We start from the raw sequence: 72089 nt of genomic DNA on the forward strand, positions 1-72089 counted from the left end.
TGGGCTATAGTGGCAACCGACTACCCAGAGAGGCACAGCAGAGGAGGTGGCTCGGTTCTTCATAGAGAACATTGTGCTGAGACACGGTGCGCTGTCGATCGTTATAACAGATCACGGAAACGCATTCACGGCCACACTTTTAGATCATGTGTTGGTGCTCAGCGGTACTATTCATCGCAAGTCGACAGCTTACCGTCCACAAACCAACGGGTTTACCGAGCGACTCAACAAAACCCTGGAAGACATGCTTTCAATGTATGAGGACATCGAACACAAAAACTGGGACGAGATTCTCTCTCACATAACGTTCGCATACAATACTGCGAAACAAGAAACCACACGGATTACCCCATTCAGCCTTGTTCGCGGACGAGAAGTAAGAACGATGTTGGACGCAATGCTGCCACACGAATGCGATGACAACGAAACGAGTGCTGAGGCGTTTACTCGAGGCGCAGAGGAAGCCAGGCAGCTCGCACGTCTGCGAATATACCAACAGCAAGAGTACGACGCAGGCCGCTATAACCTACGTCATACACCTTTAACGTACGAAGCCGGGGACAGCGTATGGGTGTGGACGCCTGTACGAAGACGGGGACTATCCGAAAAGTTGCTCAGAAGGTACTTCGGACCTTATCGAGTGCTGCGACGACTAAGTGACGTTACCTATGAAGTCGTCCCGGATAGCCCAAACTGTACAAGGCGTCGCCAGCACCGACCTGAACTTGTGCACGTAGTGCGCATTAAGCCATACGTCAGCGAGTGACTCTGCGAGGCACCGTCGCTTCTACAAAGTGACTTTATGCGCGAATCACTGGCTCAGCTACAGCATCGGGGCGATGCTGTTTTAAGGGGAGGCAAATGCCGCGCCCGAAACAAGCAACGAAGACGATGTGCGCGCCAACAGCCTCGTGAAAAGGGACACTGAAGAAGACGACGTGCTTTTGTTTAGCTCTCTTGCTCTTGGCTCCTGCATAAAAACACACGCCATCGGTTCTCGGACTCAACGTCTCGGTGATCTGTTTGCGTTGAACCGCGTCAATATACATATATTGGTACATATATTGGTACATAAATTAATATGGTATGCTAGAAAAATAACGTGAAGCCGATGCCTTTTCCATAACCACCACTGTATATAACACGGCTATGTATATATCGACGTGCAAACTTGAAAATTCTGAGGGGTTCGGAATTTACCCCCTCTGGTCTGCTTACCTTTGTCTGGGCTGCTGATACTCTGAGATGCACGGGTCGCGTCGAAACCTCGCAGAATAGGATTTACTTCTCACGCAAAAAAAAAAATACTTGGTAAACTGGTGAAACAATGCGGAACTATAAATGCTGGCTCATTTACCCATAGTAAGATTTAACCGTTGTGGTATAGCGCAAGTAGCTAACATATATCTGCGCGCAGCGTATTGCGAATCCTGTGCTAGAGAATGGCAACAACAAGCGCATAATAAATGCTGGCACTCGATATTATCTTCTTCAAAGCGTCGTCATTTACGGAGACCAACGACAGGATTCGCGTTTTCCGTAAAGGGGTAACCGGTGCCAATGCTCATGCATACACAACACTGCGCTTCAGTGACGCAGAAGGCCGACGCTCACAGCTTGAGCCGCGAACGGATACAGTATATTATTGCGTAGCGCTGGCCTATGCCTCGCTCTACCAAGGCTTGACATTGGCCCGTCGACATCATCACCTTTGCGCAGCGCTTGCATCAATTTGATGCATCGGTGCTATCCCCGTGAGAGAAGTCGGTGGCGGAGATGCGCCGTTCGCGCACGTTGAAACTGCAACACTAGGACAAACGGTCACACGCTAGCGTGAATCGAAATGCAAAGAACGTAACTGCGTTTCGCCTTTTCGGTCAGTTTCAACGTAGTAATAGCAGCAGCACGTAACTTACGTTCACCTAACTTATTACTCTCTAACGCCAAAGCATGAATATTGTGTTTTAATTTTTACTATATACAGTAAAAAAAAATCTCTTTCTCTGCTTTCAGGTAAAAGGATGGAGCTCATTGCGAAGAACTAGCTCTTATGATGTTATATCTAGCTTGATAGACAGAGTATTTGAAATATATGACCGGACACAGGGAGGAAAATTTTGAAAATGAACTGTCTCCTCGTTAGGGCTTCTGTTCCTCCCCAATACTGCGGGGACATATACGGCACACAGAACCGGAAGTCATCCAGCACCTGTAATTGTAAACAGAGATAGGAAACCCCCAGGCGGCGATGCCCCGGGTGCGCCTAGCTGTGATCGAGACGCTTTAACTATGACCGTAAACACCTTAGCCAGACCAAGCTTCAACTGCGTCGCCACCGAATCGTTCCCTATAGCCGCTAATAAATGTCAAGGCGCATCACTTCACTTTACCGCTCATTGACGGTGGCAGAAACCCATGCCGTCTTGCTGCAGCCAATACAGAGCCCCATTCGCTAAACAAATATGCAAGCTACAGAAGGCGTGTTTGTGGAGTGTTATGCATGCGCCTCGATAGCTTAGACAGTAACGAAAACAATAAAAAGAGCGTTTGGTAGCTTAGTTGGTAGAATGCCGAGCGCTTATCATGATGATCCGCGAGATCATATAGGTGCGGTTTCCGGCTGCGCAAATTTCTGTGATAGGTATTTTAGGGGCGAAGCTCCTTATAGCGGCACCCGTTCGTCCCCCATAGAATGTAACAAATATAACATTTTGACCTCCAAGGTGGTGCCGGTGAGAGACTTCTTTTGTGCGTTGTTGAACAATAAAAAATAGTGCTCAATGTACATGTCAATGGCTGCTAATGGGGAATGAGAGACAGGAGCATTCGGATTTTAGTTAACGCGCAGGTTGTTATCACCATTAACAGCCATTGGCATATACATTGAGCACATTCTGACAAGAAAGGGTTGCTACGTTATACTCGCTGGGTGTAACCTCGTTAGCTTTAGAAAGGTTTAGTGAGCGTTGAGCTGCAGTGCCATGAATACAATGAACTTGTATATACCATGAATGAACTCGAGGTGGTTAAAAATGGGAAGTAGATACGAAGCGCAAGCCGTAAGAAAGTAAAAGCCGAATTCTCCGCCTCTCATTTTCCATTAGCAGCCATTGGCATGTACATTGAGCACTATCTGACTGAAAAAGTTTGCTACGTCACACTCGCTGGGCGTAACCTCTTTGGTTTTTGAAAGGTTTAGCGAGCGTTCGGTCGCAGTGCCATGAATACAGTGAAGTAGTATATACCATGTACTCGAGGTGGTTAAAGGTGGGAAGTGGACCTGAAGCGCAAGCCGTAAGAAAGTGTGTGTGTGCCACCTCTCGTTTAGTCCTTGGAATGTCCGCTGGATGGCGGCGCTTCTATATGGGGAATATATGATGAAAAGATGCGAGATGGTGGTACTTGGAGTGTTGAATAGATGGACGAACGGACACATAGACAGATGCATGGACGAACACTGGGACGGACGCACGAACAGACGCACGCACGGACGGGCTGATGGACGCATGGACGGTCACACTGACGGACGCATGGACGGATGGAAGCAAGAACAAATGGATGGACGAATTCTTCGCCCCACTCTCCATCATTCACTCCGTGGATATGCTGCCAATTTTTTCACTTTTGCTGGCGTTCACTTTGTCAACGTCATATCTGTGACTCATATATACCACTGAAGTGTTCATGTACCGCGGCATCAAACATTTTTTTGTGTTTATATTTATACCATGGCTCAAACAACACTAAAAGCCCGATGAAATAACTACGACGACGCACACAACACACGCATTCGCTGAGAGGGTCTTATATGTAGCCGTAATAAGTGCATTCAGTAATGTTAGGAGTATTGATGTTGTCAGAAGTAGTTGATCAAATAATAATGAATGTATTCGCAAATCGGGTGTCGAAAGTTTCGTTTTTGGGCTGACCTAAAAAAACGGTAAATTGTAAAGAAAGACAACCAAGAGACAGCACCGTTGCTGCAAGACCACTGTTCTTGGTGATGATGATGATATTGGTGATGATGGTGATGATGACGATGATGATGATAATAATGACCTGGGTGGCGCTCACCTACAAAGCGGTATATTCGAAAAACCGGGTGGTAGGATAGTAAACTGAAACTAAAACTGATCAGAAAAGCTAGTTTAGAGATAAAAGTGTTGACATTTTTAGTTGTTCGTTCTCCGCTTGTTTCTACTAGCCGAGCTCGCGCGAGCAGCAGTGGTGATATTGCTTCCTTACAACATATACATATGGGCTATCTTCAAGCCAGGTCTTTGTTCGAGCTCTAAACGAGAGGGAAAAACAATGTGTACAGTCAGCTTTTCTCATACCTGACACGCAAGGGACCTTAAAATGTGCGTTGCTCAACCTTTTATTCAGTATTTTTAGTCTATTTGCGTATCCCTTTCCGACCACGAGTCCAGTAAACTGGACATACAAAAAAAGCGATTACTACAACGAAAAATCAGCCAAAGCGAAACCGAAACCAATTTTCAAGCTTTCCCCAGACCATGAGAAATATCTCAATTAAACTAGTTCCTGCCTTGGCCGCATAGGCTTGAGGGGGCAGCACAGAGTAATGGCGTCTTACAGCGGCAGGCCGCCACGTGCAACGCGCTCAAGTAAGTGGTTTTTTAGAAAGAGTCATGTTTGTTTAATTGATGTAGCAAAATTTTGTCTTGTTAAATAAACTCAACTCGAAATGATGTTATTTAAAGATCGCCTCAAATAAGGGTAGTTTGTGCACAACGCGACAATATTTTTATGTCCAGTGCACTGGACACTGGGATTCAATGCTTGCGTTTCGTGGAAATATATCCGTGAACGGAGTATTACGTTTGATTTTAAATACGTGACCCAGAAAATAATAGTTTCTAACTTAAAATCGAAACATTTCTAAAATTTATTGTTTTTTCTTGCAAACTAAGTTTGAACACACTTTGGTTGTTTTGTTTGCAGAAAAAGCGCTGACTGATGACGAAATCCAAGAACTATTGTTTGGAGACGAGTCAGATTTTGATGTGGATTCAGACTCGGGCGACGAAGCGGAAAAATTTCAACCGGAGTCCGCGCTTCATAGGGAAGAAAGCGACGAAAACGAAGATAAATCCAGTGAAGATGAAAATGTCAAAAACAAGAAGTTTGAGAAAACACTTTTAGAGGAACGTATACGCCAAAAAGCTGCACAGTCCTGGAAAGTGCAAGCATTTTGGGCTCCAACTGACATCGAAAAAGCTACAGCTTCACTAGCCTGTCAGGAGCCTCAGACGCCTTTGACATATTTTAAGGAGTACTTTGAGGACGACTTTTGGGAATTTGTAGCGACAATAACTAACTTGTACTGGGTCCAGACAAATGGAAATACGCTAGGTATGACAGCTAAGGAGGCCAAAGCTCTCTTCGGCATCCACATCGTAATGGGCAGCCTGAAATTTCCTCAAGCGCGTATGTATTGGGCAGCAGCGACCCGAGTATCATTGATTGCTGATGCCATGCCACGAGATCGATTCTTCCGACTCAGAAACGCCTTGCACGTCTGCAACAATGATAGCGACCAAGATGACAACAACCGATGCTGGAAGGTTCAGCCGCTTTTAGATCGTGTGAGGAAAGCCTGCCTGAAAATTTTGAGGTCGCATGCAGCCTGTGTGGATGAACAAATGGTTCCGTTTACAGGAAGAACACAACTGCGTCAGTACGTTAGGGGCAAGCCAAACCCGACTGGACTGAAGAACTTTGGGCTTGCCGACCGTCTAGGGAGGGTACTGGACTTTGAAATTTACCAGGGTGCCACGATACCAATTCCCTCAGAGCACAAGGACCTCGGAATCAGCGGAGGGATTTTCATGCGGCTTGCTGAAACGATGCCTCCTTGGGAGGACTGCGTGTTGTGTTTTGACAGGTTTTTCACGTCGGTGCCGCTAATTGAGCGTCTTCTGAAGCAAAGAATGTTCGGTCACGGTACTGTTATGACGAACCGAATAAGAACAACCTTGAAGTCTGATACAGAGCTGCTTGCTGATGGGCGCGGATCAAGCCACGAGAAGGTGAGCGCTGACGGCAAAATGGTTGTGGTTAAATGGATAATCACGAGGTCAGTTACGCTGCTGTCCTCGTGTTGTGGAACCGAACCAGTGGACACCACAAAGCGATACGACAAGAAGCAAAAAATATGTTAAAGTAGAAAGGCCCGCGTGCGTCCGTTTTCACAACAATCACAAGGGTGGAGTAGACCTGAACGACTTCCTGATCAGCCTCTACCGCATAAGAATGAAGACTAAAAAATGGTCTGTTAAGGTCATTGTTCACTTTACTGATCTCGCTTTGGTGAACAGTTGGCTCAATTACAAGGAAGACACCAAAGAGGCAGGCTACACAAAGAGCCAAGTGCTGCATCTGCTAGACTTCAGGATGCAGGTAGCAGAAGCTCTTACCAGAGGCTCCGAAGAAAGAAAACGCCGTGAACGGCCATCTGCGGATGCTAGTGGTCATTCTGAACACCACCACAGGGCTGCCGTCCAAATTCCCGGACCGGACGTTCGTTTTGAACAAGAAGGTCATTGGCCGGATCCGCAAGTAATGACCAACTCTTCTAGGTGCCGGCTTTCCGGTTGCAAGGCCAAGTCGCAAGTTCAATGCTCTAAGTGCAAGGTGTTTCTTTGTCTGAAAGCAGGCAAGAACTGTTTTCGTGATTTCCATCACAAGTGAACGCCAGAATTGACCAAAGTTTGCATGTTCTCACCAGCAGAAAGACAATGATGCAAGACCTTGCAGCAAATTGCGTGCTTCGAGTACAAATTTTTTATATGAAGCCGGGCGACAACTATTTTTGTGATTTTAAAGCGAACTGAGATCCCAAGATTCCCCAAAGCAATATTTTTCAATCAGCATTGTTCGTTACATTCAACTTCCTTTGTAATAAATAAGTCCCAGTGTCCAGTACACTGGACGTGGTTCTCATAAGTAATCTGTTGTACGTGGTGCCTTCATAATTTTTTTGCATGAATTCTGACAGCTTCTAAGCCAGAAAACATCCCCACCATTTTTTTTTGGTTGGCCATAAAAAATTCGGGATTGAAACGGATATACCCCAGATCTCGCAAGCTGATAAATATTATTCGCCGACATCGCTTCGTGACCAACTTGTACAAACTCGGTAGTTGTATACTTCTGACTCACCCGGCATTTTTGAGAATGGCAAGCTTCCACATTGCCTAGTTTTCTGCGAAGTTGGTGACAGAGAGGCATTATTAATGTGCGAGGCGGGGTTGCTTTCTTCGAAGTTTCGTGTTCGGACCGCTTTCGCTTTGGTAAGCCCTATGTAAGCTTCTGAAACAGGGGTGAAAACAGAGGGAACAAAACAACTGCACGCACTCGGAGATGCCACCCACGTGGAGCGTAACAAACAATTACAAGCTGCATGAAAAAGTGGCCGGCAGGGAGCCCTCGCCACGGCGGCTCGAGGAACATGTAGGGCGCAACATTAACGTGTATAGCTCGCTGCCGCAAGTGAGCTCATGGTGGGGCACCCTTCTCGCGCGGCAGCTCCCTTACTTTCCCAGAGTTCTTTTTGTTTTTTTTTGTTTTTTTTGTCTTATGTCTGCCCTTGGTTTCACGACAGGACGTTGCAATAGACCAGAAAGAAAAAAGGAAACGCACGTGTCGAGTCGAGGTGCGCGAAATATGTGCCCTCGTTTTAGCTGCTACCCTCGAAAGGAATGCCTTTTTCAGAACTATAACTTGGGCCGCGGTGCAGCCGCCACGATAGGAAGTTTTCGAAAGAAATAGCGTCAAGGCCACTGCACATGCGCAAAACCCAAGCCGAGTGTGGGTTTTCCACATTTGCAAAAAATAGCATCCCCAACCCAAAACCAAAACCGAGTTTGGGTTTTGGGTTGTCCAATGTGCCGGTGTCCAATGTGCCGCAGACCCCATTCGCTCCTGCTTGACCCAAAGCGTCTACACGCAAGGGGCTTTGGGGCCCCAAACTTTTCAGGCCCCTATATTCGAAGACTGCATTATGTTGCTTCCGTAAATAACGCGAAAATGAATGAATCAAGAAAGCACGCAGCGGGCAAATTGACTTTATTTTGTTGTCCTTGCAATATATGTGTATCCTATTCGTAACGAAGCAAATAAGGACCGAATTTTATCTTGTTATGTCTTCGTTACACCTGGTCCCATAAATGGTTGGAAGCGTGAGTAAGCTATTGACAAACAAGCTGTTAAAGGCATAAATAATTTCGTTGGTCTATCCTGTGTGGCCTGCCTTGAACCGCCTATCATTTATGTGCCAAATAAATTGGATAAACCTCAATGCAGAATTACCACTGGTCCACTAACGATGAATACGCCAACATTTAGCACAACAAACGGGTATTTGTCGCAGAAACAGTCGCCGTCTATCAGAAAGTTATCATCATGTATGTGGTATGTGCTGGTATGTGCCACATACGTGGGGGACGTCTTGTTGCTCACCACTGGTCAGTTAAAAAAAGAAGGCAATCCTTAGCCCTAAAATTGCAAACGGGAAAGGCAGCGAAAACTGTAGAAACACCCCAGAAGCGACAGAAGGCTTACGACAATGAAGGCGAAGCGAAAGCCGAATAAAGGCGCCATGACTTAATTTGTAACGCGCGATTCAGTGCCTACAGTGACCGGTTGTGGAGCGCGAGCCGTCGTTTTTTTTATTTGTTTTTACTATAACAGACTCTGCCAGTTTGTGCTTTGCGAGGCGAGAGAGGGAGAGGAAAGCGATAGTTTTGAGGGCGCCTTCCTGAGCCCGCACGAGATGCAAGCATGCGCAGTGCGAACGGCGCTGTCGCCGATGCCGAGCGCGACATCATGCGGCTAAGAAATGCTCTGCACTAAAGAAAAAAAGTTTTCAACTTATAGAGAGATGGAGAATTATTGATTATATTGAACATTGTACTTATTTAGTTATTTGTATTGAAATAGCTTTACAGAATGTGAGTCATTTTATATCATTGGGATGATTCATTTACAGAAAATCGGCCTTGTCAAACATAAGTCTGCATAGCTGTGGCAGGATCGTAAACTAGGAAGCAACAGTTCGGATTATTCTAGCAGCTGTTAATAGAAATAAAAAAAACAAAGCGTTGGATCTTGCCTCAGTGCTGCAGGTTTCATTCGAAGACGTGTTATGTGCGCGCAGCTAGTCGCGAGAACTCAGAAGTTATTCGCTTGAGTGTGTAGCCTGTTTATGCCCATTACGAGGGATTTTCCTTGCCATCTTTAGGCTTTACCTAATTTTACAGCGCAAGAAAGCTGTATAGAAGCCATTAGCCATACAGCGCCACGTTTTACGTATGCGTTCATACGTGAAACATCTCAAGTACTGAATTGCGCAACCAAACCAGTTCCTCACGTTAACGTTATATCGTCTACCGTATTCACAGATAAGACTTCGATCGTGATCTTCGAGTTTGCAAAGCGCACTGACCGAGTTCTTCAGATGGGCATCTGCTATCACCCCACTTGATGATTATTCTGTCTTTTCTGACCTCGTTTCACTTGTAGGGTAGCATACTGCTCATAGCCTGATTGGCTTCACCGTTTTTGGTGCGTTCCCTCTTTCTCTAGACAGCGGAGTCGAAAGATCTGAAGTTTTAATTTATACACGTTGTGGCCGTGGCGGCACCTAATTGATGCCCGATCATTTTGAAAAAAAAAACGTGATTTGCTATCTTCATATCAAACAAGTACCAGTACTGCACACTTCAAATGGCGTTGTACTCTATCATTGTCGTGTATCATCACTACACAACATATAAAATAATATTATTTCGGTTTTACTACTCAGAACTGCGATGTGATTACGAGGGACGTCGTAGTAAAGGGCTCACGAAATCTGGTCTCTGAGTAGACTGGTCATGACCGACCTACTCAGCACCGATCGGTCAGGACCGACCAGGTCCTCTTTAATACGCCCTAACATCGCAGAGTACACGAGCATCTACCTTTTCACCTTCACAGAAATGCAACCGTCGTGGCTGGAATCGAAACCGCTACCTTCAGGTGAGCAGCTGACCACCGTAACCACGGCACCACCGCTGCGACCTACCTGCTTGATAGAAATACGTACTACCACATTACTTTTACAGTAACCATAGCTCGTGAAATACAGTGAAATTCAAGTATATGATACGTTGGATTTCTTCACAACTGCTACATGAAACTAGAAGAAGCGAGAAGGTAGAGTTCTCGTTGGTGCTCGAGCTCTCCGCCTTCCACTCATTTACTTGCCGAGCAACCACAGTGCGCGAAAAGAACGGCGCCGTCTTTGGCTTCGTGACTTGGGTGCACGCGTATATAAAGCGGTCGACGCCACCGCACAATAGGCACATGTCTCACAGTGAGACGGGACGGGGGGTCCACCCAACTAGAGGACCACAGAACTTCCGTACCGCCACTCAGCTTAAAAAAAAAGGGCGGGGGCCAGGGGGATTCGTGCCGCTCGTCTACTCGCCCATCTATACACGGTGGGGCGAGGGGCACGTGGCGTATCCGTAGTAGAGGTGCTGCCCTTTGGGTTGTCCTGTTCTGGCAAACAACTAACTGTAAATTCTCACTACAACCCCCACCCTCGCCCCATTCTACATGCTTCGATGCGTATAGCGCCCAGAGGACCCCACACGAGCGTCCGGTAGGGTGCTCCTCGATCGTGCCAGCTTTCTCGCTTGCTCCTTGAGTTGCTTTCCTTTTTTTTGTATTTGTGTTAACTTGCCTGTGTGTCTGGCGGGTGGGGAAAGGGGGGTCATTTCTTGCCATTTCGCAGCGAACACGAAAAATGAGGGGCACGAGCTGGAGAAGAGCAGGAAAGGTGGTCCCCTCTCAGCAATGTTCTCGACGAACCGATGCGTACACTTTACTGCCTTTTCAGGCGTGATGCCATGTATCATCCTGACAGGCTCTTTTTTCAATCATCCTTGCAACCCTCAAGAAACCATATATACACTAGAGTTTGCTGTCGAACTAGCTGATGATATGCTATCTTCAAAAGCAGGTGCGACTTGGCATTCCCCCAGTCATACACGCATTCAGAGTTGCAGATCGCTAGACGATGTTCGAGGAGCGTGCTCGTCAATAGGAGTGTGTGTGTGTGTGTGTGTGTGTGTGTGTGTGTGTGTGTGTGTGTGTGTGTGTGTGTGTGTGTGTGTGTGTGTGTGTGTGTGTGTGTGTGTGTGTGTGTGTGTGTGTGTGCGTGTGCGTGTGCGTGTGCGTGTGCGTGTGTGTGTGTGTGTGTGTGTGTGTGTGTGTGTGTGTGTGTGTGTGTGTGTGTGTGTGTGTGTGTGTGTGTGTGTGTGTGTGTGTGTGTGTGTGTGTGTGTGTGTGTGAGGTAAGGAGTGCCAAGGAGTTGCGTCTAATATTCAAAATGTTTACCTACGCGAGCAAAAAGGCTCACCACTGAACAAGATGTTGCTTCCTTACGTCCGAGGTGTGTGTAATAAGACCTCAAGACAAGATCAACACCATTGTTCTATTCTGTTTTGTTATTCTTTTCTGTGAATACGTGGTTGACCCATCCAGCGGCGCTCTGCCCGAACTATCATTAGGTAGACCCTTCCGTGAACAATACATTTAAAAGCAAGTCAAGCTACTCGCGAAAGAAGAAACAGGTACCATGGCAACGCTTTTATTCTGCCAGCATATATTCATATTTTCTCGTTGATTATCTGAACGAAACAAAAGCGTATATTTGAGCTTCTTTTGATCAACTTTTACAAGTAATTTTCCGTTGGTGAATAGCAACGCAATTAATTAAAAACATGGCTACGCACTCTTGCCTTTACTACAAGATTAGCGGCTGTTACAGTACACAGAAAATAAAACATTGGATAAAAAAATGACATAAGCGCCCCTTCGGGGCACCACTCTTCTTGCTTTTGCTTCGACCTGCAACACAACGAGCGAAGCACAAAACAATTGAGCCTTGTCCTATCGGTGTCTTCACACCAGAGGGCGGGTTGGGCTTCTGTATACCGTTCACTTGTCTCGCTTGTCACGTACCTGCGATGGCTGACACATGCGCCGGCACGAACAGGCCAATTAGCGCTGTGAGCGCGAGGGCCAATCTCAAAACTCCGAAGTGGCGCGATGCACGTGATAATAACAAAGGCGCGTGCACCATGCTGCAGGCTTCGTGGTCAGAGCCTTGCGGTTGTCGTTAGCGCTCCTATTGCATTTTTGTTTCATATGCAGGTGCTACGTATGTAAAACAGAGCGCACAAGCTTTGGTCACACTGGGTAAATGTTTTTAGATAATGCACAGCAATACACTATTGCGGCAGATGGTGAGAAGTCATATTCTCATGTTCGCCTTATGGCCGGTTCGAACGAGTCCGTGCTGCTACCATCACTGCTCGTCAGTGGTGAAAGAGTCGGCATTCTTGGTACTGCGAAAGCACACACTTTCGAATATTTCTTCGGGTCGCGGACAAATAAATGCGTAAAGCACTGAAAAAGACCAACCCGCTGTAGAGAAACCACCGTGAATCGAGGTTACGCGGAACGTGCCAGGGCACGATCATGCGTGGTGGTGTTCCTCAGTTTATGGTCACAGATGACTTTACGTATTCGGTCAAGCTTGCGTCACTAGCGTGACTCAGCACGGTCAAGAAGCAAATGGTGTCGCTAAGGGTACCGTTCATGAACATTACTGTTTCCGAGCACATGCTTCGCCTTTCTTTTTATATCCATATATATGTTTGCTTACAAAGATGACCTAGCACTCCGCAGAAGTTTTTCCTTGCATAGTTTGGATTCAAGTGGCGTGTGTATTTTTATGTCTATTTGCAATACAGTATTGTTTCATGGGAGTATACTGAAACATGTCTTTTTATGCGAATCGGTTGAAATAGGCCCAGTGTCGGCTTTGCTTACTTAGTAAAGCGGGTGGAATAATAAATTTGTCGAAAACTTAAAAAAAACAGGAAAATGAGTTGTTCAACTCTGTCTTCTCACTTGATTTTTTATATAGCTAGGCAGCTTCAGATGGTTTAGCATGTTATTAAAAACACTATTCAGGAAAGTTAAATTTATTAAATATTTAAATACTGTAGTTAGGTGGTTATGTGAAATGGAGAGACTGAAGTTTTTCACGCGAAGAACAGATCGCTGCGTTGAGATATAGAAAAAGCGGCCTGTAATAGTTGTGGGGACAATGAAATTCAACAAAGTTAAGTGGTGAAACCTAAACCAAAGTGCCAATGAGCGCAAGATGCTCATCACCCCAATAACGTTATTGATCAAGCAAATGATTATAAATGCGTGTTTCTTCCGCGTGTTTGAAACCAATGTGTGCCATAAGGGCTGAAATTGCAAGCGTAGTCCGCACATCTACGCTCAAAAAATGTCGCTTCGTGATTGCTCTAAGAGGATCATTCTTTTTGGAAAACTACTCCACACTGGTCTAGTGGTTATGGCACACCCGAAGGTCATCGGATCGGGTCCTGGCCGTGGCGGCTAAATTGTCGATGGAGACGGAAATGTGTCAGGCCCGTATACATATATTTAGGTGAGCGTTACAGAATTGACCCCATATAGTCCAAATTTCCCGTACCCTGCCACTACGACGTTTACCATAATCATATGGTGGCTTTGTTTTAGGACGTTGGACCTCAGGTATTATTATCATTCTTTTTGGACGTCTTGGAATAATACAGAAGTTGCGTTTTGGCACGTTTCACTAGAGTCCGTTTTTTTTGAAATTTCAATAATATGACTGCCTAACTCCACTAAATATAAGCGTAAATTAGCTTAACCTCTTAATTACTGTTGGAAAAGATGTATTTAATAATTTTAGGATGCCTATGGCTAGATAAAAAATAGTTGTGCAGGTACACAACTTAAGTCGCATTTGCCTGATTTTTTATATTTCTGAAATTTTTTCAAGAACCTTGCACATATTTCATAATAGAGATTTGCAAGTTCTATTTCAGCCCGTATACAGTTTTTTTTTGCACCTGTAGTGCTTATTTTTTGCCCACCAGGCCATTCTTGACAATTATTAACGCAACACATGGTTCTTATTGGGGCACATGGCACACCATAACTATACGGTTCACTTCCACGAGAAATGAGAGTTTCGCTGTCCCGCAACAGTCGTTCTTTTTGTGGAATCGACAACGGAAAGTCTTAAGTGCAATTCCTATCGTCCACTCTCTATACCACATGGAGGCTTGCTTGGTGGGCGGCAGTGTGGTTGCTCCCTGTGTAAAAGACCCTCTTATTTCTTCATGCTCCTAAAATAGGATGTAATGAAGAAAATCCCAGCAAACGGATCCCTAGTGTCCCGTTATCAGCAAAGAATGAGAAAAATGTAATGAAAAGAAGCGACGAGGGAAATCTGATTTCCTCCGGCAGCTCCAAAGAGAAGTGTAGAGGATGAAAGGGGGGAAAGGACGCCCTCTGAAACGCTGGGAGGTTAAGGCCTTTGACACGAACCCCTATGCCGTTCATGACAAGTGCCCGCAGGGATTAAACTATGCCCTCGGTGCTCGTATTTACACCCTCCAGGGAGGTGCTCCAACTGTTTTCCCCTCAACCACCACTCGGTGGAGCGCAATATGGGCTTTAAAAGCACCAAGGGCACTGTTATCTCACTAAAGGTTCAAGTATGTGCACGACACGAGAAGACCGCTTCAGCTTCGACATTTGGAAGCAAAGATTATGTCAAAAAAGTAATAATGAAAAATCATTTAGAAGCTAGTAAAGAGCAAGGAAAAGAATCATAGAGGGTAATGACCTTGTAGTCATGTATTGAAGGAGCCCTCTTGAAATCATCAACTTTCGCAGATAGCTTTGAACCTGTCTGTTGTCTCTGTTTACCAAACGACACAAAATTTCATACAGCCCCACCGCGGTGGTCTAGTGACTAAGGTCTCGCTGTTGCACCGAAAGTCGCGGGATCTAATCCCGGCTGCGGCGGCTGCATTTTCGATGGAGGCGAAAAGGCTGTAGGCCCCTGTGTTCCAATTTGGGTGCACATTAAAGAACCCGAGGTGGTCAGAATTTCTGAAGCCCTTCACTACGGTGGGGATGTGGTCTCTGCCACGCGTTTCACTGTCCGCAAACCACTCCACCTTGGTACTTTGGCTACTTGACACAAAAGTTAGGTCGAGACAGCTACTATATGTCAGACCCCGTAAAAACGTGGGAGTGCCATCATTTAAACGATATAGTCGGTGGTCAGATGCAAAGGAGGACACATTTCTTCCCCGATGGTCCACCTTCTGGCTTCCCCACAAGGGGTGATGAGCGTTAAAATCACCGGTAATAATCCATGGCCCAGGTGTCGCTGATATAATGGCGCTTGATCTTGCTGGGTCGAAGCGGCCTGAAGGAGAAATATATACCGCCACTAGCGTGAAGTTCAGGTTCTTACGCTTGACTGTCAGGCACACGTATTGGTTGCTGTCGTCCGGTGTTACTGGATGCTCAATATATGTAAGTTCGCATATAACTTGCTAACGTATATATGTAAGTTCGCATATATGTAAACAATGACCTTACTGGTTTTGTTACGGGTTGCAGATCGGAAAGCCTCGTATTTAGAAAGTCGTATAGCATCGTGAAGACGCGGTTCACAAATTACGATAATTGGAAACTGATTCTTGAAAACATATCGTCGAAAATCCGAAATGCGGGGTTTAAGACCTCGGGCATTCCATTGGAAAATTGATGCCTCTTTCACTTGTTTACGGAAGGGCTTCAGAGTAATAGCCATGGTGTTTCTCTAGATTTGATAGCACCGGATTCAAAGCGTCCAATATTTGAAGAGCGCTGTGGGCAGCCGGAGTCTGGATATTGTTACACATGTGGTAACAATACTAATCAGGAGTACTCGAATTGTGTTCATGAGGGTCTTACTCACGTCTATTATTTCGTTATCTTGACTTTCATGACTTACACGCTCTGAAGTAGTTTTCAGCGGGCGATGCTGCGGCTCTACTGGCGGTGTCACTGACGGCAGCGCAGACCACGCGTCAGGGTCAATGTTTCTTGCGTCTTTCTGAGGATGCTTGTTGTTGGCACTTGTTGATGCTTGTGGTAATGAGTGCGTGATATGGGGTAGCGGTGTATCCCTGGCCTTGGCAGAGGATGTCCTAGCAGTTTTCCTATGGTGCGAACGCCGACGTCGCACTTTGGCAGCAGCTTCCCTGTGGGTGGAACCGTCTCTGGCCATCTGTCTCAGCACTTGCATCTCCTTCTTCACATTTGGGCACTGCTTTGATGACGCCTCGTGAGGACCTTGGCAATTGCTGCATTTGCGATGTTCTGCCTGGCAGGCTTCCGTGTTGTGCGACTCCGAGCATCGGGAGCACACAGCAGAACTTGTGCAAACAGCACTCACGTGTTCTATTTTACAGCATTTCCGACACTGAAGAGGTTTCGGCACGAACGGCCGTACTGTGTGTCGAAAATGACCAACTCTTACTTGAGTTGGGAGGCTGTCTCCCTTGAAAACTAGTTTCACGCATCCTGAGTTCCCGAGATGGCGGGCTTGCAAGAATATAGTAGCTTCCGTCACTGGTTTGATTAGAGTGGGAAAATCAATATCGCTGATAGAAGTGTCGACGTCGTAGATAACGCCTGCCCTAGAGTCCTTGCCATCTGTTATGAAAGAACGAACGTTGATGTTCCCGAGCACATTCACCTTGGTCAATACGTCGAGAGCAGTACGTTGCGTAACGTCTATCGCCAGAACGTTCTTGCGGCCATTGATTCTCACGTCTGTTATTTGTCCCGGAACGAGCACGACAAGTGACATAGACGTGACCTGGCGATTAAGTCAGTTCATGCTGTCAGCGGCATTCAGCGGGACAAACAAAATAGTGTGAACCGGCGGATCTTGAATATTCGTGGTGGCCTTACTTTAGAAAGGAGATGTCGTAAGCAGCCTCCTCTTCGCCTTGTGTCTTCCCACGGGCACAAAGTCACTTTCATCGGAGCTCTCATCACTGGCCTTAGAGTATATCAGCGTGTCCTCACTGTCGTCGTCACTCGGGTGGCCGGAGCGCTTTCTTAGAGTGGCCACAGACGACGCGGAACGTATGGGTGGAGGCCCTGGTGATTCTACGTCCATTTCCGCAGGCAGAAGAGCGGCGTCTTCCACAAGCACAAAAAAATGAGAAAAACTAACAGAGACTGAAACCAGCGTTCCACTCAGGAAAAACTTCGTCTTCTTCCTTCAATTCATAGTAATCCTCAAAGGGAGAAAGCGAGCTTAATCACTTGCGTTACGCGACGTGAAATGTTACAAAAAAAAAACAACTCGCATACGTATAAAAAATGAGCAACGGTGAACTGTAACGTAAAAGCGATGTGGTCTTTTTTTTTTGTAGCGGACACTTTTCATTACCTGCTCACTGACCATTCGTTTCAGTTTCCAGGAGGTTGTGCCTGTCCCTTAATAATAATAGCTGGGCTTATACCTACTGTCACAACGATTGCTGAAACCAGTTCTTTGCGCCATCTCGCGGGTGGTGTAAAACCACTAAAATCGAGCATCACCGAAACTGAAAGGTGTACATTCAGGGCCGTTAGCAAGTTGGTGTCCACGCTAAAGCGGCTGAACGCATGGAGCCATGGGGAAATGAATAGCGGGTTCGAAAGCCTGGTTGCACTTGAACAGACCTTTTTTTTACTTTTTTATATGGATCTACATGGAGGTTTTGGTCACGGACAATGCTGATTTTTCGCTCACAAAGAAGGGCGGCGACTCTAATGACTGACGTTGGTGTATCGTAATAGTCTTCGCACGCAGGCGATTACGCAACCTCGTGTATTCTTGAAAAAAATAAACGTCAGGGCCGCAGAAGGAATTGAACCCACGCATTTCGCTCTGCAATCCAGCATTTTACCACAGAGCCACGCGAGGTCTCGGAACAATTTTTCAAACAGAAGTTCGTGGGACGTGAACTGTTTGTTGCCGTGCTGGCTATTCAATTTTGGATGCATTACATAAGTGTGTTTAGAAAAAACGTTGAACGATTTTGAGTACTTGATACTCAAGTATTACATAAGTACACCTACGATAAAGCTGGGACGTTTAGTTAGCATCAATTGTAGTTGGGTACCGTGCTCTGAAGTTTATTTGTGTAGCAGCGTCCAGGTCTACCATCCTCGCGAGCACCAGCGCTTCACATTAGCTTACCACTTCCGGTGTTCCTGATAGTTATGTTTCTGCTGGCATCGTTGCGCAAGTGCAAATGACTCGTTATGTAAGCATCTGCAACTCTTCAGGAGATTTCTCAGCGTGTATTATTTGTACACTTAATGTCGTGTCGCTATATAAAATTTATAACACGGTCACCTTCTCTCCACATGCTTCGTATAACACCGATTCCCAAGGTATGGGGGATCTGTCGAATTTATTTTCAGAAATATCTATCCTCATCAATGCCGCAGACCCACCTCTTAACAACTTCTCAATAAAACAATCAAAAGCTTCATTGAAGAATCATCTGCAGAATCGCCCAATTGAATGTCTCGATTTATGCCGCACAGTTGGTAGAATATATCTCAGTTAAGCGTTACACCGGAAACAATAACATGTGAGGCAGCTTACGGCTGACTTCAACCCAGCGTGCGGCATCCCAAGCACTGCCAGAACACGCCCACGCGATAGCGTGTTCTGGCCTTTGTAAAGGGCTGGGTAAGACGCGGTATCCTCTCCCCCGCACACTCTCTCAGCAATCATGTGATGGCGTCAGAAAGCGAGATTCTGCAGACGTGCGTAGAACGCATGTTCTGCCGCATGACGCGGTGATGAACCCACCTAGTGAGCTCCAACAAGACTTCGGGACGAGTAACAGCCCCGCCGCGGTGGTTTAGTGGCGAAGGTACTCGGCTGGTGACCCGCAGGTCGCAGGATCGAATCCCGGCTGCAGCGGCTGCATTTGCGATGGAGGCGGAAATGTTGTAGGCCCGTGTGCTCAGATTTGGTGGCACGTTAAAAACCCCAGGTGGTCCAAATTTCCGGAGCCCTCTACTACGGCGTCTCTTATAATGATATGGTGGTTTTGGAACGTTAAGCCCCACATATCAATCATCAATCGGGACGAGTAATAGCAACAGAAACTAGAGCGAATTCATGGTGTGATCCACTTTGAAAGACGCGTTAACATCGTGCAAACAGCGCGTGATAAACGGTACTTTATGTCTACCTAGGCCTGTTTGCTCAGACTTCGTGCACGTTAAAGAACCTCAGGTGGTCGAAATTTGCGGAGCCCACCACTACGGCGTCTCTCATAATGATATGGTAGTTTTGGGACGTTAAACCCCATATATAAATCAATCAATTAAGTCTACCTATGCGTTGCTCCACATCCTACTCATGGTTACTTTTATTGGGAATGGTGTTTTTTTTCTCCTGATGTGCATATTCATGTCTTCTCTCGCAGGGCCAACTACTACGTCCATGGGCGACAAGTGCGTGGCTACCACGTGGTCAACGTTGCCCTGCACTGTGCATGCTCAGTTTTGGTGGCCGTCGTCGCACGCCGTGTGATGAGGATAACTGCGCTCTATGCGTGCCTGTCCTCGATGCTGTTCGCTGCACATCCAGTGCACACCGAGGCAGTGAGTGTTCGCTGTGGCGTTAAGACTCGGAAAGTTTGTGCACGCCCTGATTTGAGTTACGAATATCGCATGCATTCTAGGTAATTGCATCAAATCTTGCACCAGTAAAGTTGTGTCCGAGAACAGCCAACCAGTTTGTCATCTTACCTTCATATTTAAAGAAAATAAATATGAGATTTGTCGTATCGTAGATGACTGAGAAATGAATTATTGTAAATCACGAAATAATGAAGATAGTTAAAAGGGTCTGTTTTTTGTGGGACAAAACCTAGCAATACGAGCAGACGATGAAGCGAAAGAACGCATAAGGTACATTACTTGTACTCTTCATCTTCGGTGTGGCAATTATGGCAGAAACGATGTAAAGAAATAGGCGTGCATGAAGACTCAATTTACCGACGGTATACGAATCGAAGTTGAAACCTTTAGGTAACACGCCCTATATGCATTAACACTTCAGCCATGGCGGCAGTCATTCTGCCGTCGACTGGTATATATATATATATATATATATATATATATATATATATATATATATATATATATATATATATATATATATATATATATATATATATATATATATATATATATATATATATATATATTATATATAGGCTAATAAACCTCCTATATATATATATATATATATATATATATATATATATATATATATATATATATATATAATGTGAGGAGGTTTATTAGCCGTTAAAGACAGCGACGAGACAGCGTGAAGAAGCGTCCAGCGATCGGCACAGCAACGGACCGAAGCACAAGCCGAGAGAGCCGGGCGTTGGCGATGCTGCTCGCTGCAGGCACATCTTCTTCTTCACAATCGCCCCCGCTGAAAAAGGAGCCATCCTGGCGACTTAAGAAGTTTTAGGCAAAGGCTCATGGTACGGTTTCAGTCGGGAAACATGGACGACGTCACGTGCACGCCGGCGCATGTCGTCCGATCGCGAAACTGGTTCAATGAAGAAATTAACTGGAGAGGTTTTCTCCAAAACGGTGTAAGGCCCCTCATACCGAGGGACAAGTTTCGAGGAGAGTCCCGGTGTTTGGTATGGGATGGCAAGCCACACAAGAGACCCTGGAGCATAGCTGGGATCCGGAAGAGAGGTGCTACGGGTTTCTTTCTGGCGTTGTTGCTCTTCTGAGTTGAACGCGCGGGCGAGCTGGCGGCACTCTTCGGCTTGTCTAGCAGCATCGGAGATAGGTGGACACTCGGAAGCATCAGGACGGTAAGGAAGTAGGGTATCAATTGTGTGGGAAGGCTCACGTCCGTAAAGAAGGAAGAAATGTGAGAATCCCGTGGTGGTTTGTATTGCGGTGTTATATGCGAACGTGACATATGGGAGAACACGGTCCCAGTTGCTATGATCAGATGCCACGTACATTGAGAGCATATCACCTAGCGTGCGGTTTAACCGTTTCGTTAGTCCGTTAGTCTGCGGGTGGCATGCTGTCGTTTTTCGATGAATGACGTGGCATTCCGAAATCAGAGTTTCGACGACCTCTGAAAGGAAAGCGCGGCCTCTGTCCCTAAGGAGCTCTCGAGGTGCACCATGTCGAAGGATAAAGCGTTGCAAAATGAAAGAGGCGGCATCCTGAGCTGTAGCGCTCGGCACAGCGGCTGTTTCGGCGTAGCGTGTCAGGTGGTCAACCGCCACTATATTCCACGGATTACCATCTGGTGTCAATGGAAGGGGACCGCAGAGGTCAACGCCGACGCGATAAAATGGCTTGGCAGGGCATGGAAGTGGCTGCAATGTGCCAGTCGCACGTGGCAGTGTTGATTTACGTCGCTGGCAGTCAGGACAGCACTGCACGAATTTACGTACAAAATTGTACATGTCGCGCCAGTAATAGCGATGGCGAAGGCGTTCATATGTTTTGAACACTCCGGCGTGGCCACATGCGGATCGTCGGGAAGGGAGGCGCATACTTGCGATCGTAAAGTGCGTGGAATGACCAGCAACCACCGGCGGCCATCGGGAGCGTAGTTGCGTCGATAAAGAAGTTGATCGCGGATGGCGAAATGGAAAGCTTGACGTCGGAGGGATCGAGATACTGGAAAGCGGGGCGTGCCAGATAAATATTCGATAAGAGAGGCGATCCACGGGTCACGACGTTGTTCGGTGGCGATCGAGTCGAGATTTAGCGATGACAAGGTCTGGAGGCAAGTGTTTCCGCACGTCTGATCTGGTGGTAAAGGTGAGCGGGACAGGGCATCAGCGTCAGAGTGTTTGCGTCCACAGCGGTATACGACGCGAATGTCGTACTCCTTGATGCGAAGTACCCATCGCGCAAGGCGGCCAGAAGGGTCTTTCAACGTGGAGAGCCAGCAAAGCGCGTGGTGATCAGTTACTAGATCGAACGGGCGGCCGTATAAGTACGGCCGGAACTTTCCAAGCGGCCACACCCGAGCCAAACACTCTTTTTCTGTCACACTGTAATTAGTTTCGGCTTTCGTCAGAGTGCGGCTAGCGTAGGCTACAACGTATTCTGAATAGCCGGGCTTTCGTTGAGCGAGGACCGCGCCTAGCCCGACGCCGCTGGCGTCGGTGTGCACTTCGGTAGGAGCCGTCGGGTCGAAGTGGCGAAGAATAGGTGGGGAAGTGAGCAGACGGCGCAGAGTAGTGAAGGCAACGTCACACGCAGGGGACCAGGAGGTGAGGTTCACGTCACCGCGAAGAAGCTGGGTTAACGGTGACATGATAGATGCGAAATTGCGAACAAAGCGCCGGAAATAGGAGCATAGGCCTACAAAACTGCGAAATTCTTTCATGGTCGTCGGCTTGGGAAATTCTGCGACTGCTCGAAGTTTTGCTGGGTCTGGTAATACGCCGTGCTTGGACACGATGTGGCCTAAAATGACGAGCTCGCGTGCAGCGAAGCGGCATTTTTCAGGTTAAGCTGCAGACCAGCGTTGGTCAGACAACTCAAAACGTGCCTGAGGCGAAGGAGGTGCGTAGGAAAGTCATGGGAGAAAACCACGACATCGTCGAGGTAACAGAGGCACATATTCCATTTGAGGCCACGTAGCGTATTATCCATAAGACGTTCAAACGTGGCAGGCGCGTTACAAAGCCCAAAGGGCATGACGTTAAATTCATATAGTCCGTCTGGTGTAATAAATGCCGTTTTTTGGCAATCGGCTTCTGCCATTGGGACCTGCCAGTAGCCAGACCGCAAATCTAGCGACGAGAAAAATTCCGCTCCGTGAAGGGTGTCATTGGCGTCATCAATGCGCGGCAAAGGATAGACGTCCTTGCGGGTTATCTTATTCAAACGACGATAGTGCACGCAAAATCGGATAGATCCGTCTTTCTTACGCACCAGGACGACGGGAGACGCCCAGGGACTGTGAGATGGTCGAATGACGTCTCTACGAAGCATATTTTCAACTTGATCGTTGATGACGCGGCGCTCTTCAGCGGAGACACGGTATGGTCTTTGACGCAGTGGCTGGTGTAGTCCGGTGTCAACATGATGTTTGACTTGTGATGTGCGGCCCAGTTGAGGTTGCGACACATCGAACTCCTGAACCCATGCAGAAGATCCAGCAGGTCGGCATGTTCGGTGGGAGTGAGAGTGTCGGTGATGGCGCTGGAAAACGTATCATTGGACGACTCCCCGAGTGCCGACAGTGCTTTTGGGTGGTCGCAGTAGTCGTCCGGAACATCAAACAAAAACGAAGGGTCGAGATCCTGCACGCGGCCGAGACATTCCCCCGCAAGCAATGTGACAGGTGTGGAAAGCGGATTGCTTACGAACATGTTGCTCCTTCCGGCGGCAAGGTCAATTGTTGCGAAAGGCAGCGGCAAAGCTCGACGGCATTTGAAGATATCGGAAGGCATAAAAAGAACTGTAGCGTCAGTGTAGGCGTTGCATGAAACGGGAACAAGGGCGCAATTTCCAGGCGGAATATCGGTATCTTCATGAACGAGCAACTTCGGCAGCTGATGAGGAGCGTCCAGTAATGGGACATCACACAAGGGTGAAAACTCAACTTCGGCGCGTGCGCAGTCTATGACGGCATTATGGCGGGATAGGAAGTCCCACCCGAGGATGACGTCATGCGAACAGACAGGAAGAACAATAAACTCCACGATGTAAAGAATGCCTTCGATGGAGACTCTTGCAGTGCAGGCTGCGAGAGGCGTCACTTGCTGTGCGCTTGCGGTGTGAAGTGACAGTCCCGAAAGCGGCGTCGTTACTTTGCGTAATAAACGGCAGAGATTAGCGGCAATAACAGAAACAGCGGCGCCAGTGTCCACAAGGGCGAAAGTACAATAACCTTCAACAGTTACTGCGACCACGTTAGCAGGAGAGGAGCGAGAGCTTAGACAGTTCGAAAACGGCGCAGTTCTTGCCTCTTGAACTACGTTGCTTAGTTGTCCTGGTCGGAGGGTCCGGGCCGGCGACGCATGGGGGAGGGTGATCGCCGACGAGGAGAGGGTGCGCGTTGCGGCTGGAAGTCAAGGTGGTCAGTAGGCGCATAGCGAGGTGGCGAGACCGGCCCGTATTGGACGAAGGGTTGGCTGCCGGGATGCGACGACCGGGCATAGTTGCCGAACGTCTGAGGTCGACGGCGGCAGTAGCGAGCGACGTGTCCGGGAGTGAAGCAAGCGTAGCAAATCGGTCGGTTATCGGGCGTCTTCCAGGGATTAGCGACTGGTGCTGCCGCCCAAGGTGCAGTATAAGCAGCCGGGTGTGCGGGCTGTGAGCGCGTGGTGTAGGGTGCTTGCGGGAGTTTACGTACAGCGTCTGCATATGTGAGCGGCACGGCTACGGGCTGCATCTCTTGCGAAAAGGCGACAGGAGGAGCCACAGGCTGCGTTGCATAGGTTAGGGGCGCAGCCACAGGCTGAACGGCTGGCGGATAGGTGACAGGAGCGCCTACCGGCTGTGCGACACCCGGGCAGTGACCACGGCTAGATAGAGGTGGCTCGTAGTGCGCAAGAGGAACAGCTTGTGCAACCTCTTCCGATATAGCAGTGCGAAGCGGGGCAGGTAGACGGGTGGTGGTCTCGTGAGTAAAGGGCACTAGGGAAAGTTGGCGGGCGACTTCCTCACGGACGAAGGATCGGACTTGCTGAAGCAATGGTGAATTGTCGGGCATGGAGTCGAAACTGGACAGCGACTCAACACCAGGCTGAGGCTGCCTAGTCAGAGTGCGTTGCTTTTTCAACTCGTCGTAGCTCTGACACAAGCTGACGACTTCAGAAACTGTGCTTGGATTCCTTGCCAAGACCATTTGAAATGCGCCGTCGTCGATGCCCTTCAGGATGTTTTTGACCTTGTCAGACTCGGGCATGGTGTCATTCACACGTCGACAAAGGTCGACGACGTCCTCAATATAGCTGGTAAAGGTCTCGCCAGTCTGCTGAGAGCGGACGCGCAAGCGCTGTTCTGCCCTCTGCTTGCGGACAGCCGGCCGACCGAACACTTCAGCACACGACGTCTTGAAGACGCTCCATGTGGGGATGTTGTGTTTGTGGTTATTAAACCACAATTTGGCGACGCCAGTGCGATAAAATATCACGTGGCCCATCTTGTCGGCTTCATCCCACTTATTGTTGGCGCTCACCAGTTCGTAGTGCTCGAGCCAGTCTTCGACGTCGGTCCCATCCGCACCGCTGAAGACCTTCGGCTCCCGTAGCGTAGGATGGCCAGGGCAGTTGAACTGGAGCGAAGGCGTCGATGTAGTGGCGTTGGCAGTCATGACAGGTGGTAGCGTGCGGCTTCGAAGCTCCAGGGTGTAGCAACGGGGATTAACAGCACCTTTCACCAAATGTGAGGAGGTTTATTAGCCGTTAAAAACAGCGACGAGACAGCGTGAAGAAGCGTCCAGCAATCGGCACAGCAACGAACCGAAGCACGAGCCGAGAGAGCCGGGCGTTGGCGATGCTGCTCGCTGCAGGCACATCTTCTTCTTCACAATATATATATATATATATATATATATATATATATATATATATATATATATATATATATATATATATATATATATATATATATGTGTGTGTGTGTGTGTGTGTGTGTGTGTGTGTAAACATGGCAGAGTTAGCCAGCGCCACGCGTAAAGAGTGAGAGTGAGTAGTTTTAATATTTTTCTAAAAGCATTAATATTACTACTATACACCTAAACCGACATATCCAGTCCCTGGAAAATTACTTCAGTATGAACTCAATTACTTATGTGCTCTTCTCCGACATATATTGATATCGCATTTCCATTATCATATAAAAAATCGAAAATTGTAAGCCAGATCTGAAGAGTAATATCATGAATGCAGAGAGCAGTGATGTCTTGAGAGTAAGCAAAGCCTCGTGTGAATCTATGCAAAAACATTTACTTTTTAATACGATAACTGATAGTCAATCTCTGTGGCGTTCTAAAAGGTCAGTCAGAATCAATGAAATCTACGACCGCGTGTGTGCAGGTGGCAAAGCAACGTTAACCTATTATCCCGCCTCGCTCTTTCAGCCCTATTGAGTGTATTACGAAGCCATGCAGTTGAAACAATTCGTATTCCAGATACACAAAATATTTACATTTAACGCTGAGCCACACTTAAGGTTGAAACTTATTTTTAGGGCAATTGTCAAAATGACGATAATTTCCAACACAAACTAGTGGGGTTTGATGGTGACGATGAGATTCTTGGACAGTCAGATGGGCTATGTACAATCGGCTTATTCATATCTGTCACCCTGTCGCAGGTGTCCAGCATAGTTGGCCGAGCCGAAGTGCTCTGCTGCCTCTTCTTTCTGCTGTCGTTCCTCTGCTACGACCGGTAAGACGACGTACAAAGGCCGAGCGGTCGTGAGTTTGTATGAATGATAGTGATGCGCATGATTAGTCTGCTACTGTAACGTTAGGAAATGCCATGATATCATCTGTGCTACAATCAAAGACACATACATTTTAAAAGCATGTATGTTTTCCTCATATCGAAAAGTGTTGAAGATGAAAAAGGAGGAGCTCTATCTATATTGCAAAGGCTTTCCCCAACACACTTGCTTGTGCTCAGTTACACAGAATAATCTCTTTTTCTTTTTCGCAAGATAAGGATTCCCGGTGTTCGTAGGATTAAATTTCTCACGCGGGAAACATCAGTGAGGTCAGCTGATGATGCTGCACACACAAAAAAAGTTCCTTGCCCGGTATGTCGACGCATGACGTAAGCTGTACTCAAAACTTCCAGTGGTGAATCTGTTGATAAGAAACACTTTGAAAGTCTACAATGAACTGCAGCAAAATTTAAAAAAACAACAACACTGATGGTGAATTGTAGCCGATTAAGTAAGCACATGCAGTGAAGTGTCTTAGGAAACATCATGTTTCGGCCTTGTTACGCAGCATAAATACCAACGAAAATTTCTTGGAAGAAAATAATCTAATCAATCTGGCACTTTTGCCCCGCCGTGGTGGTCCAGTGGCTAATGTACTCGGCTGCAGACGCGCAGGTCGCGAGATCGAGTTCCGGCTGTGGCGGCTGCATTCCCGATGGAGGCGGAACTGTTGTAGGCCCGTGTGCTCAGATTTGGGTGCACGCTAAAGAACCCCAGGTGGTCGAAATTTCCGGAGCCCTCCACTACGACGTCTCTCATAATAATGTGGTGGTTTTGGTATGGTAAATGCCACATATCAATCAATCATCAATCTTCTACTTTTCGGAGCCTTTTACGGTATTCGTTATTCCTTATTTCTATTCTAATTTGCAGAGATCTGGTACATATTTTCTTGAGTCAGTCGTTACGCAGCCGACTTACCTTGTATTAGTGATTAAAAAAAGGCGTGCTTGAGACGTCTTTCTGTAGAAACGTTATGGTTGAGCTTTTATAAGTGAAGTTCTTAGCAAATCTTTTACTGCAACCTGAAACCTGAACGTTTCAGGTTGAAAATGGTTCAGAATAAAATCGCGAAACCACTTTTAAATTGCTCTTCCAATTACTTTTGGTCAAAATTGTGTTGCTCAATGGCTTTTCAGTGTATTACCGCAAAAAAAATGCCGTTTCTATAGATGTGCAGTTCAAGTGACAGATTTACTCACGGAAATAATAAAACTCAAATGAGACAAACTTAAGAAGAGACATGGACTTACTCTTGGCGAATTGTCCGAGTCTCTATTGCACAGTTATGGTAGAAAGAAAGAAAAGACGATCAGTCTTTGACGCGGGCACTGTTTATATACTACGCAACTGATAAAAGATAATGCCCATTTTTTTTCGCAATTCTTTGTAAGTCAAAATGCACAGGCGTAACCCATCTGGCCGTACATCACTATAATAGGCAGTGCTCACCGTTTTTGGTATTATTTTGGCAAAAAGAGAATTCTCTATAATCGATTTCCGATAGCCCATTGCGTGATAAAAATTTTCGGTGTAGGCCGTAGCCTTTTCTTATGTTAACATTCTAAAAACTGTTTTCTGAAGTAAGAGATAGATCAACGTAAAAAAAAAAGTGTAGTTGCTCATTTGTCTCACCAAAACTTTTTTTACTTCTAACGTTGGAACGTTTTGTGACTTGAAGTCTTCGTTTATGCGAAGAAATGAGCGAGTGAAAAATGGCTCCTTTAAGCCAACAGCAAAACTTGTAGGGAAAATAATGATTCTCACAACCTATTGCTCAATGGATAGTTGTAAGGCATAAATAATTTCCCGATTTGATTTGATTGTAGTGGGATAACCAGACAAAATGTTTCCATAATACATCATTACGAATGGTAATTTAAAAATGCATGAAATATGCCTACTTTATAAAAGAGGCGACTACATCAGCATGCGTATATTTCCAAGTATTTTTTGGTATCCCGCTAAATAAAACTTAGTTTATTGCTTTATACCCTTTTAATTGATAGTCACTCAACTTCACTAGTTTTAGTGATGTTGTTGAACCATTGCGCTGCAGCTTGGCAGGCTTACTACACAAAAAGAGGGCAATGAATGTTATCAAGTTGTGCGCCTAAGACGCCCAATTTTTTATAATAGTGCGACAGCCTAAGATGCCCGATGAGAAGGCCGAATTTTACTGCAACAAAATGTCGTCATTTCGCGCGTCGCTGGGAAGAATAAATGTGAGTTCACAAATTCAAATGAACTCAACCGAATTCAGTTGAATTCAATTCCCACACTGGGAATCAAATTCAAGTCCCAGAGCGGTTGAACTGAAGGAAAACTTGTATCACCGACAGCGTCACCGTCAACATCACTGCAGTGGTAGCTTGGCCTTTTTTGCGTGAGAGGCAACACGCTATCACTGAAACAATTGTGCACGCCACTACTAATTGTCATTTTAAAACTACGGTACGATTACGAGGGGTGCCCTAGAGGGCTTTGTATATTTCCACCACTCGGGGTTGTTTAACATCCAGCTGAATTCCAGCTCATGGGCATCAAGCATTTTCTGCCTCCTATTAAAATAACGCTGCCGCAACCTTCGCTTCAGCATTCGAGCATCATAGACAGACTTCCGAGGAGGGTTGAGATGCGTGTCTCAGAAGTCGCTACTAATGTCTTTGTGCAACTGACTGGGCATGCGCATGCGTGCAACGTCACCCTCATTCAGGTAGTTCCGTTGGTTTATCTTTTCTTCTTCTTTCTTCTTATATTTGCTTAATTTTTCATCAATATACTCACTCTACCGAACGGAAATTTAAATTCAAATTCCGCGCGAAATGTTGATAATAACGTCTGACTTAGCTTCTGTAACGGGATGTATAATGACCCTATCAGATAAGAATAGCGAGCGCAAACCTTGCACCAAAACGCATTCTGGTGATTTCACCTTAAGCCTTAAGTGTGAGTCAAGCCATTTCATTTGCGAATGAAATGAGAGTTGAGTGTACACACGTTTGATAGCATTTAACTTGGGAAGTACGAACTGCCATAATGTAATCGAGCGACTTACCGTTACTAACCTTATTAGTGTTTGCTTTGCAGCTGTCAGCCAACAAGAAACTACGAAAGAAAACGTTAAGTGATAGCGTTCGCATATATATGCCTCCGTAAAAATGCTTTCGAATATTTGCATCCCCTGCGGCTTCATTGACGCGCTTTTGATCGCAGCGTAGTCCTCACAAGGCGTGGTATTGAAAGCGTACTCAGCATTTGGAGGACGATTGCCCAGCTACAATGTTGCCGATGTGAGCATACTTTGTTTCGGAAAAAAGGTTACTGGCTTGCATGAGAGCTGCCTAGGCGCATGCTCTATCAGCAGTCTTGTTAGTTGGCTGTAGAGGCTGACGCACCATTTCACGCATGAGCGTTTACTTTTTGCGTTAAGTACAACTGATTTGTGGGAATACTTGGCGGGTAAAGTGCAGGGCTTGTTAGCAACTGTATATTGCGTGAGTATCGAACCCTAATCACCGCTTTTATTTAGAAAAGATACTTTCGGTTTCTAATAAAAAAAGGGCCATATCTTCAAAGTATTTTACGAAAAAATAATAGCCGTTTACTCATTTGTTTTTTTTTTGTCAAGACATAGTGATATAGAGACGGATATGTGTAGGATAAATATTAACCTGGTCTGCTGTGATGCTTGAAATATCTTCGTTTTATACTTCTGCACGAAAAATATCATAGCACTCGGAATAAGCTAACATCAAAATACTGGGAAGGGTCATGTGTTTTCATAAGTAGCCATTAGCATGATTAGCACAGTGGTACGGATGTTGGTGCTTCGTGGCAATAAGTGTTGCTGATGAAAATCAACATTGGCATTAGCTGTTTTCACCTTTTTAATGACAGTCTATCGTTACAGGACTCAATTCTCGACAAATACAACAAAACAGATTCTTCCCTGGCAGACTGCATGAACGCGCGAAAATTCTGAATTGCTGAAATTTGAATAGGCGACGTTAACCTGAGACTCTCAGAAATTCAATTTCAGATATAGTGTTTGCTTACGTTTTCCTTTCTAGTGTAAATAGGGTAGTTTCGGCGTTTTATCATCTTTCGGAACTTTGCTACGCGATTCTCAATTTCGCATTTCGCACTGCTAAAACACTCTCCGCGCGGCATGCTGCTCTTTTTATGCCATGTTGGTAGTGAAGCCAGTGAAGCTACATATATTGCATTTTTCATTCTGTCATCCTCCCCCCCCCCCCCCAATTAGTAAATTTTCGCTTTCCTACAAATGTACCTACGTGGGGAAAATAAACCAAATCTTAAATCTCATAGGTTACGTGGTTGAGTTGTCCCACAAACTTCTCCTCACAATTTGCATGTAGACAGCGTGCTGTTAACAAAATGTTTTGAAATACTCGTGTTGCTCTCGCAAACAGATATGATAGGGCAGAATATGAGGCAGTTTAGAGAAGTGCACTCTATTTTATTTTTTCACCGCAACAGCTGCCAACTTTCTCGTGATGTTCAAGGGAGTCATGGACAGTCAAAGTGGCTCGCAGCTAGTGGTCTACTATCCTTATGTGCGCTGCTTTCCAAAGAGCAAGGCATCACAGTTCTGCCGCTGTGCATGGCTCTCAGGATAAGCACATTAGTGCGTGAATCTATGCACCCAGGAAAAGAGATGCAACGCCGCAAAGCTGGATGCAGGACGTGGTAAGTTCTTTCACTATTTACAGTTTCTTGTACTGAAATACTTCATGATGCTTTCATTACCGCATATTGCGCACTGTGATTACTAGTTGGTCATTTCCTACGCTCCAGCATGAAACCTTAATTACGGTATTCATAGCTTTACGAAAGTCTGTACAAATCATTCGCTGCTCCTTAACTAACTCGTGCATTCAATCAAGTGTTAAGAGTTCACTTCGAATTGACTGAAAAAAAATATTTACGTATGAGAGATGACAGAAAAAACCTTCATAAGAATGCATTAGTGTTAGTGGAGTTCCAAACAGTGCATCAGAGAACGTTTGGAAAAGACAGCAAGGTGAGACTAATTGACGAGGTCATTGATTGATTGATTGCTTGATATGTGGGGTTTAACGTCCTAAAACCACCACATGATTATGAGAGACGCCGTAGTGGAGGGCTCCGGAAATTTCGACCACCTGGGGTTCTTTAACGTGTACCCAAATCTGAGCACACGGGCCTAGAACGTTTCCGCTTCCATCGGAAACGCAGCCGCCGGAGCCGGAATTTCATCCCGCGACCTGCGGGTCAGCAGCCGAGTACCTTAGCCACTAGACCACCCTGGCGGGGCGATTGACGAGGTCGTTCTCTCTTTTGTCCTATCTGATGCATTGCCTGATTAAGCTTTATCACAAAGCTTAGCATAATGTTTTTAGTGTCATTTTTGCACTGTGGTAGCTATATTCTTGGGCAACAGAAGACAACCATCGTGTTGTTGTAGCTGTGTTTCAGAGTTGTAAAAACAGATTAGTTGCCTTTGTTTCATACTGAACAGGCAGGCCTAAACTTCTGGTTGGCAGATTTTGCAGCCTCATGTTTTATGGAGATAAATCGCGTTTCCGTCAAACCCTCGACTTCAAGGCAAGCCATAGTACTTCCAATCAAAGTAGATATAATTGGTGATCTCAAACAGTGTTGTTGATTTGTATTACACCAGCGCCATCGAGCGTATCTTTGAGAAAGTGCAAGACATGTACATATAAAATTTAACGACCACACTTTCGAAACCTGAAAAAGTACGTGTGACTGACTTTCAGGCCAGTCTACAGGTACTGCATACGAGGTATTGCCTACCGATGCATCACCGATTCAGAGCTTGTGGCTCTCACGACACTGGTAAGTGATCCATTGCTTCACATTTACCTGCGTGGTATAAAAGTTCTCAAAGTAGATATCTGGACATCTGTAATTATGTGGTAACTCTCAAACTAGCTAAGAGACATTTTAAAGTGTTCGACAAAAGACCATTACGCTTTTCTTGCCTTACACTTGAAAAACGTGAAAAGTTTTTTCTATATTTACAACTGACATATCCAATGAAGTGCTGAAGGTTATAGGTCAAGTGAAGCATACCCATATTACTTGTGCCTATAACTAGTTCGTGCGTGGAGTGGTGTACTTGCAGCTATGGTGCAGAAAAATATGTAGTATAAACGTGTGCACGCGAGCACTGCTAGACAATACGAAGACGTTGAAACGATGAACGGCGTTTGGTCTGGTTTCTTTGCCGATCGATAGGTTTCTTTACTGTGTGGTGCCGAAACCGGGGACCACAGTGGGACGGCAAGAAAAAACGGATCGAGCAACACCAGCTATCAGCGTTTCGAAATCTACCTCACGTAAAGTATGAAAGTGGCGTACACGGCCTCCAGCCACTTTACGATACCACTCAGCTCAACGTATGCTATCTCATTGCGCTAAACGTACCAACGGTCACTTTTTCTTAATTGCTCATTGACATTCTACGAGCATCTTCGCCACATGATATCGTACTGGCGTGCACATGAGCAAAGCGCGGCCACGCTTTAAGACACGAGCCTTCTACGAATGCCTTAAACGCAGAACTAACAGCTGCAACCTCTAATTCGAAATTGAAAGAGCTGCTTACCCTCACACGCATTGAAACAGATAGAAAGGCGGATCAGTGCCAGCCATTTTCAGAATGACCTCTCATTGACTACACTCTTAGTCATCATAAAGGTCGAGGTGGCAGCACCGCTTCGGTACCGCACAGCACATCAAACAGCTAGAGCTAGTGTTTTTTCTGCAAATCAAAAAAAAAAAAAACACGGCACACGCACCTGTGATGCGAACTTCTCGCTCGACTCTAAGAAAGGAATACTGACGAAAGACAACCGCTGCTATCAATGCACGTCCCGAGGCCATCAGGCACGTTCTTTCCACGTCAAACTTACGTGCTCAGCTTGTCACGGAAGGCACACATCGAGTATGTGGGACCCTCACTGCGTAAGTAAATTGGCTACAGCGGAAACGTCGTTACAAGCAGAGGTTTCAGGATGCACGAGTGGGACGCCACACTCAGTGATAATATATGCGACAAGAATTCTTCAAGTGGTTGCGCGAAGACAGACACAGGAGTGCACCGGTAGATCTTTCACGCCTTCGTCGTCAACGGTAACACATGCCGCTACATCCGAGAGATTTGGAGGAAGCTAGATATCATACATCACCGAAGTTCTAGCTGAAAAAAATGCGACTCAATCTGCTGGGAAAAACTATATCTTTATTTAACACGTTCGACATCGTTTCTCCAACTTCTGCGGGGCAACGAAATATTTTTTAAGTTTCCTTGCGTAGCCTACACCATTCTAAAAGTCACACCATTCGGGTCATTGTTCTACCGTTTATCTGTGACGACATTATTTTGCTGACATGTGATGGCTACCTAACACAGTAGTCGCGTCACAAAGAAAAGGGTATTGCTGATAAAAATAACTCAACTGAGGCGGAGACTGTGACTGGCATCAGCTTGTTGATTGGAGCTGACCACATGTAGATAATTATTACAGAAGAAAAATGAGAAGCAAGGATATTCCAGGATTTTTGACAATAAACACGGCACTTGGCTGGAGAACTGATGCAAGGGCCCAGTCATCAAAGTACCTCTCTTAGTGATTTGATTTCATATGTGGGGCTCAACGTCCCAAAGCCACCAAATAATGATGAGAGACGCCGTAGTGGATGGCTCCGGAAATTTTGAAAATCAGGGTTTTTTAACGTGCACCCAAATCTGAGCACACGGGCCTATAGCCTTTTCGCCTCCACTAAAAATGCAGCTGCCGTAGCCAGGATTCAATCCCGTTACCTGCAGGTCAGCAGCTGAGTACCTTAGGCACTAGACCACCGAGGTGGGAAAACTACCAGTTTTGACGGTGACACTAAACCCGTAGTCTGTGTACTGAGAGTCGAAACGATCAGCGTCAATGAATCAATATCACTGATTTCTCGATAATTCTGGCAGCTTGTTGCCGTGGGCATCAGAGATCCTGGAGAACGACACTGATAATAGCTCACTGCCGGCATCCGAAAAATGACCTGCACAGAAAAAGTGTCACAGTTTAGCCAAAAGGGCAAAGCAATGGATGGAAGAGCAACGCATTGAAATGTTTTACGTAGCAAGGCTAGCATTTTCAGCAGCAATAATATTTGTAGTAAACATGCGCTTGCCTAGTAACCAAGTTTCTTGCGGCGTGATCACAGTAGATGATCACAACAAGGACCATGCGTAGTGACGGCGTTGGTGAGAAGTGCCTCCCGTGGGCAGCGCATGCTGGCCCTAAGGGCCATACGTGGCGTGTCACCGCTGGTGGCAATATGTTATGTGCCGAGCGCATATATGTGTGAACGGCCACTCCTGGTAAACTTTTGGCACCATTGTTTCGTGTTGATCAAGGTGGACGATTGAACCAGTTGGTGATACATAATCTAAGAGTACTACGCGGTAGAAAACACCAACGGTAAAAAGACGCTTGTCCTTGTATTTTTCCCGTCCGTGTTTTCTACCGCTCAGTACTCTTATTTCGTGTTGATAGCAGGAGCTCCAGCCTACTGTGGGAGAAAGAGCAGCGCACTGTTGACAGTTATTACTCAGGGGAACAGTGCGAAAAACGGAACGGAGAAAGATTAAACACACGACACCGCGCTTGTGTCGTGTGTTCACATTTTCTCCATCCCGTTTTTTTGCGCTGTTTTCCTCAGTATCATGTACCAACTCGCCCTTCAAGAAAAGCCCTTCTGCCAACAGTTGTTATGTGAAAGCACATCTACTTTCTGACTTATAATCTTGCGGCAACACCGAAGTTATTCCTCTGCATATAAGCCCCATATATATATATATATATATATATATATATATATATATATATATATATATATATATATATATATATATATATATATATATATATATATATATATATATATATATATTTCTTGAAAGTCTTCCTGGATTCCGGTCGAGTTATAAGTCACCAGAAGAAGTGAACGAGCAAATGAAAAACGATGCTTTATTGCCAACGTTACGGCCGGGGACCGGCCTTCGTCAGGGCATACGTGCATATTACACTAACACGCACTTCTTAAAGACATAGCATGGGGGCCCCCAATTGTGAATCATCACTCTTAGCAATATTGACATACATGTTAACAAAAAGATATTCAGACATGCGCAGCATTTTGTTGATAGCGGAGCAGCAGCGTGCTATACAGAATATGGTAGGGCAAGGTGACTTGAAGCATAGATACAAATAATATGATGGACACTTGTCTTTGCTTCTTTGCTTGTGTTTGCTTCTTCTGGTGACATATATATATATATATATATATATATATATATATATATATATATATATATATATATATATATATATATATATATATATATATATATATATAAATGTGTGTGTGTGGATGACGGTGGTGGCAGCAACGGAAAAATTAAGCCGAGACTGTCCATTTATTCGCTATCGCAATAAAATGGGTGTACTGTGGAACTACCTCGAATGGGCGGCTCGAAACAGCCACTTGAAACAAATTATGTTGGCATGCTCAGACGTCCCCAAAAAATGGCAGATGGAGTGGTTATTCATGGAAGGATTATTGGTGCAACACGACACAGCCCTTCGGCAATGTTTCAAGTTAAGACATGCTGAAGTGGTGCCTGAGAACGCTTTAATTGATCACGCTATATTTTATATGCTACATCGCAGAGCTAAAGGAGAACAATCTCTGACTATGAAGTTCAACGTTATGGTGGACACATCGTCGCAAATTCAAGGCATCCCATTCGTCAACGCCTACCTCGATAAAAGGCTGATTCTTAATCCAAAGTTGGACGTTTACGTCACTGTGAACCTGAAAGCTCACGGAACATTTGAACCTACCAAAGCAGTGTACTATGAATTGTCAAGTGGGATTTCTGCCAACGCCTTCTGGTTGCCACTGCACAGTAGAAATACGCCCGCTACGCTGTGCTTTAATAAAGAACTCCTACCTGAAGCAGGAACCATATATTTCCAAGACATTCTGAATTGCCAAAGACCTCTCAAATTGCATATTTTACTGCTCGTGACGCATCGTAAAGATTTGAAAACTACGTGATACACCTTGCTAAGATCGTTGGTGGAACATACTCTTCCAATCCAAGTCATTCTTAAGCAAGGGGCTGGGAAAATTAAAGTTCAATAGTAATACAACTAGGACTGTACAACTGGTGAACGACTTCAGAGCTCCAAGTGCGCAGACTGCTCGATGTGACAGGTGACAGGAAGAAGCTGAGTTACCGTCAAAAGTAGCTAGATCACCGATGTATGGTGGAAAAAAAACAATGCCCACTGGTATTGATCTTTGCTCAGCATATCCTAAAGCGGCCTTCAAGCGTATCGTGTTGTGATAATCGAGAAGTCTGGCAGCTGTGCAAGTTTATGGTCTCTAGTCTAGTCTCTCTGGACTTCGGTTGAGGTGGAATTATCCAAGCTTGACGAAGACAACTAGAGCACGCAAGTTTTTTTTTAGAAGACCCATACATTTTACAAGCTCTAGTGTGACTGGTAGGTGGGAGTATTTTTAAAAATATGTAGTAGTATAAACGCGTGCAGACGTGCACTAGCTGCTAGCGAAGAAATTGAAACCATGAACGGCGTTTGGTCTATTTTCGTCGCTGATTGATAGCTTTCGTTACATGTGGTATGGGGGACACGCAAATTACCATTGCTCTACCACTATACAGATTATATTTGAAGATGAAAAATATTTATATATATAGCATGAAGAGGCAATGTTCTTTTCTGAGTCAATAGTATGGGCCCCGAGACTGTAATTGATGGAATGGTGTTGCCGATTTCTCAAGCAGGAACGCAGTTATCTGCAGTTCACTTGCCAAATCGACAAGAAGGCAATTGAAAGGTGTGTCGATTTGTGGCAACTCAGTCCTTTAAGAGCTAGCCTTGTGTTACTCTCACATTGATTTGAAAGGAAAATTGCTCTAAAGTCTTGCTTCACAGGCTGTAAACCTATTTCATTACACGTCTTATTCCAATGATAACGATGACATTATGGGAGCAAAAAAGCTTTATATGAAGCCACCGTTGGCGCTATGTATGATCATTGCCAGGACGTATTTTTAGCGTGTTGAGAACTTGTAATCTCTTCCACATGCATATACAAAATGATGAAACCGACAATTTATCCTGGCACGTATGGATTTATCATTCTCACAACTCTCTGTTCAGTATGAATGTCATATGTTGAATTTTACGAGCGAGAGCTACGAAATGAATGAGTCACGTTGAGCTCTGAAAGTTTCGATCATCTGGTGTTCATTTACATGGAACTGACATCACACAGTTGCCTATACAGGTGCCAGACAATTCGCCTGCATTGAACTGTGACGTTTCAGCCAGAATTGATCTTTCGTGTCAGCAGCCAAGCTCTGTAATCCCTGTACAACCAAGAGAAATGTCTTTACTGGTCACCAATACTAGCTAACAAACGCTACTCTCTAGCGTAGTACAAAATGAATAGGTCCCATGGCAGTGCCTATGCCTATTACAACCACGCAAAATGTCTTTACTTGTCATTATTACTAGCTAACGAACGCTACTCAGTAGCGTAGTACAAAAGGAACAGGACCCCTGGCAGTGAGTATGACGATTTCTTATCACGTATGTGGCCTACACGCTTCTCTAAAGCAACGAATGGCGATCGATAAACGGCGCAGTTTGGAACCATCCGCGAATGGGTCTGCCTCGCATCAGAACAATAGCGTCGCCACGCTGTGCAGGAGTGATAGAACAAAGCGGAACAGCCGCTATTGTTTTAGTCAAGCTTCCCTCGATGAGTAAACGTCTACGCGTACTTATATGCTCTGGATCTTGCTTTCTTGTATGGCCAGCATGCGCTAGTGATGCGTAGTTACTTCCTGAAATTTGTAAGAATAGCATGGCGATATCACAATTCTCGATCCTGTCTAGCTCGCAATATTTTCCCGTGTTTGCTCGCTTTCCATTAACTCTACAGCGGGAACAAGATTGTTTCGCATTAAATCGCGTGTGTTGCCGGCGTCAATAGTTATAAAAAAACCCGTGTTTTCTGGTGATTAAAACTTCAGAAAGATGCAGGTGAACGAAACAATGAAAATAATGATAATCACAGTGATTCCTATACACGTGCTGCCTCATAAAGTGCAATGTTGTCACAACCAAAATGTGACTGAAGTATCGGCGAATAGACGTAGAAGGCTTACTGTTTTTTTTTGTTCTTTAAAAGAAATCATTAGGTTCTCTCAAAAAGAAATTAAGTATACCAGCAAGCAAACAATTTCTGCCGTATAACTCATGGCTTCCGGCCGAATAGCGTCCAATAAACCAAGGCTCTGTACCTTTATTTATTCCTTCACATGACATATATTTATCAACTGCCTACGTTTTCAATGTGAGAAATGTCTACTAGTTTAGTCCATAGACTGGCGCAACTCCCCGGTGGATGGCAATTGTTGTCTTGAATGAACCCAGAAAATTTATGACGTTTTCGGAGCAATCACTGGCAGAAACTAAAGCAAGGAAAGCACTAGGCAATAACATCTAATGCGCTAATAACTTGTTTTTTTTTATTTCTATGTGCAGACGATATTGCTCCTATGCTTCAGGATATGCATTCTGCAAGGAAGCTTTCCTGAATTTTCTGAGATGGACAACCCTGCAGCCTTCTCCTCGATGCGTACAACCAGGTGAACGTACCTTTCAAATATGGCTAGTGGTAGTAAGAAAGTGTCCTAAATCATTAGGTTTCATTACAAATGCAATACTGGCTTATAACTAATATTATACTCCTTTATTATCAGCAAGTGCACTTTTCTGCACTGTACATTCCCTCAACTAGTGCCGGCATCTTCCAGGTCGGGACTAACTCCCAATTGCACGCGCTGGAGCTTGTCGGTAACGCCTGTTTATGTCAAGAGAGGAAAGTAAATATTTTTGATGTCCTAGCGCAATTAAACTTTGCACAAAGAACATTTTAGCAGTAACGGCCTATCCACCATTAATTTTGATAGCTTGCTTTACAGTTATGAAAAGTGTCTATTGTATCACCGTATCGCAGACCCATCGCTTAGCAAAATATTTGAGATCGGCGGTCTTTATTTGGGGGCAAGCGGTTCCTTGTGTAGCAAAAAACAAGATTGCGTTAGTGTCAATAGTCGAAAACTGAATTCTTACAATGTTTTCTCTCTTAGTCATTATGAAGTCTCGTATCCTGTGTCTCTAACCTTCAGAACATATATAAAAACTCGCGAAACATCACAGAGATAAAGTTAACATTTTCAAACGCAAGTCTTGCGTTACTTGGTATAAGACGTCACTTTCAAATGATAGAGAGAAACAGCATTGTGAAAAGACAGACATTTTAAAATGCGCATCTTGTATAATTTTTTTATTCGTCCACTGTTGATTCAACGATGGCGAACATGATGTTTCAAAACAAAAGAATCAGTGAGAAAATGTCACGCAAAAAAAAAAAACAAACAAACGAAGTCGGGTATGGAGAAACGCGATAAAAATGTAGTGCAGAACATTTATGCACGCTTAAATATTAAATACACAGTGCCGTGTAAAATTTAATTCTTCGGTAAACAATTTTGTATATGCCGCAGCTTTTATTACTTCTATATTGTATATGTTTAGTGTATAGATAGAGTTTTGAGTAGTAAAAATACTATAGAGTATTTTCATCACTACCAACTCTAAAAAACAATACTCCAGGAAAACGGTATACTCAATACTGGCACCTACATAAAAGAACTGAGCACCTGCTAACATCCTACTTTCACTTCACAAAAAGTACACAGCGTGCTGGCAGCACTGCACAAACAATATTAGGTGACGATGCTCATTTTATGATAAGCCTGGCGAATGCACTTCACCCATCCTGATTCCTTCCTTTTCTTTGCGACAGGCTACTGACTTACAGCTACTTGTGTGCCTTCAATGCCTGGCTCTTGCTGTGTCCACGCACCCTGTCATACGATTGGCAGATGGGCAGTATACCTCTCGTGACATCACCGTGCGACTGCAGGAATCTGGCTACACTGGCGTTAATCACTTCGCTATTGGCTCTTGGTTGGCGGACTTTGACGAGATTGAGAAGAAAAAGCAGCGTGAGTTGCCAGGCCGTTTAATAATTCTTATTCTACGGGCCTTGCCTAAAAACGGAATAGCAATGAGTTAACTTCAATTTCATGTATGTTTTTTTTTTGGGAGAGGGGGGCACTGGAATGCCAATTTTTGTGTTGATCATGGTGTTACTAAGATCATACTTTCATCGAACAGTCATTCTATATTTCCTATTTGAATTTTTTTAATTATTATGTTTGCTTCGGTAGGTCGAACGCATCTGAATTTCGAATATGTAAAGCACTATGAATATGTAAAGCACCACGAGAAACCATCACGAGGTCAACCGCCATTACCATCACAAGGCTAGCGTGTATTAAGTTTTGTATAAAGCGTGTAGCCAAGATGTATTCAGTCCAGCTGGTCAGTATGTTTATTCTCCTCACAGCGGATATGGTAATGACGTTTAAGCCTATTTGCGCGAATTCCCTGTATGTCACGTTGCAGGAAAGCTCGACATTGCTATATTTATTCGCAGACGGTTCTTCGATACTTGTCCTTCTAGAGGGTCACGAGATAAATCGTCCATTAGCTGGGTTTTTTGTAAAACTGGCCAACAAGTCTCCCCATAACTGGACCAGTAGTCTCAAGAGTACATTTATGCACTGCTTCACTCTTCTGTCTTGTAGAAAATAAATGAATGGAGGTGGACGGCTATGAACATACATTTGTAATGGGGCGAACTTTTGTTTCCTTGTGTTCTTCACTATTTTATGTTCTCTACGATAAACAAATTGAAGACAAAGAATTTTCTCAAAAATAGTATATTGGCCGTTCTGGCAGTAAGACAGTCAGTGATTTCAATAAGACCGATTAAACATTCACACTCATAAACTTATAGTGAGCTTGCTCATCATAAAAGCAAGAACGACACCTTCACTACCTGAGATGAAAGCAACATTTAAAGGCAAAAGTATTTATGAAGGCAGAGTGTGCAAACAAAAACACAAATAAAGGAAACAAGACAACACAAACGCCGTCTGATCCCTTCTGATGCGTCCCAGTCTGCACGTGTTGCCTTCTTCTATGATAAGTCCTTACTGATTAGTTAGACTTTCTGCCACTTTAAGTATTACCTTTACCATATGTACACGTGTGCGTGAGTTTTTTGTGTTCTTGCATTTGTGTGTCTTCAGGCGAAACATTTAGGGGCGAAGCCCCTTAAGGCGTGTTTAGCTCGTCACCTGTATGTATGTATGCATGTAGTAACCACCTCAAAGCATATCCACGAAGGGAATGATGATGAGTGGGGTGAAGCTTCGGGGGGTTTCATCGGCACACAGTAAATCATCCGCCACCTGCGTCTGTCCGTCGTCTGTCTGTCTGACACACGGAGGAGCACACGCACGGATGAATGCACGGATGGAGGGATGGACGGACGCAAGGACGAACACACGGATGAACGCACGGCCACATGGACAGATGGATAAATGGACGTACGGATGGACGCGCGGACAGACAGATGCACGTATAGACGAATGAATGCACGGACAGACGCATTGACGGACGGAAGCAAGAACGAACGGATGGACGCGAGCGCTGACAAACTGACGGACGATTCGCCCCACTCATCATCATTCAATTCGTGGATATGGTGTGATTTTTTGTAACCATACACTGCGCGCAATTGTCATCGATATCAGCGTGATAGGATTGTTTGAGAACTTTAAGCGAATGGTATCATTTTATGTGACGCATGAAGCCTGCCAGTGGATCAAGACAACAACTATGTTACTACGACAACACTGAGCAACTGCGTGACCCTTCATTAAGACTACTGGTGCCCCTGCTCCTGACTGTGCTGCCATTCCTTCCGGCGTCCAACCTGTTCGTGACCGTCGGCTTCGTCGTAGCTGAGAGAGTCCTCTACATTCCCAGGTACGCAATACTTTTTAACAGCGCACGTCATAGTAATCGTATGTGTACCTATGATAGTGGATAACGAATGGTGTTCAAAAGGTGGAATGATACGATTGAATCTGATATGTAAAAAATAACTTTTATATATGAATTGAACCGTGCAAATACATCTTTCAAGAAGACGTTGCAGCCTTTACCTAGTGGCGAAAGGCTGCAACTATCAGTGAAACTACTTTTTTACCAAGCTTATGCTAGTAATGCCAAACATTTGCGAGATATCCTATGTTTTCGCTAGTAGTAATAAGTATGCCCAGACATGCCTAGACATGTCCCGTTCCTATCTGTTACCTGATGTGATTTTAGTCAGGTCACTCTACTGTTATGTGGTTTATGAAGGTAACATGCCACGTGAGTAGCGATTACGAGATTTATATATGACGGAAACATGTGACGTAACTGGCTGTGATGCGATGCAGCCTGATATCCGCCACCCGACTAATTGCTACGTCTTTTTAGTCATGCGACTAGGCGTAGCACGATTTTTGGTGACGCGAGTGTTTGTCAATAAATGTAGACAAAGAGAGGTAACGTGAGCATTATATGATGTTCAGTCAGGTGACTTTGTTACGTGGTTATAGTTAGGTGAGCGAGCTTTACGTGATGTTACGCAATTTTAGTCACGTGACAGATTATTTTGTGAAGGTATATAATATTCAATCACCTAATAGACTCGCCCGTCTTAGGTTTTGCATTCCACATCAGAAAAAAAAAACTCAGCGATCGTGCTATGGGAGCGAAGCGAAAGTTAAAAGATACTGAGCAAGCGTGTACCTGTTCAGAGTTATCATTCCTGTTTGCACTATCTGGACAAGGAAAAGCTTGAAGAGCTCCGCGCTGGAAAATAGAAAGTATGTTTGCGAACAGTCCACTTTCATTTTTGACGTAGTCACCTCACTCTGTGAACAATTTGACACCGCCTTCACTAAGAAGCGCACGGATAATAGCGAGCATAAAAACAATAATTAGAATAAATAGCGGAATGCAAAACTTTATAACTCTGGCAAGTGGGTTCATTTCATGCGGTGTGTGTACGCCATCGCCGGTGGGCACTTTATTTATTTTCTATATACCTTCAAAAGGGCTTTTCGGGCAGTGAGTACCTTTGCCACATTAACACTAAATATACAACGAAGCATCCTTTACAGGCAACTCCACAACGATCACAATTATAGAGAAAGCTTGTGAAGAAGTGGAAACACTGAACTGTTGTCATATTAGGCTCACGCGGAAAAGCCAAGTAACAGTTTAATATTGCTTCTTTATTCGTGAAAAAATTTAGGAATGCGACAACGTTTACTTCAACACAACAGACGAACAAAATAACCAACCTTAATCTTAATCGCCGCTTTGATGCATTGCTGGACTCAGCGTAATTCGCGTTTCGTATGAAACTGACATTTTAATTGAATATTTTTAATACCTATGCAAACATATCGTTGTGTATTTCGTTTTTCAATTTAAATTATTTTTTCGTCTGGGGGTGCAACTGTTTTTTACGGACAGCTGACTCAAGATTTTCCTGCTCTCTTCTCGCAATACGATGCTTCTCATGATCAAGCAAACAAAATGGGGAACGTAGCGTTTGTCTCCTGTGAACAAGCTTGTTGGCCTACCTGCGTTATATATGAGCTTCCATGTTTCTAAAACTTCACACCATAGTTCCCTACCTATGTGTCTGCGTTGATGCCTTGTACCCCGCGTTAATTTCAACAGTGCAAATTAAAAGCACACGTACATATGAGATGCAAGATGTCTAAACAGTAAGTATCGCTGCAGCGATACCTTCTGTTCAAGGACTCTTTCATCGCTTTAAGTTACCATGTTGCCCTGTACCTCTATATTTCAGAGCAACTTGGGAACTTTGCATGTTCACCGGAGGTGTGGGTTTCGGAGGCATCTGAATAGCGTCTGTTGGACGTACTCAAGAGGAAGCTTGATCTAACATGCAGACAAGCACTTGTAAATGTTTCTGCGTCTTCAGTCGAACTACTGTCACACGAAGAACTGCAACGCACCTTATTTTTTAACGACTGATTACCCGTCTTGGTTCCTACATCGATATCACGTAAACTTCACGAGCACGAACTCGCTAAATTTTATTCCGCGGTGTTCTGTGAACATATTAGAATTTTCGATACGTTCTTTGACGTGGTCGTGTTTCTCCATTCTGTACGACGTTCAACCAGCAATTTCACTGCCACAATTTGTTGTGTACACGCACGCACAAATCGCTTTGTAGCTTCTTCAAAGATAGTGGAAATGCAAACGGCTCTTCCGCGAACAAATATATCAAGCGGCTTGTATCATCATATCCAGAAAAAAAAAGAGGATAAGCCTTTTTTTCTACATGATGTCAATTCCTAGGTAAGTGCATTCTCAGCTGTTTTAGTAATTTCCCGGTATGGTCGTTCGGCGCTGTCACTGGCATTCTCTTTCCTCTTGCGAGTCCCTGCATACGTATTTTTGGGACAATATATTTTCTACTCTGCGCAGCAAGATATTCGCTTACTGCAGTTTCATTATTACTGAAACTCTTCAGCAGCGTTCCACGCAGATGGTATTTTGCTGTCTCGAACCAACTTGCGCTTGCATTGCCAACGAAAGCATACGATACAGTGCTCAGTACCTATTCTTGTGGGTTTGGAAAAAGGCGCTTAACAATTTAGAGTACTCGGTACTCTACTATGGGAGAGCTGAAAGCCGTTCCTTGGGCATCACCACCTAAATGAGGGTGCGGAGATATTTCGCCGCATATTCGATTGCAGTTAGTCTTGTGTGTGCATTCACACACTCTTTTCGCAGCTTTCTGTTACTTGGAGCACACAGCCTTGGAACTGATTATTACCCCTACTCCCTCTTGTTAGTCCTAACGACTCCATTCTCTCCTGCCTGCTAATTGCTATAAAAATCACTTATGACTTCGTTTCGTTGTTGGGCAATCTGAGAAAAACAGAAGAATATTCAGACTTTCTTTAGCTATTCAGTTCTTTTTTTTTACTTCAACAATTCTGTATTTTTTGCACTAATGCCTCTAATACTGAGATTAAGCTTTTTATTTCTATATACAGCGTGATTGTATAACAAACATAAGTGAAAGGCAGTAACATGAAAATAATGTCATGCATGTCATGCTTTGCATGGCTTACTCTCCCCACGCATGGTGTGCTCGTGGCCGGTTGCTTACACTGATCTACAAAAATTAGTATTCTGTGACGCGACTACAAGCCAAGTGTAATTGACTGGTGGTAACATGAAATTAGTCATATGCATGTCATGAACAACAACATTTAGATGCCACGCTATCGGTGTGCTCGTGACCGGTTCGCTAGCTTGATATGCTCTAAAATTGTTATTAACTGACGCGTTTGTATGACGAACATAGGTGATAAGTTCTAAAATAAAATTCATGCTACATTTAATATGTATTGCATAGCCTACGTCAAAATATATTGGTGCGTTTTCCGGAGTTTTGTTACCAGGATATGTACGAAAGTCGGTATGGCAGGACATCAGTGCATGACGAACGTAAGCGGCAGGTCATGCATGACCAGGTCATGTACGTACGGTCATATGGGTTTTTGTTCTGTTGTGTTGTGTTATAACTGTTTTGCTGTGGACAGTTTGACGTACATATTGCCTCAGCTCCTCCATATTGATAAGTTTTGCAGCGAAAGGAAATTAAAAAAATCAATACTGAATGATAATAAAAATGAACAATCAGAAAAAATTAAAAAAAAACGCATAATAGCACATTTAAGCTAGTTGAAATAACGTGTGAATGAACTGTTTTGTTTCAGCAGTTCACACTGTCATAAAAGGTTCTGACACAAATTTTTCTAATTCTACTCTCAGTTAATATACTAACACATCATTTCATAAATAATAACCCCTGGACCATCACAAGCGCTCATCCAGCCCGGTTCCCACTAAGAAGTCTGTCAGGACCTATAGGTTTCATTCGCGTGGTGTATATATCATATTGCTCATGCATTTGGGCATGACAAACACGTGATATGCCGAGTGTTCAAATTCAAGCTTAATGGTTTTTCTTTAAATTCAGCACTAGGAAGAACATGAAATCGATTTTCGCAGATACGTTATGCATCCAGGCGGACACAAATTGATAACATAATGGTGGGTGTCAGTGGCAAAATTATTTGGATTCAGTAATTAACTTTTCAGGGATTGCAGTGAGTGGACAAATTTGTATTTAGAAGTGGAAGACAGTTGCGTTTCTACAAAATTACACTTTGGAAAAATTCTTCTAGCATGCCTGTGCTCCGAGATATTGCGTGGAAACCTAGTTTTGCTTAGCATGACTACACGTGCAAGACAGTCAGCACTGGCGCGAACCTACTTTCCAAGGGGCCACGGTAGTTACGTGCATCGTTTAGTCTGACAATAAGTCGAGGGCATTGGTGAAGATGATAACGGTTGCTTTTCTACTACAGGTTGGCGACACCAACCTATGGCTATTTGTCACATCGGGAAAAAAACATTCCACTGATATACACCGCCCTGCATGCTAATGATGCAAAGTACAATTGAACCTTACCGCGGGATACCTCGGAGAACAGAAATGCTAGGGAAATTCTTCCACGTGTAAATGTTTGGAAACGCAACTACCTCAAATTTTTCAATACAAAACTCTCTGCCTACTGCAGTCATTGAAAAGCTAATTACTAATGACATCTTCGGGAAAGCACACCGGTGCGCACCAGTGCGTCTGTACGCATTCGATTAATTGCACCGGTGCGCACCAACCATCTTCGGTAACCAAAAGGCACCTTGTTGGGGCACTTTTTTTTGTTGCTCCGAGGTCTTCCAAAAAAATTTGTGGAGTGACGCTGTGTATTCCCAGCCTTCGTTGTGTGCCGCGCGCGTAGCAGACGATCAGCAGACGACGCGCAACGGCTGCTATGGCGACAGCAAGAAAGATAGCACGCCTCGAATTTTCGGAGGCTTGTTTGTTCAGTTCATTTGATGACTACAGTGAAGATGAAATTTTGCTAAGCTTGGTGACCAGGCACACCGATGAAGTACTGAAAGTTCTCAATTTCGTGGGGCAAACCGTCATGCTCTATTCCGACGTTGGCGTGAGTAATTTTATACATACATATACTTTAAAAGTGTGTAGACTGGAGCTTATTGGTTCTATTCATAGCGAAAAAAAAGCGCTCACAGTGTAGCAGACGATGCAAAAAGCCGGACGCAGCGCAGGGGGGCGCAAATTCAAAGCGCGCGCGTTACGCTAGGCGGCGCTAACAGTGCGCACCAAAGTGGTCCATTTTGTCTTCAATATTTCCATTTGCCCCTCCACAGAACCTGGGTGTTCTGCCTTTTTTGGTTTTGGGGAAATTCTAGACTGCTCCGGGGCACAATTCCGAAGATGCTATAAATCCTAGCTGATTGAAACATTGAGAGCTACCATTATGGTCTACAGGACCACCTGGATACAAAAGTGTTCTCCGAAGGTGGTTTTCATGTTTTTCGTTGTGCTCAAATTTAAGAAAACCATAAAGCAAAACATTGAACACCCGGAATAGGGAACTAGATCTCGAAACACGAATGACTTCATTTGCAACCAAATACGAAAAAGCAATGTATGGGACTCTTTACTGGCTGCTTCCCATCGCATTGATTCCAAGGCAGATTTTTTTTTCACAAAACGCTGCGTATGATTCAGCTTTTCGCGTTGCGCTTGGCTCGTCAAGCAATCAGTATCTTTTAGAGACATCAACGTGAGCTTCTCATATTACGAAGTTGGCATAGACATGACACAACTGTTGACTTTTATTCGTTTGCCATCGTGATGTGTGGTTTCTTGTTTGATGTTCCATTTAAATATTAGATACTGCAGAGTTTGCCGCACTGGAATTCTCCTTATTACAGCATCGGCATGTCCTTGTTGGTGGCCGAAGGGCTGTGCCGCCTTCACATGCGGTGCTCTAGAGTGCTCCGGTGGTGCTCCACGAGCATCTGCTTCATTCTGGTGCTGCTTTTTGCTGCCCGTACCTGGAACAGGAACAGCGTGTGGGCGTCCAGAGAGGCCCTGTTCGAGTGGGTGAAATTCGTACTGTTTTCACGTGCAGTTCATTTTTGTTTCACATTCATTGTTCGCCAATTGTAGAACGCGAATTAACCTTGCACGCTTTCTTTCTTTTTTTCGTTCAGCATGCTTACATTAGATGAATGATGCATTCTGTTTGTTCCAGATCTGGTGTAAGGGACCTTCCAGGAAACGCAAAAGTGCATTACAATTACGCTAATCTGCAGAAGGACATTGGTAACTTGGATTTGGCCATAAAACACTACCGGCTAGCAATTGCGTGAGTTCTCAGTCGCTGTAACCTTTGCTCAACGTTTCCTATATGCAGTGTTCTTGTCAGGAAGCATTCTTCATATAGGGCTTATTTTTTGTTTTTATGCATGAAGTGGTTTTCACTCTTTTTGTCACCGAACGTCGCGTGACATTGAAGGAAAAAGACTGCACCACAAACAGGGTACTCAAAGGATACCATCCGAATCATAAAATGAGGCATGCAGGTTTTTATACGACGTAATCCGGGCATTCGCACTAGGTATACCAACCAAAGAAGCTATATTTTTTTAATATGGTCTGTGGCCATTGAACCTTTGAACGGGATGGCATTACCTACGCTTGTTCAGGCCCAGACAAGCGAGAAAGAATATTTATTTTTACTGCGATTACTGAAGCCTTCGCTTGCGTGGGTGAGGACGTGGCATACTGTAGCAGGTGATGGGGCGTAATGCGATAAGGTGATCTTTGAACACTTTTTCTGCTTTCCCCAGGTTGTGGCCAAATCACGCCAGCGCTCACAATAACTTGGGCACTGTGCTGACGTCAGCGGAGGAATCTGAACACCACTTCCGGTACGCCTTGAACGTGAATGCAAACCACTCAGGGGCGCATTTTAACCTGGCGAATATCTACAGGTACGTGTGACTTTTCTACCAAGGTGTGGGTGTAGCGAGGTTAAAAACTGAGAGGAACGAGGCACACTTGCAACGAAACATTATTTTTCGTTGATTGTAAATAGAAAGCCATTAAACAAAATTCACAGCATATCCACGGAATGAGTGATGAGGAGTGGGGCGAAGCGTCCATCAATCCGTCCGTGCTTCCGTCCGTGTGTCCATCCGACCGTACGTGCGCCCGTTCGTGCGTACATTCGTGCGTCAGTCCGTGCGTCAGTCAATCCGTTCGAGTGTTCGTTCTTTCGTCCGTCCCGTCTGTCTGTCTGTCTGCCTGTCCGTCCACCTGCTTGTCTGTCTGTCCATCCGTCCGTGTGGCCGTCCGTCCATCTAGTAAACACTTCCAGTACCGACATTTCGCTTCTTTTTATCATATATTCATCATATACAAGTAGCGCCGTCCAGCGGACAATTGAAGGACTAAATGATAGTATGTATCACATTTCTGCTGTCAGTGCTTTGTTAACACTGAGCGCGTGATGACGACGCCGTGCTTCGTTTTTCGTAACATGTAAACATGCGGATATGTGCGTGCCACTGGTATGCGGATATGTCAAGGAAGATAATCCTCCTTGGGGTATGTGCCACACGTTACGTACTTCCACAACGGAATGCACAAGCCATGCCTTAAGGAGCTTCGCCCCTAAAACACTTTTTCATATAGCAAAAAAAAAAAAATTAACGCGTATTTGCCTGCTTCACTGCTAATGACGCCGAAAGAGAATAGTCCTCTGCTTGCCATGCTACATGAATCTTGGTCTCATTCTTGGCCACTCGTGATGCTGTTCTTGTACCATTTCCGTATGGCCTCGGTTCTGCTCCAGATAAGGTGCCCAATGGGCTGACGTGCACTGTAGGCTCCAATTAATTGCCAAGTTGCTTCCCGTGCCACTATTTAAAGCACGCTTACGTTCCTTCTGACGCTTGTTCAGGTGCCGTCCAGTTTGACTGACGTACACCAGTCACGCAGTGTGCGTCAGCCGACAGCACACGTAAGCTGGAGAAGACGCCAGAGCTTTGAAAATATCGCAAAAAGACAAAAATGAGAGTTATTCGAAGTTATTGCTCCAACAAATTGGGCATAAAACACACCAGCAAGCCGTCTCTCGCTTTATTCTACTGTGAGATAGACTATCTTCACGACTAGTGCGATGCGGTGGTGTGTTATCTGTTTTTGATTTTTTTTCGCTAAGTGGGAATGTTATTGGTAACACGTGATGTTTCCGTTGCTTTATATTGGCAATTTACTCAAAGTTTGGTTAAGTTAGAGTCTACTAAAAGAGAGGAGTGCCCGGTCCCAGCTTTGAAAAATGAAGCCCAAACAGGATCAACCCGCTTGTGGCACTGCGGTCGGTAGCCTGCGTTGTGTCGTCGATTTAAGAGTTGCGGGTGGATCCGAAGGGGTAAAATTCCCGCTTCCCACTCAAAAGGCCCAAGTTAGAATCGCAGCTGTAGATGGCGCATTTTTATTGTAAGTGTCCCTTGTACAGCTATATTGGTTTGGCTTGGTTTCTTGAATCTGACTTCAGTGCGCTACGCACTGAAAAAAAAAAATGCGCAAAATTTGAAGTAATGAAGATGATGGTGATAAGTGGAGTTTGACGTCCCAAAACCATCATATGGTTCAGAGAGACGCCGTAGTGTAGGCCTCCGAAAATTCCGACCACCTGGGGTTCTTTAACGTGCACCCAAATCTGAGCACACGCGGCTGCACCATTTTCACCTCCATCGAAAATGCAGTCACCACTGCCGGGATTCGTTCCCGCAACCTGCGGGTCAGCAGCCGAGTACCTTCGTCACTGGATTACCATGGTGGGGCGAAAAAGGGGAAACTTGACAGTTTGCGTTCTTTTCCCACGTGCAGCAAGCAAGGCCAAAAGGACGTCGCAAGAGCCCTGCTGGAACGTGCAGTGGAGCTTGGTCCCGACTTCTGCGAGGCGTACTCGTCACTTGCGGCCCTCACGGCTGAAAAAGGTGACCTGGCTGAAGCAGAGAGGTTGCACCAGATGGCGTTACGCAGCGATGACCGAAATGCGGATGCCCGCAACAACTATGGCACATTCCTTCATTCACACGGTGAGGCCGGCTGTACTGTGGCTTCTATTCATTCCTATTAAGTTCACAGTCATGCTATCTATAAAAGGTGTTAAGTACTTCTTCAATAGCTAAATAACTGGTAACTCGTCTGGTAAGCTGTATCTAAGCCAAATCAGGCAATCACTTGAAAATTGTTACTGCAATGTATGACAAGATTTGATATTGATATGTGTGGTTGAACGTCTCAAAACCACTATGCGGTTTAGAGAGACGCCGTAGAATAGGCCTACAAAAATTCCGACCACCTCGGGTTTTTTAACGTGCACCCAAATCTGAGCACACAGGCCTACACCATTTTTGCTTCCATTAAAAATGCATTCACTGGTGCCGGGATTCGATCCCGCGACCTGTGGGTCAGCATCCGAGTACCTTAGCCACTAGACCACCGCGGCGAGGCAACGTATGACAAGTTTTCTGAGGTCCCATTTCAACGTACAGGTCACAATTCTACCCCAGCACAGGGTAGCCAGCCAGTCTAAGAACCGGCTAACCCCCCTGTCTTTCCGCTTAAACTTTCTTCCTCCTCCTTCCTCCTAATAAGACGACTGAACGCATTTCCTGATTCAATGTTCGGACGTTATATTTTTAGAACGTCCTCCGACCTTTCTAACGGTATAAACATGATATGGTGCAGGAGCGGTAAAATAATTAAGCGTTTGGAGGCGCTGATACATGGCACGTTTGTCGATAATAATTTCAAACAGCGAACTTGGAAATTCCAAGCGAGCAGAAATTGCTGAAAAGACAGATTGTAGAGTTGTTCAACGAAAATGGCTGTTGGTATCTGAAGTATATACCTGCCGCTTCGCACAAATGACACCCTGGTTTTATAATTTGTCATTTCTAATATGATAAGAATTACTTGTTGCAATATTCTGCATTTTGATGCTTTTATTCAAGTAATCATGGATGTGCTCTTTTGTGCAGGCCGTGCTGAAGAGGCCATGGCACAGTATGAGCAAGCTATCGACATCCAGCAAAACCACACCGTGGCACTATTGAACGCAGCTAGAAGCCTTCACAGCATGAACCTCAACATGCAGGCCGAGAGTCTCTACAAGAGGTCAGACAGTATACCAACAGCCGACCTTGGTGCATAGAACTACATTAACCTATCAATTTTCTGGTTGTTGTGACAACATACTGACCACATGTCATAACAGCTAACCTAAAAAGAGGATCAATTGATTAAATTTCCTGCAGGTTCTTTTGCAACATATACATATTACTGATGCCCCTGAACCATCAGAACTACGCCCATTGCCTCAAATCAAGAGTTTCTTACGTTTTCGATTCAGCAGGCCAAGCCGCGGTAGAGCTTTAAGAAAGGTGAGCGTTGGTTTAAAACGTCGTAAGACAAGTATTCTCAGCATAGACCGATGTCATTGAAGGCCACTAGCTGGTCCATGTTGTTAGGGAGAAAATCTGAACAAAGTACCGTCACTGAGTGTTTGTGTTCCAGTGATGGCTTCCTTACAAGACGCTTCCTCGTAGTTAACATAATGTAATCTATACTCGTTGATTGATTGATATGTGTGGTTTAACGTCCCAAAACCACTCTCTGATCTAATGTAATGTATACTCGTGTTTTACGTAATACTTTCCTAGATGTGTCTTTGTAGGAACTGCGCATCGATGCCCCCTAGTGTGTTCTAGCCTTTCAGATAGCACTAGTGTTACAATTAGTGCTTCAGATGTAGTTAGTAGGTAACACTGATGTTGCCTTAATATTCGCGTTGTCAATTTGAATGAATGAGCTGCTGAGTGACATCTACCATAGCATGACATCACGAGTATCTGGGAGTGAGTTTTCCAACCATGTTTCAAAAGCTTGGCTTCCTACAAGATAACTTTTGACACATCGTATCAGAGTTGTTTTTCATCGTATATACAAATGATGTAGAGCAAATGTGGGACGGTCGCTCAAGAAGCCTCACTAAACGTACGTTGCTGTTAAGCCAGCACCATGCACGCTATACGTGAATCTGGCACACAGGTCGAATTTTTGCAGTTTCAGTTTCTTTGATATCATGTGTTCTTCTTTAACGGACAGGGTCCTCGCTGTTGAGCCGGATCCACAGGTGATGGACAACCTGGCTGTGTTCTACGTCAACGCTGGCCGCCTGGCCGAAGCAAGAGAGCTGTTTGAGGATATTCACAGGCGTTTCCCGGAGCACCGTGAAAGCAAGGTTCACCATGTGAGTCAAGGACGCCAAGCGGAACTTAGATTCTACCAATAAAATCTTTGTTAACACCTAGTATGTGGCATCATTGGCCTTCGCGCACTGCTCCTTTTCACAAGAGAGAAACATCATATTAAAAGGCAGACCATTTCTGTTCTATTCTTATGACTAACTTAAGCACATAAGATCTCTTGTCTTTTTTGCTATTTACTGTCAGGCGAGATGGCTGTAATAAATAATAGGCACAGTTTTAAGTACAGGCTATAGTTCATTGCCTCTTCAACACAAAAGAGCCGCCAGAATCGTAAACGTATTTCCAATAAACTGACCCAACTTTCTCTGTTGATGTCTGCGACACACCGCGAACGGCTGAAAGCATTTGTGTTTGTAGCGCGACTTTCATGCAAAAATTTAGTTTAGAAAGACAGTGACGTAATACCAGCCAAGGTGATACAAGAGTACCGGACGCGTGTGCATGCATTTAAATCAACTTAAATCCTCTCAAGGTGCATGGCTGAGAAAAAAGAATAATGAATTCTTCAAAATATAGAATACATTCTCGAGAGTGTGTGCAATCAAAGAAGGGGTATATTTGTGACTGTGTGAGGTTGACGTTAAAGTAATTTTGAATTATATGTTACGAGAGGTGAAAAGCGTGCTGATGTTCGTTGCTGCAGTAGCTGTTTAGGCACTGCTGCATTCACACGTGTTAAATATCTGCATTTCTATGAGCGAACGTGTTTGTATTCGCACTTCACTATGTAAAGGCTATAAATGAGTACTGTACCGATTTAGCGTGCTGTGGAAAGCAGCTTATGGTGTATTCATTTTAATAAGGGCTGCAGCGCGAGCACGAAGGTGCTAGAAGAAACGGGAAACGAAAGGCGAGGCAAGGCACCTTCGTGCTCGCGCTGCAGCCCTTATTACTATGAATTCCAACCAACTAGTCCAAATAGCCGTTCTTATGGTGTATTACTTTAACTTTATTTTCAGGCTCAGCTCCTGATTCAGCTCAGAAGCTTTCGAGCAGCTGAAGACCTCTTACTGGATGTGATTGAACACAACAGCACCGACAGAGGAGCGTTGCACACGGCTGCCCTTTTATACAACCACATCAACCGCACAGTCGAGGTACTTGTCACCTTATACCAAATTGGACAACCAAGTTGTTTTGTTTGTGTGCGAACCAAGCATTTGTTTCTGCGCGAAATATCGCTTGCTTGTCAATGTTTTCCTTGCGTGCCCGTACTTAAAATCATCGCTCTTTATTTCTCCCTCAGCATTTTCCACAGAAACATATCACTGGCCTCTGCCGTTGTATTATTTCACCGAATGTAATAGCGCGGGTAAATCTGCACTCCCTGTAATAATGTTTCCCGTTATCCCTATAGCTCAGGTAACTTGATTTTTCTGCGAGAAATAATGGTTCCATTTCTTGCACTACATCACTGTAAAGAAAATTGCGAGCAAGCATGCGATTTTGTTTTTATTGTCAAATATCTTCAGGCAGCAAGCAGTAAGTGGTGATTAACGTCTCAAGATAATTTAAATGCCTAGCAAGTGGCCAAATTGTGGGCTGGGGTCTGGAGTGGCCAAGTTTTGTATCTAGACATCGAACCAAGATGTGATTCACTAATTTTCTCAGATCTGCTTACCAATTATTCGAAGAAGGCACTTATTGGACATTACATTACATTGCCAAGCCAATTCCACGCAGGGTGCTCTATAACTACGGTACTGTTGAAGAGACCGTAAAAAGCGCCCGAATGGAAATTTACGCCTGAAAAATGCGTAAACAATTTGTTTGATTTTAAAAGAACTTGTCTTATACATCTTTATTTTACCTAAATAAACAATGTGTCAATTGTATACAGCAAATTAAGTTGCCCATGCTGTCTTGAATACAATTAGTGACTGTCCGAACTGCTATGCTTTCTCGCACTGACGTTTATGATCAGTGGATTAGTCATCAGGTTGTTTATATTTCTCTCTAATATTTCAGGCACTGGACTACATTTTAAAGGCTCTAAAGCTATGCGATGTTGATGACCTGCGTTGTGCGAAAATACACAGCGATCACGGTGACATACTGAAGGACTTGGGCGACCTCAGCTCGTCGGCAAAGGTTGGTTCTTTGAATGAGGTATTTTTTACTGAATTAGCATATGTTTCTAACTCGAACTAGCTTGAACTGATTAATTCTGTTGCGAAAGCTTTAGGGTTTTATATTGTCTGAGATTTCGTTTCAGTAAGTTCAGCCAAAGTTATGCGGTAATTTGGAGATACTTTCGCATGGGCAGAAAGGTGTGCGTACAAAGTAACAAAATTAGCAAAAATATTGTAAAAGTATAACTTTAGGTCAAAAAGCAGCTGTTTCACAAAATCGGAGTTTTTTTTTTAAATCTGGCTACATTTTCACTCGGAGCTAATAAACAGTTTAAAGATAGTAGTGTGAAAACGTTTGAACCCAAATCAAACAGTAATATAATCACATATCGCTTTAAAAAGCTATAATACTACTCATACATTTTTTGGTTTTTATGAATACAAAAATATTTTGTCCATGAACAAACATTCTATAAGGTTACGTCTTTGATTGTTCACTCAATATTGTTGTTCGTTTATTATCTATAGATGTGCTGTGCCGTCGAAGGCAGAATTAAAGCTGAAAAATTTTCTGTGCAAATGTTTCAGGGAAAATAAAAGATGAGTGCCACAGAATTGTGGATTTCTTATGAATTGTTTTCCTAAGAGACAGTCGTCAGACATGCATCTAGAGGTGGCCACTTAAATTATGTCATTATTATGCCCCCTACGTGTTCTTCATATAATAACATACATAAAAAACAGAAAAGGCCATTTTGTTTTTTGTTTCAGAGTTACGAAGTGGCCATTCGTCTAGATTCTGGTCTTGCTCACGCTCATCTGAATCTCGCTGTGATCAGACACTTGGAGGTGAGCATTGAAGTTGCGATATTCGCTAAAACATTTCTGAAATTTGTTTTATCATGCTTCAATATTCATTTCCTTTGCCAAAACACACAATACTTGTTTGCTTATTCCTTGCATTTTCTCTTACAAGAGCTGCACTTGTGCATAAACAACTGATTATCCAACGCAAAAAATTTCATGTGCGATCTACTGGCTAACATTTTATGTTATCCATTGTCCCACAGAGTGACTACCAAAGTGCCTTTCGACACTATCAAGTTGCCCACTCATTAAACCCAGAGAACAAGCTCATCACAGACAACATGGCCAAGTTGAGGCGACGAATCACCAGGCCACTCACGCCTTTCCACGACTGTGTATAGGACGGATACTTCAAGCCGGAGTGCGGTTACCGTGCAGCTTTTCGGCATATGGACATTGACGCTTTGGGCGGTGCCTCTTGAACTGGAGTTACGGTGTCGCGCTTTGTAGATTCCGAAAACTTTGCCAGTGAGCATGCAGATGTTCTCGGACTAATAGTTAGTAATTCAAGCGTAATGGGTGTATTTAGTTTATCAACTGTGCTTCAAACATTACGTCCTCTTGCACAGTGCTAAGATGTCCCCCCCCCCCTAATTGTGACATTTCATATTTGTAATAGAAGGGCTGATAACTATTGAACGGGCTTTTTTTTTTCATTATACACAGTGCAATTCTTTCAAACTGATGAGGCCCAATGCAGTACTTAGCCTCCTTGAATGTCCACAGTGTCACACAGTGATTTTCATGGAGTCATTATGGCCTCACCACACCATGTTTCTTTGCAAAGTTCATGCGTTAACTAAATTGATTGATTGATATATCAGGTTTCACGTCCCAAAGCCAGCATATGATTATGAAAGACGCTTATGAAAGATTATGGGCCTACAGCATTTTCGCCTCCATCGAAAATGTAGCCCCCGCAGCCCGGATTTAGCAGCCGGGTACCTTAGTTACTAGATCACTTCGGCGGGGCTACGTTAATCAGGTTGCTCCTGCTTTCATAGATGATTGCAGAAGTACTCCTATTCAATATTGCTTTTTTGCGTGCAAAACAGATAAACTTGCACAGGAGTTTCGCACACAAATTTCCTATACACGAAAACTTTTAAATTGTTCTTGTGGAATTTTAAAATTAACACTAACAAAAGTGAAGGACGCATATAATTTTTGTCACGTATTTTGGTCTTTACACCATTTCAAAAAAAAAAAAAAACCTTGATTACCAATTGTGCCGGCTGTGCCAAACCTATTTATCTTCCGCCTTCTTGTCAGTACTTCTGTAGTTTGCTGTTGTGAAACGTACCACTTCTTTCGGCAGTGTCACAAAACTATGCAACAACGTGCCTATATTTCCGACTGTCAGTGTTGCTGGTGGGGGAGCCATTGCAACGTAACTCTCTCAAAGTGCGACAGATTTGCTCACGTCTCGCTGCTCTGACTGGATCGTCATCTGCGTCGTCAATCACGGAGGCTTACGAATTGAACGAAGTCCGAATGCAGCAATGGTAGGACACAGGAAGATTTCGCGCGAAAAGTCTGACGTCATCACCAGATTGCAGCGCGCGTATACATTGATCTTGTTTGTGTGGCCTACAACGAGTGTGCAAAATCTGTGTATGTCCTGCTGTACAGGACGCAATGCAGGTGAACGTCCTTAGCTGCTGAGTGTCTGCTAGTTAAATTGGTAGTTATTCTTTTTCATTGTGCTGAGAACAACAGAGAGTTGAACTGGTTTATGAGCATTTACGATAACCGAAATGGAGGCATGTACACACGAACACAAGAGAACAGATCAAGACAACACAAACACCGTGTTCCTGTTGCCTTTGCCTGTTCTGTCGTCGCATTGCTCCTTTTGCCACCGAGTTGTTGCCTCGTGAAGGATCTACGTAGAATAACATTTATTTTACGCATATTTTGGTAACCTTTACAAATTCGCAATAGACTATTTCTTGGTGTGTTGGCATTATTTTCAGGTCAGTGAAAACAGGGCAGCACAGAAGCAGACGCACATCAAAATGTTCCGAGTTCATCTGTTCCCGAGTTCCTTCGGCCTTCTTCATAGAACAGCAGTGCCACACCCGCTGAATACTGTTCGTAACGCTCAACGCTATCTATCAGCCATCACAGCAGCGGTAGTAGCGCATACGCAGTCTGTTTTTCAGCGGCAGCATACAGTTGTGTGATAGCGTGCAACAACAGTTGTTGAATCGTGGTAAAGCTCGAAGCAACGCAAAGGGCTGAGTACGTATGATGAAAGAAGGTGTATAAAATCACCGTCTCCACAAGGAGAAGTGAACGATTGCTCAAGGGCATAGGTGTGATACGAATGGACTAATAGCCTCCCCCCCCCCTGCCCCATATGCCACTAACTTTGGTCAGTTGCGCCTAAGGATCGTAATAAAGTGCACTGTCTCTTAGCCTATCTGCACCGGAGACAATGCGAATGACATTTCTCGTGTGATTGCGAGAAAATTGTGACCCGCGTTACTCTATCAGCGTAATTATGAGCACGTGGCTTATGTAGAAAGTAAAAATGCTGTCCAAGAATACAGGTGAGCTTTAAGTGGCTTTCGCGCAGCTTACGGGGCAGTAACCAAAAGTGGGTGTTGATGGCGTACCATAGGTGTTAATCGTATCCAAAACGTTTCAAACGCTGAATATGTTACCTTTTTTCCACTATAGCTGCATAACGAAGTCCTAAAGGCCCGATGACCTTGCAGGAGCCATTATTTGCGTCGCCTTACTTCACCAGAGCCTGGCAAAATTAGATCTTTTTCCAGGAAGCTGTTTCACTGTAAGAATAATCTTTTCAATGCTAGCATGTTCTCGGCGTTCATCGATATTATTGCCCACTGACGTGCAATGATCCGAATTGATGTGTTCATATAGTCCACGATAAGTGATGTCATCGAGCTGTGGGAGTTTTCATGTATAGCTGTGGTCTAAGAGATAAGTCAAAGTTTTTTTTTTAACGTTGAATAACTTAGTCTACGTTTCGTAGACCTATTTTCACTATTGCCCATTGGGAGAAATTTGCACACTCATTTTTCCCATGTGTGCGCTTGTTTTTCACCGCATGTAATGTAGTGTCATTGTTAGAATTGTTATCTCATGCCTGTCTGACTGAGTGTTTTCATCCGTAGTAAGTTTGTAAAAGACTTCATGTTGTCATGTCTCACACTAAAAAAATGCGATGTCCTCATGAATCTCTGTCTTTTTTTCAGTGAGTATTCTGATAACCGTATTGTTGTTTTATTTTTTTGTTTCGCAAGAGCGCGCGTCATCACATTTATTCCAGTCCTCCGTCTGTACACGGCCTCACAATTTACCTCTACTGCCTGCTCTTCTACATATTTGTGTAGATTAACCAGCCTTTCGTGGTTAATAACTCTGACTTCAATACAGTGATCTCAAAAAACACTTATGAAGATAAGCACTGATGATGTAAACATGAAACTGATGGTGTCAAAAAAAAAACTAGACACAATTCAACTAGGTCATGGTGCGTGATCATTCGGCCACACATGTTCAGTTGTACGGTATTCGCACTTTTTTAGACCTTCAGCACCTGTTTTGTTTAGCGTATTTTCACACTAACATGCCATAGGTATAATAGGCACAATAAAAACATTGCTGAATCGCCTTCTCACGTGCAATCAGTGCTCACAGACAAGGCAGCCTCGATATCAATCGCGCAAAAACGGAGGAAACAAACTACAGTAAATTAAGAATCTCAATTCTTCAAAAAAAATCAGATGGCCTATGATATGAATACTTCTTACTTTTTTTCTGTTTTTTATCTGGCCTGTTGCACACTTAAAAAATTGAAATACTGGCATCAGCAACTTACCTAACCTTGGCATGAACACTAAGTTGTGGATGAACAAGTGGGAGCTGTGGTAGGTGATGCCTCAAGTCGAAGAACATCCTGGGTAATGGGGTACTAAATCAGTTGGCTACAATGGCAGCTGTAACGCGCGCAGCGCTTCCTCATGGCCTGTTGCTACAGCTTCAGACGAACAATCCTCCGGGTATTCCGATTACGCGCCCTACTCAACCTCTTCCGTTTTCACATTTCCGTATCACGAACCATCGCAGTATACTCATACGTATACTAGCAACAACAATGCCTTGCCTAGTGTATGAGCAGGTGCCCTTAAAAGAAACATAAACATCCTGACACGGGAAAGCAGCGAAGCGAGCAGAAGTGAGATTGCCGCATTCTTAGGCTCCCCACTTTGGTCCTCCGAGGAAGCACACGCTGCAGACTCGTCTATTCTTCTCCGAGAAACCACTTTCACTGCACCACTTTTTCTTCCGATTTGATCTTTCCGGCAATCTTGATTTTCTGGGGGCGATACCAGTAATACTGACACTCTTGACGAAATTTTGCTGTTAGTGTCACAGTCATGTTCTCTATTAAGTTTGTATCGATAACATCATCGACGCATCGAATGTTCTATACCCGTGGGTAAAAGAATGTGAGCAGGGGCGATGAAGGTTGCTAAAGAGAGAGAATAAAATGAGGGAAAGGCAGGGAGGTTAACCAGAAAATGGAGCATCCGGTTTGCTACCCTGCACTAGGGGAAGGGTGAATGGGGAAGAAAGATGGGAAAGATATCGAAAAGGGAAATAGACGCGCGCAAAAAAAGAAGTGGGGGGGGCTGGGGTGCTATATTCTATACGATAGGCCACTGCCACGCAAAAAGTTCAGTAAGGCCTTCACTGATTTTCTGTGAGCAAACAAATCCTGTCGCCTTTCGATCACTTATTGTTCAGACAAAGCTCTGTCGTCAAGGCGAGCTAACGCAGCAGCTAGTTGCCGTCTTTGCACGCAGTAACGAGGGCAGAGACAGAGAACGTGCTCTATAGTTTCATCGCTGCCGCAATGACCGCAAGCAGCACTGTCTTCCATGCCGATTCAGAAGGCGAAAACTTTGGTGAAGGCGGCACGAAGCCATAGTCGGCAAAGCCCCGTTGTCTCGAGTCGAAGGAGTCCAGACGGAGGCCGGAGTCGATGAGACGTGTCCTGTCTAAGCAGTCGCGTGTGCCGTAAGCACTCCGCGTTCCACAGCAGAGAAGTAATGTGACCAGCCCATCTCCGTCGCATGGAGAGCAAATGCGCGAACGTCATTCATAGTTCGAAGCTCACCGTCGATCGGTACTCAAGCAGACAACAAAGGGCTCACTCATCTTGAAGGTGCACGAACAAACTACAGGAGAGGGGAGTCACTAGACCAGCTGAAATCTTTGATTCGAAAGGCGAAGTCGCCATCACTGCCACGTGCACGATGCTAGCTCGGCTAGCATCAGCGTACAGCTATCACTAAGTGCGGCGTATCATTACGTGTGCTGCGCTGTCAACCGGAAGAGATGCTAACTCCTTGAAGTGGCTGTATTTTCTTACACCAAGGTTTTGTAGAGGTACGCGAGTGTGGATCTAAAAGTGTTCGCGGCCAGCCCTGCTTCTTGAAATAATTTCTTATCATCGCAAGCATTCATTTGGTCTTGCAGGGAAGCGTTGTTTTTTACTGCTCCCACGTGACTGCGGCGAACTCCGAGACATTGTCTATCATCTTAACCATCTAGAGATTGTAGTTTTTGACATTCTGGAAGTATTATGAAAGCCAAGCTCCGTCAGCTGGATTCACGGCCGCTCACAGAAGAGAAGATCCTGGGACCTTGGCCGGCGGTCTCCCATGCACGCAAAGCCATGAAAGCCATCTTGCACTTCTTAAGAACCACCAGACTTCACGACCATTTGTTAAAGAACAGTGTGACACCATGCTGTGTAGTCTCGAGTTCACTCTTCATCCTTCTCTTTCTTACTCCTCTTCTTTTCTATCTCTTTCCTTTCTATTATTCTCTCTTTCCCCCACCCCAAGTGTAGGGTAGCCAACAGGACCAAGCTTAGTTAACCTCCCTGATTTTCCTCTCTCTCTCTCCCTCTTGACATTCTCTGCATGGTCTATTTGAAATTTGAGGTATTTGGGCTGCACGTGGCAGATTCTGCGTGTTTTTAGCTGTACAGCCCTATAAAGATTCTTGTAGCACGTTTCTTTTCCAAATACGTAAAGAACGAGAAAATAAAAGGCATCGTCTTGCCCAATATCATAGCGGAAGCTTAATGCGGGCATCACTCGGTAAGATATTGCGGAGTTATTGGCAGGTACTACAAAAATATACTAAGGTGCTTTCTTTGTTGTCCGCTCTAATGAATGAACCGTTACTGTGCTCGGCTTGTGACCCCAAGGTCGTACTTTCTATCATGGGGGTGTCGGTCCCATTTAGTTGGACTTAGGATTGTAGAAGACCTTGTACTTTGAAATGTCAGTGCCCGATAGAGAACACCAAATGGTTGATATTTGTGTAGCACTCCACAACGGCATTCCTCATAATCGTACCATAATTTCGGGATGCTGTTGCTTTTACGTATCCGGGTACGCTAAAATATTTAAGCATATTCTGAACGTACAGTACGCATGATCAGGGAAGGCATGGAATGACGAATGAATGGAAAAAAGCATGAATGAAGCATGCAATGACAACTTCGGTTCGTATGCAGATGCCGGATCAATACGAACCATATATTTACTTAAAACGCGTAATAAAAGAATCGTTTAAAAAACAAGAAAAGGTATGGGGTGAGGCCTCATTGGCGACCACCTGCCAGTAATGTATTTCCTCAACAGTGCAGGATGGTGCTGATGCAGTACTTGGTCACTACCTTCCATGACTACAGCAATTAACTCTTGGCCCTTAGTCCCCAGAAGCTGCGAAGTAACTGTCCAATGCGGTGGTCAGACCTGCGACGCAGTGGAGGGTGCTAAGAATCTTTGGGACAGGACAGGCTGCCATTGTAATGTGAACTTGGCAACGTTCAACACTAGAGCGCTATCTAGTGAAGCTAGTCTAGCTGTCCTTATAGAGGGTGTTCAATGAGATGTAACAGGGCTCAGCGAAGTTCAAAGGACACGTGAGGCCTTTACGGTGCTGAAGAACGAACAGGTCCTATGCTATCATGGATTAGTTGACAGAAAAGAACTAGGGGTGGGGTTTCTTATACCAAAAAATATCGCTTGCAATGTAGAGGAATACTATAGCAACAGTTATGGGGTGGCCGGTATTATAATTTGGTTTAACAAAACGTATAAGATGAATGTGGTACAAGCCAACGCGCCTACATCAAGTCATGATGACCATTTAGTTCAACGCTTCTATGAAAACGTAGAATCAGTCTATAATAAAGTAAAGGTACAGTATACTACTCCGATGGGCAACTTGAATGCCAAAGTATGCAAGAAACTTGCTGGAGATCATGCAGTGGTGGAATATGGCATCGGCTCTAGAAATTCCAGAGGAAGTTATACTAGTGAAGTTCGCAGAATGTAACGCCTTATTGGTTTTCAACACCTTCTTTAGAAAATGAGCTAACCATAAGTGGGAGTGGCGAAGTCCAAATGACGAAACTTCAAATAAAATATACTTCATTCTGTGAGCACACGAAGGCATTGTACAGGATATAGAAGTTGTTGGCAAGGTCCGATGCAGTGACCACAGTATGGTAAGAGCTCGTATCCACCTAGATTTTTAAAAAAATCAAAGACAAAAACAGGTACGAAAAAAAATTGGTTCCAAATCTGCATGTTACACCGCAAATGTCGACGAAAGATGATATTCTTGCGTCTGGAGAGACTGAACAAAACGTTTATTTGATGTGCTGCGCAAGAAAATTGGTGAATGTTATTCTGAAGGCGCTGCGTTAGAGTGCCCCGAGCGTGTAGCGGAGGCGAACGAGCGCATCGAGGCACGTAAGACACAAGCGCAATCTAGCAGTTAACTTCGAAAACGAAGGCGTGCAGCTCGCGGAGAAATATGCGCGCCAGTCTCGGAAGTCATAAGTTGTAGAACGCAGAGCGATGGACCGGTGCCACCACCGTGACGTCGTGGCAAAGCGTTGGAAACATCTTTCTGAGCATCGCGTTGCACTGTCAGCGCAGCGCGATAAAACGCTACATTCCTTAGAGTTACTTGTGTGTGCCTCTTCTAGTATAAAGGCAGACATACAAAACATCGAAGCGTTGTTGTGGCGCCTTAGATATGCGCTATAATTGCTTTTTAATTGACAATCACACAGCTATGAACGCAAAACCTTGAGCAATATTGGTAGGCGCTGCAAATGGGGTTGGCCGTTTGGTGCCGTTTGAGGTATCGTTAGGGCAGACAGACAAAAGTACAGACCTACAGACAGACCAAAAATTGTCCCCAAGAAAGACTATCGTCTTTAAAAAGCCAATGAATGAACTAACCGTGAAAGTGAAAGTAAGGAATTTCAGAGTTTCGCTCCAGAATAGATTCGAGGCACTGAACGAGGTAACCGACGTTAGGGTTGACACCATGAACGATAATCTTACTAGTATCATCAAAGATTGTGCAATGCAAATTAAAGGTACAGCCGTTAGACAGGACACTGGCAAGCTATCTCGGGAGACGAAAAATCTTACCAAAGGATGACAAATTATGAATTCTTCAAATGCAACTGACAAAATAGAGCTATAATGGAGCTTTCGAACTTAATCAATAGACGCAAGGTAGGCGATGTCAGAAGGTACAACATGTAGAGAAATTAGCAGGCTGTAAAAAGTGGCATAAGCCTAAAAGCTTTGGTGTAGACAAAAATCAGGTATACGCATTAAGGGACAAGGAAGGCAGTGCCGTAACCAATATAAATAGGATGGTGGAGGTGGCGGAGGAGTTCTACAGAGAGCTGTACCGAAGAAAAACAACCAGGAAGATATCATGAGAAACAATAATAGTCCATAGGAATTCGGCATCCTACCAGTAACCACAGAAAAAGTAATCAAAGCCCTAAAAAAATTCAAAGAGAAAAGGCCACTGGGGAGGATAAGGTAACAATTGACATCCTGAAAGATGGCGGAGAAATTTATTAGAAAAAATTGGCAGATCCCACGCACAGAAGGAAACACTCATATGCGAAGCACGAATGAGAAATGTTCATAAGTCACTTTAAAATCCGCGCAAAGTTACGAGGTGGAGGTGCATAATGCCGTGCATGACTTCCGTGTCATGATTATCATGTTTGGATGTGTCATTTACCTCCGCAATCAATTAACATCACGTAATACCAAATTTAGTAATGTGGAGCTAGAAAAATGGCCGCGAGCACGCTATGAGCGTGGCATGTTGTCATGTTCTTACATGACACGCGTGTCAGTATTATCAAGTTTGCACCAGTCGTATATTTCGTTACCGATTGACGTCACGTATATGGGCACCATAAAGTTTCATACAATAATAGCTAGAGCGGAATCTGGCGCTAGTGTCTACGCGGGCTCCTTCAGTGGCGCTTGTACCCCAATGGGAATTGTGGGAAGTACAGGCTTCGGATGCGCTTAGGATGGATTACGTTCTTGAGATTTGCGACGCTTATTTTTTTTGGTGTAAAACAAAATGATATGAGCACAAATTTAATTTAGACTTGCTTCAGTTGTTTGTGCGAGAACTTTTTTGCAAGAAGTTTTTGCGACCAGATGGCAAAAGTGAAACCTGGGCGAATTCAACCATAGCAGTTTGCATCGCTGTGCCATTGCGTTCCAGATTTAGCATCAAGGTTTAATGAAGTGATTTTTAACAACACTCTCAAAAGTGTGTAATATCTATTTATGGAAATAACAGTACAGTATTAAAAGTGAAACACTTATCATTTCTTATTCTGCGACGCTAGGTGCGTCTGTCGCAGTGGTCCCAGTGGTATGCCCTCAACGCACCTCTGGTTTTGTTGTGAAGTCGAGCAACGCACTCGTGAAAAACATAAACTTGAGGCAATATCCTGCACTTCCATGAGACGCTACATCTATGTGCAGCGGTGAGTGGACGACGCTGCGTTTAAACTGTCAAATACGAGTCGTAAAGATCAAACATCGCAGCAAATCAGGAGATCCAGTGGCCGTCAGCTTCTTCGAAAAACTAAGGCACTGTTTCAGCTTCTTTCACCGCACCCCAATACCCGCGCTGCGCGAAGAATGAAACTGAAACTGTAGAAAAAAAGTCCATAGACACTTCGCCAGTTCACCCTATACAAACCGAAGCCTGTACTTCCCATGATTTCCATGGAGGCATAGAGAAATGAAAAGACAAGAGAGGACACTCCGCGAAACCTGGCCTCAGGAAGTGCGTCACGACTACGTAATGAGCTAGTGCTCTCGCCAAACGTCAGAGGGCGCAAGCGCGAAAAAAAACAGTTATAATCAATGCAACAGAAATGTTTTTATAAAATAATATTCATACGCCCAAATCTGGTATGTTCTTTATGCATAAAAACAATTTATTCAACACACCTTACGCGATTAGTTTTCTTCAGCCGTACTGTCATAAACACCATCCACCCAGCGATAAGCCCATGCATGACTGACAGCTAGAATATTTCGTCGCTTTCGTCAACGTCGGCTGCGTTGGCGTTTTCGTGCGTGAGATAACAGGTGAGGCACGTTTTCAAGCGAAGCTTGTTGAATGACATGTTGTTGGGCTTGTTGGGTCATTTTTTCAGAAAACGGTTACACCTGCGCGAATAAGACACCAAGCAACAATCATAGAAAGATGCACACACACACACGTTGTGCTTCGGGTGTGCGAGTTTGTTTCTTACGTGGCGTCTCATTCACGTAGTTGTAACCTTTTTCTGAAGCTTGTAAGAACGGGGAGGTTCGCTAAAAAGAAAGTTTGCGGCTCTATGCGGCGGCTAGACGGGAACATTGTGCAACGTATGCAGTATAGCAAAGGCGGCACGGCGTCAAGCCGAGGCGACGCGTGCTGCGTCTGCCACGGACGCGAGCGTCTGTGCGCTGAGCATAGCTGGGCAGCTAGGTCATAGGCTCGGTGGTTCAGTGCAAAATATTGAGAAGCGTTCGCTGGGCCTCGCATGCTTCACGACGCGTTTCTCGAAGGCTCGGAACACCGAACACGAATAATTCTTGGCGTGCCGGAGGCAAATCGGGACTAGCCAAGTGGCCATCATCTTCGTTTCTTCGCTAGCGTTGTGCCACTAGTGCAAGCTGCCCACAAATTTTTTTGACGTTTCCAGTATAATTTTACCGCACGAATTTCAACTACGATTTTTCTTCCCAATATACTGCTGATGCTGCATACGCACGAAGGTGTTCTAAAGTTCCCAGGCCGCGACACCATTGCATTACAAGGGATAGCGGCCTGGAAACTTCTGAAGATCTTTGTACGTGGTCTTGACGTCTATCTTTGTAAGTCAGACTTTTATGGGTCAGAGATGTATCACTGGTTTTTTTTATTGTGTATCGATTAGCTAATCATTCAAAGGGGTTTGCTGGTACACTTATGACGTGCACATATCTTTTTCGTAATTTGACAGCGAAGCATCCACTTACTAACATTTTCAGACCGCGCTGATTCCATGCCGTCCGATGGTCCAAGCTACGGCAGCTACTGCTGTGTATCGTGGTGCTTGAACAATGGCAGAACCCACAAGAAGCCTGGGCCGAGTTTCTTCCGCATACCACGGGACGGCAAGTGTGTTAAAGCTTTTGTATGGTTTGCATGTCTTTAGGCTTACTGTTCGTACTTGCTCAGTGAGATAACAATAAAAAATCACTATTCAAGCTCAGTGAGATAACAATAAAAAATCACTATTCAAGCACTTCCCCTTTCAGCTGATAGTTCATTGCCAATGCAGGATGAAAGCATGGATGCAGTATGCTGGACGCGATGATCTACTTAGTAAGCCGGCCAGCCTATTGTATGAAACGTACAGGGTTTGCAGCGACCATTTTACTGCTCAAAGTCTCATAGACCCTGGGCACACAAGGCTTACAAGAATGGCTGTTCCCAGTGTGCAACCAGCTGCACCATGTAAGTGATTGACTGAAACTCAAATATGTGCAATAGCAGCCACTTGTATTCAATCAGTGGCGACAGTTAACCGCGAAGATCTTTGTAGCCGATGGAGAAACCTCACTATAGAAGTAATACTTGGAAAGTCTTAAATTTTGTGAATTGTGGGCTATTACCTTCCTAACAGCAGCTTTACATTTCTGTCGTTTTTTGATGCTCTTGACCTGCGCAACTTGTTTTGAAAGACTTTAAACGGCTATTTCGCGTTATCTTCAAGCCTGAGTGCACATGTACGTATACCTTTCATCAGTGAAAGCTAGCACTGTTGATAATTCCAAAAATCACAAATTACTTGTTTCCTAATTGGTGCCTTCTCTTTTCTTCCACGTTCGACAAATTTATGCGTTTAAAAGAGCTGTTTAAGCTTCCCCGTGCTACAAGCTTTGTAACTTGTACCAACTGCACATATATGCAGGTTCTCTGAGCATCGCTTCAAGTAGTGACTGTGACAAGGCTGCAGAAGCTGCACTGCAAGGTGCGGATGAGCTTCAGTTTGTGTTATTTTAAGCCTCTTACCGACACATTCGTTATTTCATTTCTTCAGGACCAGGGGTGGAGGCTTCAAAAAACGGCTCCTACACATTGAGGTGCCCCGATGAGCAGGGTGCGTTCCGTGTCGCGATTCCTTTTTTTTACCCAAATTGACTGTTGACCAAACCTCTGCAGGTGGCAGCTCCCTTGTAGCTGGTGAAAGAATTTCTGCTGACTTCGTCTTGCCGGAGAAAACCTTAACCAGTCGTTCAGCTGTCACAAAAGCAACTTGTGTGACCTGTAAGTTGTATGTTCACTTCAACACCAGAGTGGATTGATATAGAGACTTCCGTAGGCCGCTCGCAAGATTGTTCCGACAGAACTGTCCGAGGCACTGAACAAGCTTCACAAGACCCTCCAGAAGACATCTCCGCCAACAGCTCCACGCCTGAGTGCCCTAGAGAAAATGGTGACTATGCTTTAATTGCAGCTGTTTTTAATGTGCTATTTTATGTTTAGGACATTCTGACGAAACTATCCTCAAAAGGACACTACGTGTGCACTTACAAAATGTAAGGGCGGGCTCTCAGTGATTTTCATTTTTTTTGTGCATTGTCAACATTGCGAATGGTTTGTTTTTAGGTAGTGGAATCGAAAACTTTGCACCACAGAAAGATGTGCACCTTGGGTCTGAAAGTGCGAGGAAAGTGCCCGTATGGGATTAGTTGTTCTTCGCTTTTACATCCATTTTTTTGTTTATTGCAGTGCGTTCCTGTGTGCCAGCGACAATGTCTCCATTAATGAAGTACAAGCAAACCATTAAACATCTGCAAGCCAAAGTAGCAGCACAGCGGAAAACTATCAAAAGACTGCGGAGACAGCCTCACCAAGCACCGTCATCGACTTCAAAGGCCCTTGGAGTTATCCAACCGCACGTCACCGAGGAGGTTTTTAAACTTCTTTCTGCACATGTTCGCTGAAGGCCCAAACGCAAGGGCAAGCGGTTTCCCCTGTGGTTCAAGAAATTCGCTCTTCACTTAAACTTCCGAGTTCCGCGAGCATACCAATTTCTGGCTCCATATTTTTCTTTGCCCTCCAGGCGTTCATTAAGGAGGTGGCTAGCTAATGTAAAGATGACTCCAGGCATAATTCCAGAAATCCTTTCTTCCATTGCAACAAATACTCAAGCTTGGAATGAACGGGATCGAGTGTGCGCTTTAGTTTTCGGCGAAATAGCACTCAAAAAGAATTTGTACTATGATGCTCCAAGAGACGATGTCCAGGGTTTTACAGATGATGGCACTCATCGCGCTTCAACCACCGCTGATCGAGCACTGGTTTTTCTTCTTGTTGGTGTTTCGAGAAAGTGGGTTCAACCGGTTGCTTTTACTATAGGGCACACATCAACACCATCATCTGTTATGCATAACTTGCTGGTGTCACTCATTTTGGAGCTTAGGAGCATTAATATTGCAGTGAAAGCAGTCCTTTGTGACCAAGGCAGTTCAAATGTAAGTCTCGCTAACCAACTAAGAGTGACTGTAGCTAAGCCATTTTTGGAAGTTAATGGTGAGCGGGTGTATTACATTTTTGATGTTCCGCATTTAATTAAAACCACGCGCAATAATGTACAAGCACACAAGTTATACATTGGGGATGACCTCGTTAACTGGTCGCACATTGTAAGCCTTTACCAATCCTCACATGAGTTGCGGTTGCGATTGGCTCCAAAGTTGACTGAACGGCACATTCATCAGAAACCTTTTTCTAATATGAAGGTCAGAAGAGCAACTCAGGTCCTCAGTGCATCAGTTTCGATTGCTATCACGGCAATGGTGTATGCGAAGGTGCTGCCTGCCTCGGCCATCACTACAGCTCAATTTTGTGATCGTATGGACAGGATTTCCGATGCCTTGGACAGCTTGAGTAAAAAAAGAACTTCGCAAAAGCTGCGGCATGCAATCATGAAAAATGATTAAGAGCTGATTGTTTTCCTCCGAGGCCAGCTTTCCTGGATTGTATCATGGCAGTTTGTTAGCAGACGTCAACCACAAACCATCGTAGGTTGGCAAATGACAATTCAGGCAATTTGTCAACTATGGGACGACCTCTCCAAAAATTACAATTTTGAATACCTGTTAACACGCAGGCTTCAACAGGATCATCTGGAGAACATATTTGGCCACATTAGGCAAAAACAGAGTTGCAACACCAACCCCAATGTAGCACAATTTATTTGTGGCCTGAAGCACATCTGCATAAGAAAACTCTTCAAGCTGGCCGGATACGGAAATGTCGAGGATGATGAATGTGACCTCCTCCAGGAGCAGCTCTCGCCATTCTCCCTCACCAGTGCGTCTCTTGTAAATAGTGAGGAGTGTGCACAGCCACAGGCTGACGACTTTCCCGCTCTAGACGATCTCTCTGAACTTGCGACCAACATTCACTCCGATATTATCGATGACTCCGCTGCATATGATGTAGCTGGTTTTCTCATCAAACACTTCCTTCGGAATGTATGTGACGGTTGCAGTTGCCCACAGTTACTGAAAGACGACAGTGAGACGCTTAAGGGTACCCACCAATATTTCACAATGCTCAAAGCATAGTACGCCCTCAGCAAACTTTTTGGGAATCTCACTGTGCCATCAGAAGCAGCTTTTGCATACGTACAACAACTTCAATCTCACTTTCTTGCCATAATTGAGGCCACTGCACATCACCTGAAAGTGGCGATGTTTTGTATCACCATCTGTCAAATGTTGGCGATTTTAATTTCTGCTCTGCTGGGTGTTGCGCGAAGTTTCTGAAA

General features: G+C 44.5%; 1 protein-coding gene across 1 annotated transcript; it reads left to right on the forward strand.

Annotated features, from left to right (window-relative positions):
• Positions 1–19442: 19442 nt before the first annotated feature.
• Positions 19443–57336, forward strand: LOC142786551 (protein O-mannosyl-transferase TMTC1-like). The gene is made up of 17 exons (XM_075884261.1): positions 19443–19611; positions 26347–26420; positions 30982–31191; positions 32265–32343; positions 39150–39253; positions 40477–40678; positions 42397–42572; positions 48507–48674; positions 48830–48943; positions 49428–49571; positions 51475–51686; positions 52635–52770; positions 53761–53905; positions 54884–55021; positions 55893–56015; positions 56768–56845; positions 57067–57336. Exons 1-17 carry the CDS (start codon positions 19540–19542, stop codon positions 57202–57204), a joined length of 2313 nt encoding a protein of 770 aa, XP_075740376.1. The 5' UTR covers positions 19443–19539; the 3' UTR covers positions 57205–57336.
• The last annotated feature ends 14753 nt before the right edge of the window (positions 57337–72089 follow it).

This window comes from Rhipicephalus microplus, unplaced genomic scaffold (genome assembly GCF_043290135.1).
Source record: "Rhipicephalus microplus isolate Deutch F79 unplaced genomic scaffold, USDA_Rmic scaffold_25, whole genome shotgun sequence".
NCBI lineage: Eukaryota > Metazoa > Arthropoda > Arachnida > Ixodida > Ixodidae > Rhipicephalus > Rhipicephalus microplus.

Excerpts from the sequence above, each read along its gene's own strand:
- LOC142786551 (XM_075884261.1), top strand. The coding sequence starts at position 19,540 with ATGAGGATAACTGCGCTCTATGCGTGCCTGTCCTCGATGCTGTTCGCT. Across the intron at positions 40,679-42,396 it reads GATTGAGAAGAAAAAGCAGC|CCTGCCAGTGGATCAAGACA; the intron begins GTGAGTTGCCAG and ends TGACGCATGAAG. Across the intron at positions 52,771-53,760 it reads GCCGAGAGTCTCTACAAGAG|GGTCCTCGCTGTTGAGCCGG; the intron begins GTCAGACAGTAT and ends TTTAACGGACAG.